The sequence below is a fragment of the Dendropsophus ebraccatus genome, chromosome 8 (genome assembly GCF_027789765.1).
Source record: "Dendropsophus ebraccatus isolate aDenEbr1 chromosome 8, aDenEbr1.pat, whole genome shotgun sequence".
Taxonomy (NCBI): domain Eukaryota; kingdom Metazoa; phylum Chordata; class Amphibia; order Anura; family Hylidae; genus Dendropsophus; species Dendropsophus ebraccatus.
In genome coordinates, this window is record NC_091461.1 from 21860325 (window position 1) to 21921896 (window position 61572).

The 61572-nt window shown below is 43.3% G+C and overlaps 1 protein-coding gene across 3 annotated transcripts; it reads left to right on the plus strand.

Annotated features, from left to right (window-relative positions):
• Nucleotides 1-16990: 16990 nt before the first annotated feature.
• Nucleotides 16991-51002, plus strand: R3HCC1L (R3H domain and coiled-coil containing 1 like). Of its 3 annotated transcripts, none has more exons than XM_069978918.1 (8): nucleotides 16991-17086; nucleotides 18765-18843; nucleotides 33748-35429; nucleotides 36660-36835; nucleotides 37640-37710; nucleotides 38934-39029; nucleotides 43027-43167; nucleotides 50788-51002. In XM_069978918.1, the coding sequence occupies exons 3-8, from the start codon at nucleotides 33780-33782 to the stop codon at nucleotides 50838-50840; spliced, it is 2187 nt and encodes a 728-aa protein (XP_069835019.1). In that variant the 5' UTR covers nucleotides 16991-17086; nucleotides 18765-18843; nucleotides 33748-33779; the 3' UTR covers nucleotides 50841-51002. The 3 variants fall into 3 exon arrangements, with proteins under 3 accessions (XP_069835019.1, XP_069835020.1, XP_069835021.1); XM_069978919.1 differs by having other exon boundaries at nucleotides 16994-17086; nucleotides 33748-34451; XM_069978920.1 differs by having other exon boundaries at nucleotides 16994-17086; nucleotides 33748-34433.
• Nucleotides 51003-61572: the final 10570 nt, after the last annotated feature.

Genomic DNA, 61572 nt, shown 5'->3' on the forward strand with positions numbered 1-61572 from the left:
TGGCCCTACGTCCCCAGTCATGTAGTTTTCTCCTGTGGACATACAACTTTGAATACCAGGTATATTAAAGGATTTTTAAATCTTGGCATCAGGGTAACAACCATATTGACGCCAATTAGCCATTGGTTTATGGATGCCTTGGGCACCACAAGTATCTACCAAGAAAATCTAAGAACAAAGTTTACTTTCTTTACTGCCCCATGGAAGTTTATAGGCCAGTATTAATATTCACCTTGGTGCGATGTCCTCAGACATGGTGTATTAATTCTTTCACGCTTTTATAAACACTTTTTCTGCCATGTCAACTCTGTTCCACTGCACAGTTTGTTCATTTAACACGGCTCATTCACACCAAACATTTATTCTATATCTGCAAAGCATTACAAATTAAGAGGGGAAAACACACAGTCACATAGAATTTGGTCGGTAACTGGCCTGTCTGCCCCAGAATAGAGGCTAAAGGCCAGTGACAAAATGAGGTTATTCCCAAGAGTAAACCTTATCAGCTATCTACAGTAAATGGGATAACTAGCTGTGGGGAACCCCCAAAAATCATAAGAATAGAGGTCTCTTGTTTCCCAGGCACTGTATTCAGAAGAGAGTGAATGGAGCAGTGTCCAAGCATGCATAGTGCATCTCCATTAACTTAGTGGACAAGAGACCTCTCTTTTCGGGATCAGTTAGGGTGCCTGCACTAAGACACCAACCCATCAGCTATCTATCCATCCTCTATATAAGTAATCACGTTTTATCTCTGAATTACCCCTTGAACTCCTGGATAAGGCATGGGCCTTAGCATTCTTAGTACCAGGGCGATATGTGACAATAAAGTTAAGTCAAGTTAAAAACAATGCCCAGCAAGCTTATCGGGGGTTTAGCCTTTTGGCTTTATCGAAGTATAAGGGATTTTTATGATCTGTCAAAGCTGTGACTTGGTGTTTAGCTCCCTCCAGGAAGCGTCTCCACTGCTCAAAAGCCCATTTAATGGCCAAGAGTTCCGGGTTACCAACGTTGTAATTGACCTCGGAGGTGGAGAAATTTCTGGAGAAATATGCTACTGGCCTCAAGTTAGTGTATGGTTCTTTACCTTGTGACAACACTGCTCCAACACCCGTTTCGGAGGCATCCACCTCTACAACAAATGGTAACTCAAGATTGGGATACACCAGGATGGGGACAGAAGAAAAACTCTTTTTTTTTACTTGAGTGAACGCTTGCTTGGCCTCAGGTGACAAAGAGGTTGGGTCCGCTCTCTTTTTAGTCAACTCAGTAAGAGGTTTAACAATCAACGAGAAGTTTCGGATGAATTTTCTATAAAAATTTGTGAAACCTAAAAACCTTTGTACGTCTTTCAAAGTAGTGGGTCTCGCCAACTCAAGCACTGCAGACACTTTTTTAGGGTCCATTCAGGAGTTAAAATTTACCCTAGGAACCCAACCTCTTTGACACTGAACAGGCAGTTAGAGAACTTGGCATACAAAGAATTTTTCCGTAGTCTGGACAACACTTCACGGACATGTTTCTGATGAGACTCCCAGTGCGGGGAGTAAATGAGGATGTCGTCCAGAAAAATGACAACAAACTGACCAAACAAATCATAAAATATATCATTCATGAACCCCAAAGGGCATCACCAGATATGACCCTTCCTCAGACTGTCCTGTATGTACTGGCAGAGATTGATTACCAAATGGACCACTCTTTTCCCAATATTTAATTAAGTCACATACAGGACCCCCACCTAGCACACCCCTAACCTTAGGCATTTGAATTACAAGTACTGCAAGTACTTTCATCACAAACCAAATTCAGTCCCTATACCAGGCCTTGATCTTCCGGTCTCTAAATATGAACCTCAACCAGACCTCCAGACTGCAGACCAAATCATTTAAAGGGGTACTCCAGCTATAATATTTTTCTTTCAAATCAACTGATATCAGAAAGTTATATAGATTTGTAATTTACTTAATATTAAAAAAAAATCAAGTCTTCCCATACTTATTAGCTGCTGTATGTCATGCAGGAAATACATACCCCACAAAAGAAGACCAACACAAATAAAGACCCCAGACCAAAGCCTGTAAAGTAATGCACACCATACACCAAAACCCCAATACAAATACAGACCCCAGACCAAAGCCTGTAAAGTAATACACATCATACACCAAAACACCAATACAAATACAGACCCCAGACCAAAGCCTGTAAAGTAATACACATCATACACCAAAACACCAATACAAATACAGACCCCAGACCAAAGCCTGTAAAGTAATACACATCATACACCAAAACACCAATACAAATACAGACCCCAGACCAAAGCCTGTAAAGTAATACACATCATACACCAAAACACCAATACAAATACAGACCCCAGACCAAAGCCTGTAAAGTAATACACATCATACACCAAAACACCAATACAAATACAGACCCCAGAACAAAGCCTGTAAAGTAATACACATCATACACCAAAACACCAATACAAATACAGACCCCCAGATCGTAAATGTAACACCAGAACACCAACAGAAATACACATCCCAGATGAAACCTTGCGAACTAATATGTACCCAACAAAAGAACGTCAACACCAATACAGACCCCAGGCCAAACCCTGTGAATTAATACAAACCCCAGACCAGAGCACCAATACAAATACAGACCACAGATCAGATCACCCAAATGAATTGAAACCCTACGCCAGACCCCCTAAATAAATACAGATCTCATACTAGACTCCCTAAACACCAAGGCTAGTTCTAAGATGTTGTCGGTGGCGGTGTCAGGGGTAAATACATACTATCACAGACAACAGAACAAGAACTAGCCCTGGTGTTTAGGGAATCTAGGAAGAGCAGTATGCAGAAACAAAGAGAGGTAAGTACATAAAAATGATGGTGCCTGGGACATTTACTACAGTAGACTAGTTTTTTTTACAAGTTTTCAGAGAATATGTCCTTATCTGTTGTATCATTGACAAAACCAGAATATAACATTTCCATTTGCAGTAGGGAAAATTTCAGGGTCCTGATCTCCCGTACACCCATTTATATCATGTGGGGGAGGACTTGGAAATTAATCAAAATGACTGTTACTCCAGAGGTAAGATGCTGTTGTCCTATCGCTTCTCTTACCCATTGGAATACTCCCCATGGGATGGTGAGAAGGCAGAGAAGGTTCGGTCCTTTTAGATCTGTTTGTTTTTGTGATGCATTTTATAGGCCTGTATATTTTACCTTTGGATAACTGGTCACCAGGGACCAGGAACTGCATTTATTCTCTGTTTGCTTTATGCCAGGCATTCTAAAAATTACAATTCCTTCAATAGCGGTGATGTTCCCGGAGCAGATGGTGTTGAACATCTATAAAATATTAAGTGTTAGTCATATCAGAGAGCCAGAACTGACACTGGATATTAAAAGGTTATATTCCTCCCAGATTAGGACTGAATTAATGCCAATAGAGTCTTCTCCCGGGGTCACATACATCTGGGTGATTGATGCCGTTTTCGTTCTCCGTCCAAATATGACTTTTTCTGAAGTCGGAATCTTTTTATTGATGGTGTAAGTTACTCGATGTCACTCAGTGGTTAGCGAATGTTCCCATCATGCATTAGCTGGAAGCAGTTTTATCCCTGATTAGTTGTTGACGGGCAAAGAAAAGACATTGATTGACAAACTACCGTCGTGTCGGCTTAGACGCCGCTAATAGGTTTAAAGAAATCGCAATTTTCATCCTAACGTAAAACGCTTCTGTGGTCATTTCTTCTACAGAAAAATGTGGTGACGGGTTACTCGTGATGGAGCGGACGCAGCAAACTTGTGAAGTGAGTTAACCCTAAGATTAGAAAGCTTTACACTGGATTTAAAGGGGTTATCTCAAGCTTTACCATAGATTTCAATGACTTATCTCAATAATTAAAGGGGTATTGTAGTAATGACTAAAGGTTTAATAGTGAGTCAGGGTGTATAAAAAAAAAGGGAAAGCATACTCACCTGCCCTTATTCCCCCTTGCTGTTGTTCAGATTATGCTTGGTCTCCATTGCTCTCTGCTGCTTCTCCAGCCTGCAGGAAGTGCCCACTCTCTGGATGAGGAGAGTCACCACTGCAGCTTGTGATTGGCTGAGTGGATATTTCCTGTAGAGTAGGCGTGTCGGAAAGAGAAAAAGAGAACAGCAGGGATGGGGTGTCATAGGAACAGCAGCAGTGGGGAATAGGTGCGGGTGAGTATCCTTTTTTTCTTCTCAAAAATACACCCTGACTCTCCTAGCAGTTTTTTGTCAGCACTGAAGTAACCCCTTTAACCTTATCACCCATCCACAGGATAGATAATAAGTATATGCTTGGTAGGGTCTGACTTTTAGAACCTCACTGACTATGAAAATGAAGGTTCTTTGCCTACTGAGTGACAGAGCAGCAGCATGCATTTTTATGGGACTTTCAGGGAGGCAGAAGAGCATGTGTGTTGCTACTTTATTCACTCAGGAGACATGGGATTCCTATTCTCTTGGTTTGGTGGGAACCAGCAGTCAAACCTTCTCTGATTAGATATTAGAATAACCACTTGTGATGTTTTTACTTTTCTAACCATTTTTTTATTGTTTCAGTTCATCTGTTATATTAAAAAAAATTCAAAGCAGGTTTTCAAAAAACTTTTCTACAGACCTTTGTGTCTCCATGGTTACAGACTACAAACACAGCTTGTGTAGTGTGATCAGGCAGTCATGTTACTCTTTTCTATTTGTTCTTACACACAAATCCAATGAAAGCTGTTACTTGGAAGCATTTGATGACTGCTGGGACTATGACATGATATGGATGATCACCCAAACACTGCTTGGACTTAGTTTGTGTAAATTCATAATACACAGCAGCATTCAAAATTCTGCTGGTGACAACAGTTTAACTCCATCATGTCAGTCACATTACAACAGCTACATCCAACTCTCATCCTATGAATATGTACAGAAAATTTACCTTTTATTTTATGTAGATTGTAAATGTAACGTGTCACAAAAATGGACTTTTCCTTTAAAAAAGTGGAGGATTATAAGATGCTTGATGAAAGTGGTGAATGGGTGCAGCTGAGAGCAGCCTAATGCACCGGAGTTTTGTACGGATGTCTCGGAAATAAGAGGCTTGGATTCATTCCTGGTATATTGATCCTACAACAGTTTATGCATCCTGACATTCATAATCGGAGCAGTCTGGTGATGCTTCAGATTAATGGGCCCTGGGGCCGCTCATCTGTCTCTCCACATTAATTACTGGAGAAGTGTTTTTTTCAATGATTTACCTGACATGAGCCGGTGATGAATCCTGCCGTGCCCTCATCCCCCCCATCTCCGAGCAGACGGGTTATGATGAATAAGGAAACGACGGCCATCCTCAGTACCCAGTAATAACATTTCACTAGGGACTGACCCCCAACTCCTCCAGTCCTTCAATAAAACCTATAAAAAGTGATGAAGATGCGTGCCAGACGTCTCCTCCAATACTCACAAGACTCCTTAAATCTCTTGTTCAGTAACAAACATAAAAGAGACAGCCTATTGGATATCTACTTTACAGTGAATTTTAATCTTGTATCATTTCGTTTATAAGTGTAATATTCTATGCTGAGTAATTTCCTAAGCGGCACGCCAGGAAAAAAGTTCTTTATTGCCCACCAGTAATAAGATACTGTTTAACAGCGGCGCTGATCCTTCCCAATTGGCGGGCAAATTTATTTTCCCAGTTATAATGGCATTACAGTGTCTGAACACCAGACATAAAGATGTGCGGTGAATTAGCGGTAAAGAGGTACTGTTTTTTGGTTTTGCTTTGTTTTTTTTAAAGGGGTTTCCAAAAGTTATATAGATTTGTTACTTCTTTTTAAAAATCTCAAGTCTTTCCATACTTATCAGCAGCTGCATGACCTACAGAAATTGTTGTATTCTTTCCAGTCTGACACAGTGCTCTCTGCTGCCACCCCTGTCCATGTCAGGAACTATCCAAAGCAGGAAAAGTTTTCCATGGGGATTTGCTACTGCTCTGGACAGTTCCTGACATGCACAGAGATGGCAGCAGAGAGCACTGTGTCAAAAGAAAACAACACTTCCTGTAGGAGATACAGCAGCTAAAAAGTTTTGGAAGACTTGAGATTTTTAAATAAAAGTAAATTACAAATCTATATAACTTTGTTAAACTAGTTAATTTAAAAGAAAATATTTTAGCTGGAAACCCCTTTAGATAATCAACAGGGATTGTGAAAGCAAGTATTTTTGCTAAATATTCTCATATTTTTTTTCAAGTTTCTATGTTTAAAGCGAATGTACCACTAGGTACATGGCCCTCTGTGATGCGACTCCATCGATTCTAATGGAGCCACGTGATAGAGGGGTAAGGGTTTTGTCACACTGAGGGCTGGGGGAAATAGACCGGCACCATGTGCAGGAACCGCGCATGTTAGCTCCTCCTACCCGGCCATCTACTGCTTCCTCCTCCTCTCGATCTCTTTAGGCCGGCGCCTGTCCCCATCTTCTAGGGCCCCGGATTGGCTGCTGCACAGCAGCCTTGTTCTATACCTCAAAGATAGCGTTGAGGCCCCCATACAGCTGCACAGGCTGCACATATGGTACGTCTGCCCACACACGAAGCTTCAGGGCGCCATGATAAGGAAAGCCGGGCCGGCTAAGCAACAAAACCAAATGAACAGAACAAACGCAATAAGAGTGAATGGAATGAATGATGCATTTATGTAAATCCACATCAGCGCGGAGCTCCCCGGCTTATTTACGTGTAGCAGACTGTGAATAACCAAAGTTCATCTCCTATGTGGAAGGAAAGGTCAAATGCTATGATAATGCCGGCTTTCATCGCATCCAAAGACTCATTTATGCTCCTTAAAGGTGCTTCATAATATTTCAACAAATGCTTCATTTTACCGGAGAAGGCACTTTGCAAAAGTGACATTTCCTTGACAACTTTTACGATGATAAATGATCCCCTATGGGGCGTTGTTGTACGTTGTGCAGCGACGACACGGCAGGCATTTACCATATTTTACCTATGCCACTTTAATGGAAATTTATGGAGGTAAGTGACTCCGATGTCACCTCGGTTTGTGGTGACGCATATAAATACTTGCTTAAAAACAGAACAACACATGTAGGCTCGACGCATAGACATTAAGTGAATGTCAGGGAAAGCGGGGCGACTTAGCAAGTTGTCAAGGTGTTACACTAATAGAATGAATGTTACAATGTAACATATGGAGTCATTAGACATTCTGCAAGTACTGAGGAAGCATCAGTATCTAATATATATCTGTTAGGGGATGTGTCATTGCATATAAGGCGTTCAGAGGAGTATCTCTTTTCATCATAGCCGAAATGAGTTCTTTCCATCTTCCCTACATGCAGCTTTTTTCTTCTCTGAAAGGACTAAAACACCAGAAAATTAAAGTGGTGGGCGGCGAATAAATATATACCACAGTTAGGTTTTTGCAATACGTTTTTTTGTTTTTTTACAAAAAAAGGATGGAACAATGGATACATTTGTGTGCATCCGTTTTTTCCATTGACTCTCATTATAAAAATTAAAAAAAGAGCAAAACGCATCCCTTTTTTTAACGTACGCAAAAATTCGGTGGTCTACGTTTTTGTGTACGTTAAAAAAAGGATGTGTTTTTATCCGTGTTTTTTTTATAATGGAAGTAAATTGAAAAATGGATCAAAACAGATGCACACAAATGTGTTCGTTTTTCCATCCATTTTTTTTTTTTGTATAAACGGACGAAAAATAAAGAAGAAACGGATTGCAAAAATGTAGTGTGAACCTAGCCTTAAAGGAGAAGTTTGGCAAAAAGTATTTTTTAATATGTTATTACTTATGGAAAGTTAGACAAATTCCTAATGTACATTAGTTAAGGGAAATGCACATATACTGCTATTTCCCTTAATTTAGTAGATCAGGGAATCTTCAAATTCTCTCAAAATCCATGACGTCACGAATCAATTGTAATTCTTATGGAGTGTCCAGCAGGGGGCCCACTATATATAGAAGTCAATGGTACTGTATTGTTTCTATGGATGTCTATGTAAAAAGTAATGTAATGTAATGCACAGCATGTTTTATTGATTAAATACATTTATGAAATACATTTGGAAGGCATCGAGCAGGGAGGGAGAGAGGTGCCTGTGCATGTAACTACCTCCCACCTCCCTCCCTACTCTGTGCTGGATACACATACACTGTACTACTACTCAAATCATCTGCTCATAGTATGAGCAGATGATGCGAAAGTAGTACCAGGGCCATCCCAATCACCAAACAGCCCCCGCCACATATACACTGTACTACTCCTCCCATCATCTGCTCATAGTATGAGCAGATGATGGGGGAGTAGTACCAGGGCTATCCCCATCACCTGCACACCCCGCCGCCACCCCAGCCTCTTGCCGACTTGTCCCCTGATGTCACCCCCAGCACTGCCCGCCCCCATAGCGCCAATCCACCCCCAGCCAGGCCACTCCTTTTTAATGATAGTGAATAGAGCAGGCCGGCTGGGGCTGGGCCAGATCGGCGCGATGGCAATGGGCAATGCTCCTAACAGATTACCCCACTGCTCCCGAAGGTCTCACTGGACCATGGAGTAAACGGTTACCTGCACTGGAACAGCACTGAGTAGGAGGGTAAGACACATACCTTTCTCCAGGGCCCATGCACTAAGGGGGCCCACAGGTCCCTAGCCCTTTAATTGTGAGCGTTTAAGATGAATGCTCACAGTTAAAGGGGTTATCCAGCTCTTGTCTCCAGATTAGGTGGGGTTTGAAATTCAGTTCCATTGAAGTAAAAGAAACTTAATGTCAAACCACACCTGACCTGGAGACAAGTGTGGGGCAAACGTGGCCATGTTTTTGTAGTGTTGGATAACCCCTTTAAAAGCTGAGGCACTGTGACTGACGGAGCAAGAAGCCACTGGCTTCCTGCCCTGCCAGTCTCTCTTGTGGGCAGAGGCAGCATTTCACCTTCAGCCAAAAGAGCCTTCCCCCATACACATAGTCTTCTGGCCTGGCGCAGTACCTTGGCTTTCGTTCTCCCAGCTCCCTGGCTCACAAATTATATCAGTCATGCGCTGGGTGGGAGAACAAATAAACGCTGGGGGACTGGTCTGGGACAGGTAAGTATGGGGAAGGGGGTCCGTGCAGGATTCCTACATCTATTTTTACTATGGGACCCCATGAATCCTATCTACACCCCTGGCCTATGGGTAGCTACCGCTGGGGAATCTGCTGGGTAACCTGTAGGTAACCTGCAGGAGGAAACTGTGGGGTAATCAAAAATATAATGCATATTCCTGAATTTGTTTTCTAGACTAGACAGCTCCTTCGATACTCAGATACTCTCTGCCTAATTTTACAATACGGTAAATGATTAGAAACTATTCAAAGACTGAAGAAATCTGGAAGGGGGCAAATTCTTCACAGCAGTATCAGAACTGACTATATTATAAATGAGCCGCAGTCTGGCTGTAAATTACTCAGAGAAATTGTTATGTGATGTATATTAGTTTAATGATTGTGTAGGAGTATATACTGCGCAGAAGTGAGAAGGCCAATACCATTACGTTGTTCTTGATTCGTATTAAATATTAACAACGTGGGTCACGACTTCACGAAGAGAAAGAAGTAAGATTTACTTGCGGAAAGAAAAAGCCGAAAGCGAAAAAGTAAGAAAATGTCAAATAAAAGCCAAAAATATCACATAATGTAATGGTCGATAGTAACAAGTAACATTTCTGTTCAATCAACTTCATATGTAATTTTCCGCTGTGGTATAAATAATATTAGTATTTCCCTCTAAATAAAAGAAGATGAAATAAATGGTGGTTAATGTGTCTTTATTAGATTTATATCATACTAGAAAATGTACCCAGCGCTGCCCGGGTATAAAGTGTCAGTGTGTTAATTAGATTTGTTCTAAGGTGCCCAGGAGGCCAAGCTAAAGGTATTGTTTCATCTGAGTTAATCAGTGGAATTAGTGTATACCTGTAGTGCATAGTTGGAGGGGTTCTGTATACCCACAATGTATAGTTTTTAGGGGTCTCGCATATCTGTAGTGCATAGTTGGGGGGGCTGTATACCTATAGTGTATAGTTGAGGGAGGTCCTGTATACCTGCAGTGTACAGTTGGTGAAGGTCCTGTATACCTATACTGTATAGTTCGGGGGTCCTGTATACCTGTAGTATATAGTTGGTGCTGTATACCTGTAATGTATAGTTGGTGGAGGTCTTGTATACCTGTAGTTTATAGTTTGAGGGTCCTGGATACCTGTAGTGTATAATTGGTGGAGGTCTTGTATACCTGTAGTATATAGTTCGGGGGTCCTGTATACCTGTAGTAAATAGTTTGAGGGTCCTGTATAACTATAGTATAGAGTTGGTGGAGGTCCTGTATACCTGTAGTGTATAGTTTGGGGTCCGATATACCTGTAGTATATAGCTGGTGGAGTTCCTGTATACCTATAGTATATTTGGGGTCCTGTATACTTGTAGTATAGAGTTGGTGAAGGTGCTGTATACCTGTATTATAGAGTTGGTGTAGGTCCTGTATACCTGTAGTGTATAGTTTTGGGGTCCTGTATACCTGTAGTGTATAGTTGGTGGAGGTCCTGTATACCTGAAGTATATAGTTGGTGGAGGTCCTGTATACCTGTAGTGTAAAGTTTGGGGTCCTGTATACCTGTAGTATATAGTTTTGTGGAGGTCCCGTGCACTTGTAGTATATAGTTTTGGGGTCCTGTATACCTGTAGTGTCCTGTATACCTGCAGGGTTGTATTTACCCGTATGGCAGTGTTATTCAGTCACAGAGTGTCGGTATTGGTCATGTCTGGTATGGGGGTGTTATCCAGTCACAGTATGGCGGTATTGGTCAGGTCTGGTGTGGCGGTGTTATCCAGTCACGGTATGGTGGTATTGGTCAGGTCTGGTATAGCAGTGTTATCCAGTCACAGTATGGCAGTATCAGTCAGGTCTGATATGATGGTGTTATCCAGTCACAGTATGGTGGTATTGGTCAGGACTGGTGTGGCGGTGTTACCCAGTCACAGTTTGCCGGTATTGGTCAGGTCTGGTATGGCAGTGTTATCCAGTCACAGTATGGCGGTATTGGTCAGGTCTGGTATGACAGTGTTATCCAGCACAGTATGGCGGTATTGGTCAGGTCTGGTATGGCAGTGTTATCCAGTCACAGTATGGCGGTATTGGTCAGGTCTTATATGACAGTGTTATCCAGTCACAGTATGGCGGTATTGGTCAGGTCTGGTATGACAGTGTTATCCAGTCACAGTATGGCGGTATTGGTCAGGTCTGGTGTGGCAGTGTTATCCAGTCACAGTATGGCGGTATTGGTCAGGTCTGGTGTGGCAGTGTTATCCAGTCACAGTATGGCGGTATTGGTCAGGTCTGGTGTGGCAGTGTTATCCAGTCACAGTATGGCGGTATTGGTCAGGTCTGGTGTGGCGGTGTTATCCAGTCACAGTATGGCGGTATTGGTCAGGTCTGGTATGACAGTGTTATCCAGCACAGTATGGCGGTATTGGTCAGGTCTGGTGTAGCAGTGTTAGGCTAGGTTCACACTGCGTTTTCAGCATCCGTTTAACGGATCCGTTTTTTTAACGTCCAGAAAAATAGGGTCATCAACGTTTTTTTGTCCGTTTTGGTCCGTCAAAAAAAACGGATCCGTTTTTTTTAATAATGTAAGACAATGGAAAAACGGATGCACACAAATGAATCCGTTTTTTGCAATCCGTTTTTCATGCGTTTTTTGCAAAAAAACGGATGCGTTAAACGGATGCTGAAAACGCAGTGTGAACCTAGCCTTACCCAGTCACAGTTTGGTATATCTGTTGTGCCCTGTATATACATGTACTGTATGGATGGAGTAGGGGGTCCTGTATATACATGTACTGTATAGATGGAGTAGGGGGTCCTGTATATACATGTTCTGTATAGATGGAGTAGGGGGCCCTGTATATACATTTACTGTATAGATGGAGTAGGGGGCCCTGTATATACATGTACTGTATAGATGGAGTAGGGGGCCCTGTATATACATGTACTGTATAGATGGAGTAGGGGGTCCTGTATATACATGTTCTGTATAGATGGAGTAGGGGGCCCTGTATATACATGTACTGTATAGATGGAGTAGGGGGTCCTGTATATACATGTACTGTATAGATGGAGTAGGGGGTCCTGTATACATGTACTGTATAGATGGAGTAGGGGATCTACCAGTTATTACTGTGGATGTTGTGAGGCAGCTTCCCTAGCAACCATTGCTCCCTGTGAAAATTAAAGCAGTAATCCTATTGGTTGCTAAGGCTCCAACTGCCGTGTCTGCTGCAGCTAATTATATCACCTGTGTTTGCAGTGAGGAGATTTTCCCATTCATCTCTATGGGTGCCCCTCTTTCCCCTCCCCCTCCCCTCCTGTACATCTGGCGGGGATGGGAACTTCGCAATAACCTTCCCGGGCACCCAATGTATCTGTGTGCCAAATTTGGGGTCAAACGGTTCAGGCGTTTGGAAGTCTATAGAGGACAGACAGACAGACAGAAGGACAGACTGACAGACAGACAGACTTTGATTTTTATGATATAGATGTACACAGCTGTATTATGGCTAATATAGCAATTACATTGGTCTGTGGGGCAATATACAGGACTGGCCTTTAGATGGATGATGGATTTTCAGTGTGGTGACCAAATAATACCACTATACAGTGACCAAATAATACCATCTTACAGTGACCAAATAATACCACTATACAGTGACCAAATAATAACACTGTGACTACATAACACCAGCATAGAGTCACCAAATACCACTGTGCAGTGACCAAATAATACCACTATACAGTGACCAAATAAGATAAGATAATCCTATAATTGTCCCACATGGGGAAATTCAACATACCAACATACTGTGAGTAAATCTCAACATACACCAACAAAATAATATCACTATACAGTGACCACATAATAACATACTGTTACCACATGATACCAACATACAGTCACCAAATACCAACTTACACTGATGAAAAAATACCACTATGCAGAAACAAAAAAACAAAATACAGTGACCAAACAATACCACTATACAGTGACCAAATAATACCACTATACCATGACGAAATAGCAACATACACTGAATAATACCAACATTAGGTGACCAAATATTAACATACTGTGACCAAATAATACCACTACACAGTGAACCTATACGAACATAGAGTGACCAAATAATACCACTATACATTGACCAAATACCAATACACACTGAGGAAATAATACCACTATACAGTGACCAGATAATACTAACATAAAGTGAATATTTTATATCAAAATATAGTGACCAAATAACAGCTCCGCTCATAGGGTAATCATATAACAGTGCTACAGTATATGATGTCTGAATAATACTTTATTTTACTTTAGACATCACAGCAGATATAAGTCTCAGGTTCCTGAGCTTCTGTAGCGCCCCCTTCAGCAGAGGCAGGTAATGCATCCCGTGTGACCTCAAAGGTTGGGAACCCTATAGGTTCCCCTTGGCCGTGTTGTTCCCTAGATTTTGGATACTGCACTATGAAGGTGCCCTGTCTTTGCTGTACGTTTTCAGAGGCGTATAATATAGATTTGAGCACTCTCAGTATCTATCTCATGGCTTCGGCGCAGTGTCATACACAGAGTGACATACTGTAGATGACTCTCCTCTGACACATGGACGTCCAGCTCTGTCACCTGACAGCCATGGTGTTATACCTATGTATTAAATATGATGTGTTTCCATACTAATGTAAAATACTTGGTGTAAAATAGTACCTACACATTTAGTTGGCATTAGCATAAACCATCTAGTTAGTAGGCAAAGAGGGTGGAGAGACTAATTGAGTCTATATTTGTAGTCCTCATACACATGAAGCACCCAAATGTCTATAATACACCTATATCTTTGGTATATATAAGATAGACACAGAAAGACTGAAGCATGAGTACATAGAGACGCCTGGGGATGAGTGAGACATGGATGCTGACTGCTGTGATACAGTGAATTTACATATTTTACAAAGGGTGCTTGCTAGTGTTGAACAAGCATAGTGTTTGATTGAACATAGTGCTCGATCAAGCATTGTGGTGCTCAGGTTACTGCAAGACACATAAGAACTTCGGCAGTGTATTATTAATAGACAGCATACTGCCGGAGTTCTAAGGTGTCTTGCCGTAATATGTTGCATTTTTTCATTCCATTTTTGTACAGTACATTTTGTTTACTCATCCCTTGAAGGTGAACAAGGCACCCTCTGCACTACCGAGCTGGGGGCACCTGGTTAAATGCTCAAGTCTCCCATTGATTTTAACAAGGTTTGCTATGCGCTCCAGCATTAAGAAATGATTAACTCCAGCAACAAGCACTCAAACATTTCAGCGCTCGCTCAACACTCGTGCTTGCCAACCTGATCCAATAGGGAGTCTATGCATTGGGAAATGGTTTTGTGAAGCAGCTTTCCACCCCCCGTGCGGGCCATCTGATTTGAGGCTGGGTTCACACAGCGTGAAACATCGTCTGTTCTGTGACCCGGCTGGGTGACAGAACAGCCGGCCTCAGTGAAGATCATCCCGGCTGGTACTGCATTTGAGATGAATTGGGATACAGGTGCATCCATTGACCATAGCCGACAATGGACTGCGTCGGAAGCTGCACGCTCCATTGTGTGACTTAGGGTCCTATTCCATGGGCTGAACAGGGCCCGATCAACGATGTAAACTAATGCCAGTCTGCTAGATTGCCGCTCGTTTATGGGCCTATTCCACGGCCCGATGATCGTTGAGCGAGGGCTGCAGGGACATCGTTACCGATGTCCTTGCAGCCCTTGCAGCATACATTACCTGTCAGGTCTTCTCCTCCGCTCTGTCTTCCTTCCCAGGTCCCGCGCGCTCTAGCTTCAGAATGGCCTTTCAGCTGACAGGCCACTCAGCCAATCACAGGCCGCGGCGGTCCCGGCCTGTGATTGGCTGAGCGCTCCGTCAGCTGACAGGCCACTTTGCAGCTAGCGCAGACCCGAGGAGGAAGACAGAGCAGAGGAGAAGACCTGACAGGTAATGTATTGTGCTTCTCAAATAGTCGGTCGCCCGCCGCGCACCGCTATTCTACCGTAGCGATGTGCGGTGGGGGAACAATGATTTTAGGCCTGGTCCTAAATGAACGATCAGCCGATGACACGATCATCGGCTGATCGTTCTCTCTATCGTTCTCTCTATTCCACCGAGCGATAATCGGCCGATCGTTCCTTTGGAATAGGGCCCTTAGAATAAATCCCGGCACTCGCTCGTGTAAACTGCTTCAAGGATGTTTATTACCTCAACGCTGCACACGTATCGACCACATTGGTCTTTGTCAACAGCTGTTGATAAAGACCAGTGTGGTCGATACGCGTGCAGCGTTGATGTAATAAACATCCTTGAAGCAGTTTACACGAGTGAGTGCCGGGATTTATTCTACATCTATGTGACTTATTGCCACGAGCACCGCGCCGCAGAATTATACGGAGTGGCGGATGATTGAATCTCTTCCCATTGTGTGACTTGTCAGGCTTGTGCGGCCACTATTCAATGAATAGCGGCCGCACAAAACTGACATGTCAGTTTTTCGTGCTGCCGCTATGTATATACACTTCAGCGGGGGACCCAAAGATGCCAAAGGAAGATCCCTGGGGGAGTGTGTTTACTATGGGTTATTATTTTCTCTGCATCCCTAGTAGTTTATATGAAAATGTGAATGTCCGCAGTACCCCTTTAATCGTCAGTTAAGAGGGCAATGCCCTTTACCGTTAGTATTATACCATCTATATTGGTAGTGTTATATGGTTATGATGTCTCCAATAAAGACAATTGACAAATCATGCGGGTATTACTCCATGGCGAGTCACACAGGACGGGGTAAAAAGCCACATGTGGTTGGGGACCCCTGGTCTATGGGGAATCTCTCAGACTACATTATGGGCAATGCAGGGAAGCAGCAGTCTTAGGCTGCATTCACACGTTCAGTGATTTTCCCGGTCCGTGATTGTGGTCCGGCAGCAACCTCCGTGATCCGTGCAAAACAGTCCGTTTTGCTTCCTTTTTTGTATCCGTGTCCGTTTTTTTCACGGATCTGTCTTACAGCATTTTAAATTACATTGATTACATCACATCCGTGTTTTTCACGGATGAACACGGATGTCACATCCGTGTACATCCGTGAAAAACACGGATCTCATTGATTTCTATGGGGAATCCTTTCCGTGCATCCGTTCCGAGTAATGACATGTCCTATTTTTTAACAGAACGGATCACGGATCCGTGAAATTACGGAACATCTGAATAGCCCCATAGAAAGCAATGGGCCTGTAAAATTGTCCGTGCGCACGGATCCGTGAGCACGGACAACTTCCCGGAACGTATGAATGCAGCCTTAGAGGGGTTCACCCTTTGCCACCATCACCATATAATCGGCGAGGGCCCCTACCGATCACCAGCACCACTCTACTTGCCACCAGTCATGTGGGCACTCTGCCCCCTGCTGGTCATGAGGCAATCTGTCTGGTGCCATTCATGTAAGTGTTCTCACTAGTGCAGAATGCAAATGGCTGCCCCTTCATATAATAGCAATAGACAAAATGTGCTCATGGCAACCAGACCCCCCCATACATATGGCATAAGGGCATGGTGCCCACCCGACCGAATCATGTGGGCACTGTGTGTAATGCTTTTCATGGAGGCACTCTGGCTGGCTGTTTGGAAATTTCTCTCATAAACCAGCTCTCTAGTTATATTAATAGCACGTTAGCTTATTCATGACTGGACTATAAAAGTTTAACAAAAGGAAGACAGAAAAATCAACACAGTATAAAACGTCAAACGGGAGCGCGTGAGTAAGTTTGTCCCAGCGGCCGCTCCGTAGCTGTAGGAGAGCGGCGCGGCGCGTCACGTGACCAGAAGCTGTTAGATACAGTGTAGCAGCTGCGGAGCAGAGGCGGAGATGCTGCTGATGTGAGTACAGAGCCGGGGAGGAACTACAAGTCTCAGCAGCTGTAACCTGGAGACTCTAGATAGAAGTTATAGACTAGTGGTACTGGAGTTATATTAGGCTAGAGCTGGTGAGGAACTACAAGTCTCAGCAGTCCACGCACCAGACTTGGCTCCTGATGTGCTTCCATGGTGGTGGGGACAGCAGAATATATATATATATATATATATATATATATATATATATATATATATATATATATATATATATATTGGTATCTGGTGGGGGACCACAAGTCTCAGCAGCTTCAGCTAGTAACTATAAGGAGCTGTACTGCTGCTATACACTAATAGTCTGCTGTTGTATTAGGCTATAGCTGGTGTGGAACTACAAGTCTCAGCAGTCCACACACCAGACTTAGCTCCTAATTTGCTTCTATGTGTCAGTGTGTATTGGTAGCTGGTGGGGGACTACAAGTCCCATCCTGCCTTGCTATACTGATGTTCTCTGCAGACAGTTGGCCCCTAAACTGCTGTTAGCTGCGGAGAAACAACAAGTCTCAGCACCTGTTCCCCAGAGCTTTCCCCGTGTACCCAATCCTGCTGGGGGGGCCTGAGCTGATTATAGTCTGTGGGGCATCTGTGCTGGAATTCTGCACAATTATAGGACATGTCATATCATTTCCATGCTTATTTCCCAGCATGGACACCCTTCAGGACAAATCCTAAAAGGTGTCCATGCCCAATAGAAACCTATGAAATCTATCCAGATTTCCTGATAATAAATTTGGATACATTTTCTCGACCTGCGAAGGTGGCCTTAATAGCCTGCATTTTGTTTTTCTGTTTAGTTTTGCTGTATATATGAGTGCAGTTGAGTATGGTATTGCAAAAAAATAAAGTATATGTTACATACACAGGCGTGGCGGTGGCCTAAAGAACTCTCTCTGGGACTTCATATAATCCTACAGATATGTTTAGCTACACGTTAGGATGAATTCACATCCAAGTCTGTTTCCCCCACACAAAAAGAGAACAGGATGGTTTGTTGCACGGTGGACTTGAACGAATCTTGATGGATCCCATTGAGTTTAATGGGACCCATGGGGTTCCCGTCTGTTGTCTGCTTAGCAGGATTTGAGCGCATTCCTGCTAAATCAGGGATGGGGAACCTTCGGCCCTTCAGCTGTTGCAAAAATACAATTCCCATCATGCCTGGACAGCCTTCGGCTCCAACGCAGATGTGAATTTACCCTTAAAGGGGAGCTATCACCACTATGCTGATATGGGGCACCAGTTAGAAGCGCTGCCCCTCCCCATAGTGCCTGTTTGTCCGCAGCTGGCCTGCCCCTTTCTAATGATAGTGACTGAAGCTCGCGGGCTGGATCGGCGCTTTGGGGGTGGGCAGTGCTCCTAACGGTCTCACCAAACCATGGAGCAAACAGTTAACTGCACTGGAACGACGCTGAGGAGGAACAGACATACCTTCATTCTCGGCGTCTCCTGTGCAATAGGGACATATCAGCAGGTGAAAGTCGTCTAAGCTGCTGATAGTTGGTGGTGAGCAGTGTCCGAAAGTGCCAGAGATAATAAATGGAGTGTTCCACTTTCTCCCATCAGCTAGTTCTTACCTATCCTGTTTTGATCTTGGTATATCCCCTTTAAGAGTTATATCCTATTATTTTATTTCTTTTCTTTACAGTCTGTCTTGCACACCTAGAGCATGAATAAGGCTGCAAGATCCTAACATTGGAGAAGGCACAAAGCATCTGGATGTTCAGGTCTGTGACCTATATCACCTTTTGGTGGTTGGATTTTTTTTTTCTGCTGTAATAATATAATAGCTGCCTATTATATCGGTGTCATGATGATACTGTGATGACCCTTTAAGTAGTGATTATACGGTATAATTGTTGGGTGGCTGAGCTGTAATCTGAGGTATTGCTTCTATCCTCTTGTACTCATCACCATTATTTTATAGCGTTAAATGTAAAAGGGGTGTTGGAAGCACTGCTTTTGTCTCCAGTTTGGGTGTTGGTTTTGTAACTCAGTTCCGTCAAAATCAATTTTTTTATATGTTGTGACACTAGTTATTGGAAATGCACATATAGTGTTATTTCCCTCAGTTTAGTAGATCAGGCAGGCTTCAATTTCTCTAAAAAAATAAAATAAAATAAAAGTGACATCACGACCCTGTTGATACCCAAAGTGTCCAGCAGGGGGCCCAGTCAATGTGGAAGTCTATGTAGCAAGTATACAGTATGTAGTGGAATCATCCCTGTTCCCCCTCCCCGTGGTGCCTGTGCATCTCCCTCTCTGCCTGGTGCCTGTGCATCTCCCTCTCTGCCTGGTGCCTGTGCATCCTCCTCCCTCCCTGTGCTGCCCGATGCCCGTGCATCTCCTTTGCTGGAGCACTCACCTCACTCCACGGCGTATGGCAGCACGGGAGGGGGAGGGAGATGAGAGCAGGAGCATCGGGCAGCACGGGGAGGGAGAGCAGGAGCATCGGGCAGCACGGGGTGGGAGATGCTCGGACATCGGGCAGCACGGGGAGGGAGATGCTCGGACATCGGGCAGCACGGGGAGGGAGATGCTCGGACATCGGGCAGCACGGGGAGGGAGATGCTCGGACATCGGGCAGCACGGGGAGGGAGATGGAGATAATTCCACTACTTATACTTTCTACATAGACTTCTACATATCCTGCGCCCCTGTTGGACCCTTCAGGTATAGACTGGGCTGTGACGTCACTTTTTTTTTTTTTATAGAAATTGAAGCCTGTCTGATCTACTAAATTGAGAGAACTAGAAGTGTGACTTTCCCATAATTAGTGTACATTGGGAATTTGTCTAACTTTGCTTATGTATATGGGGCTGTCTGAAAGAAGGTGACCATGTTTTTGTTGTACTGGATAACCCCTTAAAATGGTTCAGAAACTGTTGTTGCTGTCATTGAATAGAACCGTTCTTGTTTTGTCGTTTTATGGAAGGCGCTTGGTCCATTGCCATCACTAAAGCCTAGTTCACATACGGATATTGTGCACATTTATAGCTGTTTGCATTCCAGATTAGGCCCTATTCACATGTCCATGTCCATAGGACCAATAGATTTCAGTGGCCCCTTTCCCATATCTGTAGTGATCTGTACAGAATCACAGCGAACTGTGACACCAGTAGGTAGATATTTCATCAGATTAAAGTGAATGTATCATCAGGTACATCACTTTAAGATTTTTGCATTAATTGACAGTCTATTCCCAGTCGCTGGCGTGGCCTGGAGCACTGGAGGTGCTTCAGGCCAGGCCAATGACTGGGAATAGACTGGCGCCATGTGCGGGAACCAGGCTAAGGTTCAAAAAAAGGAGCGCGGCACCGGCATCCCCGTGCTGGTCTATTGATGTAAAAATCCTAGAGCAATGTACCTGGTCGTACATTCCCTTTAAGCTAACAGCTCAGCCTCCCCTCCCTGAGGAAGGACCTCTTCAAAGGTTAGTGTGCTCTCAGTTATGTTTCCCATTAGTGCCAGTAGGACAGGTCCTGTCTGTTGTTATCTATTAGGCTTGCTATAAAGCATATAACAAAGTGCTGTTAAAAACAGCCCAGACAACATGGCAGCCCCCATAACAATCTATAAAAAATGAAATAAAAAAGAATTACAAACAGAAAATAGAAACTGATTAGAGCAAAACATTTATCTTCAGTATCAGGGGGGAATATTACCTTTAGTCTATGTTCACACAACGTATAAACAATGACGTTTTTTTGGGCACCAATAACAGCTGTTGTTTTAATGAAAACTGCATTGAAGTCTATGGACAGTCTATTGACGTGATCATTACTTTGATGGCCATAGCAAACACCGGCCTTTGATCAATACATTGTGTGAAACAACAGCCGTTTTTGTTTGACTTCAGTGCAAACCATTGCATTATGAAAAGAACGGCGGTTATGTAAATTTGTGTGAACATAGCCTAAGGGTGGGTTCAAACGTAACGGAATTGCCACAGGTTTCACAATGCGAATTTGCAGCAAAAACCGCTGTGATTCACGTACTGCCAGTTTGAATAGGATTACATACTCGGAGCAGAATTTTCGTCCCGCTGCGAGTATGTAAATGCCGGCCACCTTAACCCGCGATAGCCGGTGCATACATCATTGGTCCACACTCCGGCCTCCTCCCGTAGCTCCAGGCAACCTGATGTCCCGCTCAGCCAATAAGTGAACACTAAGACCCTGACCAATCAAAAGTCAAAAGTTTTTTTTTTTTTGTTTTTTTTTCTTTTCAGCTTTCTTTGTTATTGCAATAAGGTTTCCACATACGGCGTGAGGTTTTTGCAATTCCGCGTGTCTTCTCCGCCTATAACTTGTAGAATTAATTAATATGTGACGGCTTCTATGGCAGCTAAGGTTGTCTGAGGAATCTGCATTATCTGGGCCGGAGCGGGGGATCGATGTCTGAGCCGACTTGTGTCGTCTCATTATAACTCTGCTAATTACACAGGTAAAATCTATTACACATAGATTAGTTTCTGCAGATAGGGCTTGCTGCTAGGCCCTTGGCATGGGGGGGAATAATTACTAGGATGCTCGGCTGTGTCCTCCATAGAGAAACACCTGCAGTGTCTGGCGGTATAGTTTATATGTTGAATGGTAATGTATATATCAGCTAATACCACATTGTTACAGAGTAACTAAACTTTACGGCTATGTTCATATCTGTGTTGGAAGTTTCTTTGAAAGGAAAGACCCAGTCTGACACAGTGCTCTCTGCTGCCACCTCTGTGTATGTCAGGAACTGTCTAGAGTAGTAACAACACCCTGTAGAAAACCTCTCCTGCTGTGGACAGTTTCTTAAATGGACAGAGGTGGCAGCAGAGAGCACTGTGTCAGAATGGAAAGAATACACCACATCCTGCAGGACATACAGCAGCTGAGAAGTACTGGAAGACTGGAGATTTTCAAATAGAAGTAATTTACAAATCTGTATAACTTCTGACACCAGTTGATTTGAATTTTGTTTCTTAAAGTACCCCTTTAAGATCAAGACAGATCTTGATGGAAACCATTAGGTTAACAGGTTTTTATAACTTCCTTTGGTGACTATTGGGTGATTGATCTATTAGAGCTCGAATTCTGTATTTTTGTTCCTGTAATAAAATTCCGAACACAGATGCGTGCAGAGCCCACTTTGGCTCCTTTTGTTATGTAGTCCGGTGGGGGGGGGGCATTTTTTTCCTGACAATGGGGAGTAGGTGGCTGAGGGAAACAACGTCCACTCACCTCCCCAGTTCCAGCAGCGGGTCCCGTATCGCGGCGCTCCGGTCAACGATTCCCGGCCGCTTTCTGGTGTTTGACGTGGGCCCGAGATGTGACGTCTCAGGTCCGCTCAGCCAGTCAGTGACTGGATCTGTTTCAAGTCCGCTCAGAGCGCTGAGCGGACCTGAGACGTATCGTGGAACCAGCGTGGGGGCTATTTTTTCATATGGCCGGGGAGGAGGTGGCTGAAAGAAAAGACGTCCACTTACCTCACTCACTATTAGCCTAGACTCTGGTTCATGTCCTTTTACATGAATTAAACCAGCTCTACAGTGAAAGGACCCAACAAACAGCAACTCACATCTTTAGTTTCCAGCAACATTAAAGGGGTACTCCGGCGGGGGGGGGCATTTTTTTCCTGGGACCGGGAGGAGGTGGCTGAGGGAAACGACATCCACTCGCCTCCCTGGTTCCCGGCCGCTTCCGGGTGTCTGACGCGGGCCCGAGACGGAGCGACGCGATGCGGGACTCGCCGCTGGAACCGGGGAGGTGAGTGGACGTCTTTTCTTTCAGCCACCTAGATTGTGTATGCATTAGGCTGGCACACCCTCTCTGCCCCTCCTCCCCGCCCTCCTCATCATTAGGAATGCTCCAGGCAGATGTCTACTATTCCTCACCTGTGTCAACACGACACATGGGCTGGATCAATAAGGCACCTGTGTAGTGTTCACTGCAGAGGAATAGGAAAAATCCTGCCAGTGGCATTCCTAATGATGAGGAGCGACGGAGGGGTGGTGCAAGGTTAGGGCACAGATACTCTAGGCCACGGCCATTTGGCACAGAGCTGCAAGTTTAAAAGTTGTTTTTTAGGACAATAACTGCATCACCTGCCAAACGGACCCAGGACAGATCTTGAATTAAAAGCAGCTGTGCGAAGGTACAAGCGGTTTGGGGGGGACAAATTGTGGGTACAGTCCCCTATCCAAGTAAGAGATCGCGGGGGTCTGACCTCAGTCCCTGGATCTTTTATTTAATAGAGCCATAACAATTGCTGCACGAACGATACAGTGCTTGTTTGTACAGCCCGGCTCGTTTTGTTGTGTTATCTAAAGGCACTGTATATCCTGCTTATCGTTGCTGGAAGATTGTTACATCTGAAAGGTGGCTTATTCTATTATGTATGGCCAGAATGACTCTGCTCACTCACTGAGGACTTATTACCTCCATACACCACCAAGACATGCAGCTGGATAATGGCCACTTCTTTTGCATGTATGTAGCGTAAATCTTTCAGGAGTCTCTTCCATTCACCAGTGTCAAAAAGGCTGAAATAAATCCATTCTTCCACAATAAAACACGGCAGAATGTCTGCCAGCCTTCTTATCAGGGAGGACCATATAAAGGTTGGTATACTATGCCCCATGCCAGTGCATCACTCCCTGCTATCTTCTATGGTGTAACGGTGCCCGCTTTATTTAGTACGGCCTTTTATGTTCTCCAGAATGTAGCTTTATTGCCTTTTCTCTGTACGGCACATCAGAGGATAGCGGCTCCCCTGACAGACTGTAACCGTTTCCTCATGCTAAAAGCAAGATGTTTGGTTTTCTGCATCGGCTCCAGTGTACGTGTCGCACCCGATAGAAAGCCAAGGTTAGCCAAGAGTCTGTGCGAAGGACTACGTAGCGGGGGCCATCATGTATGATGGTGTACACACAGACATGGAAGGGAATGAGGCTGTAATACCACACACAACCTGTGGACAGATGTGGCACTTTTGGAATAAAGTGGATAAGCTGCAGATTTTGCAGTTGGAGAAATCTGAGGTGTGTTATAGTAGGAACAAAACAGACAAGCATTCACATACCTCATCCACACTCAGTACAGACTCCACAAAGAAATTAATGTGATCGTGATGTCAATTTATTTTGCAGATACATTAGGACAGTGGATAACCCCTGTTAAAGGGGATATCCAGCACTACAAAAACATGTCCACTTTCTTCCAGAGACAGCACCACTCTTTTGTCCAATTTGGGTGGAGTTTTGCAACTCTGTTCCATTGAAGTGAATTGAGCTTAAAGGGATTATCCAGCTCTATAAAAACATGGCCACTTTTCCCCCTCTCTTCTCCAGTTCAGGTGCGGTTTGCAATGAAGCTCCATTTACTTCAATGGAACTGAGTTTGAAACCCCACCCAATCTGGAGACAAGAGAGCGGGAAAAGTGGCCATGTTTTTGTAGCGCTGATTAACCCTTTTAATTGCAAACCACATGTGAACTTGAGACAAGAGTGGTGCTGTCTCGGGAAGAAAGTGGCCATGTTTTTCTAATTCTGGATAACCCCTTTAAACATCTTCCTTCCCAAGATGACGTCCTCCTGGCTTTTATTGGCTTTGCATATGTATTCACACATTGCTTTCATGCTGCAGAAAGCAATGAGCTTTCAGATAGCAACAATTTCCACATCTTAGTCCACAGGGTTTTATCTCCTGTTAATTTTGAAGCCAGGTGAAGCTTTTTCCTGTGTGGGCTAAGTCTAAAGGAGCGCTTCCTCTATAACCCCTTCAAGACTGAGCCCCTGGATGTTTGGGTCAAATTAATGCAATGTTCCTCCCCGCCTTCTAAGAGCCATAGCGCTTCTATTTTACCACCTACAGGGCTGTTTTGAGTGTCATTTTTTTGCGCCATGATCTATAGTTTTCATTAATATCATATTGGTGTAACAGAAAATTTTTTTATTGCTTTTTGTTAAAAAAAAATTTCTGATATATAATTCTAAATAATCTGCACCCCTGGTGTGTTTTTTTTTTTTTTTCCCGATTACACCATTCTGTGCGGGAACAATAATGTTATATTTTAATAGATCGGACAATTCCACACGCTACAATATATTTGTTACAATGTTTATTTGTTTTTTAAATATTTTTTTTATAACGGGCAAGGAGGTATTTTAAACTTTAATTGGAAGGGGGGTTATAAGGTTGTTTTTTTTTTTTTTTTTTAAATACTTTTAAAACTTTTTTTTTTTTTACACTTTTTTTTACTTTTAAACATGCAATCAATAGATTGCATATACTGATCTATGCTATGACATAGCATAGCATAGATCAGTGTTATCTGTGATCTATGCATAGAGCCTGCATAGAGATAAGTGGATTACCCCCGCCTATCGTCGCAAGCGAGGTGTCTTGATCACTTAGTGACAGGAGCTTGTCCTGTCACGGAGTACCTTAAACACCGCGATCGCTATAGATCGTGGTGTTTAAGGGGTTAATGACAAGCAGCTGCGTTTCTGCAGCTGCCTGTCATTATGCTGGGATCCCTGGACACTGTGTGCTGCAGTGAGAGAGCGGTCCCGTACACATCTACAACCCCTTCAGTCAGGAACGTATATGTACATTCGTACTGCACGGTGTATTTGCAGTAGGAACGTATATATACGGATTGCTGACGTGAAGGGGATAGGAAATCAGGAGGAATGATTTTTTTCAACTTGAGGAGAGCGTCAAAAAGACATGTGGAGTCTTACAGGGCATTTATGCTGCACAGGAAATTCTGGGGAGGATATTTACCTCAGCTCTCACACCACCTTTTTATGGTAGCTTTACAGTCCGTGCTTCACTCCAATTCAGAGGCTTGTCTGGGGAGGTGGTGTGAGAGAGCTCCTTTACATATTCTTCCCAGAATTCCCAGTGGACCATGAATGTCTCGACACGTCTTTATGACACTCTCCGAGTTAAAACATATTGTTTCTCCAAACATAGGGCTTTCTGCAGCTGACCAGCACCTGCTCTTGATGAGCGGGTAGGAAACAGATGGGTCACGTCTTCCTCTTCTGGAGAACTCCTCTGACTTGGCTTAATTAATCCTTAGTCATGTTCCAGGGCTAACGCTGGCTGTTTAAAGATGGGTAGTGTTTTCTTCTAGAGAGATTTCTGGTTTGGCTTACTTTCCCATCTTCTGAGACTGATTTGTAGTGCAAAAGTGCGTAGGCCCGGCTCCAGGTTTTTACAGGCCCTTGGGTGGGATTGTTCTGGTTGTTGTGCGTATGTTTTTTGTTTTTTCCCTGCTGTTTTTGTCACCTTTTGGGGTCTAGCAGCCAGATTATGTGAGGGCAGTGGAAAAAAAAGTTCAGCACACAAAAACACTTAAAGTGTCGCTTTTCATTTTTTTGCAGAAATCAATAGTACAGGCGATTTTAAGAAACTCTGTAATTGGGTTTATTAGGCAAATATGCCATTATCTGCATAAAAAAAAAACTTTCCCCAGGTCCCCCCCTCCTCTCTCATTCACTGCACATTATCAGGAAATCTCGTCTTTTACATCAGTCGGGCCCTGTGTAACCTATGGAGAGGGGAGGAGGGAGATTAGTCAGCAGCAGAGAACAAAGGATTACACAGTGGGAGCTGTGTGAAAGCCGGTATTCAGAGGTCAGTGCTGACTTCAGAGGTAACAGCCTGGTGATGTAGCTGTAAATTAACTCTTTGTTGTCCTATTTTGGTGCCTCATCTCCCTCCACCCCTCCCATTTCCATAGAAAACCATGAAGACAGGGGGGAGAGCTTCAAACTGCTTTTTCATGATAAAAAAAAAAAAGCATTTTTCAGCTAATAAACCGAATTACAAAGTTTCTTAAAATCGCCTGTACTATTGATTTCTGTGTCCTGGGCTATGAAGCGCGCTCCGGAGCAGAGCGCACTTCATAGGGGGTGGGGGCCGGCTGCAATCAGCAGCCGCCACCTCACCGTTAATGACGTGATGCAGCGTGACATTAACTCCTTAAACGCCGCGATCGCGCAATCGTTAAAACGGACCGCCGGAGGTCTCTTACCTGCCTCCGCACGGTTCAATTGGCGATCTGTTCACTGAGACTGCACAGGCAGGCTCAAAGAGCAGAGCGCCGATAGCACTGATCAATGCTATGCCTATGGCATAGCAATGATCAGTGTAGAAAATGAAACTAATGTATGTACAAGTCCCCCAAAGGGACTTAAAATGTATGAAAAAAAGTTAAAATCACTAACGCACTACCTCAAAACCCCTCCACCAATAAAAGTTTAAATCACCCCTTTCCCATTATATAAATAAAACATATAAAAATAAATAAATTAACATATTATATACCGTAGCGTGCATAATATTTTTTCACCTATGGGGCTGTATGGGGTGTCATTTTTTTCCGCCATGATCTCTATCTAGTTTTTATTAATACCATATTTGTGAAGATTGGATGTTTTGATCAATAATAAATATATAAACAACAGAACGGAGTGCACTCACAGGAATAGTGCTCGGAGTGCCAGCAATGGAGACTGGATCCACGTCCCCTCTTCAAATAGTAACAAGGAATCGCAGCACTTCCAAAATAGTGAAAAAACTGGTGGTTTATTTGTGAAGCAAATAACAAAAATCAGCAACGTTTCTGTTTCATCACGAGACCTTTCTCAAGCAAAGCCTTCAGTGACTCATATCCTTTTATATAATCAGTGTAACAAGAAACAGGTGGGTAATCACGGTGAATCAAAATATAAACAAGTGGTGTGAAAAGAAATACATACAAAGGTTCCGAAAAGGAACAATGTGCAGTTACAAATTGTATAAACAATTCATTTCATACAGTGATGTTAAATATATAGCGTTATACATATTAAAATGTGATTGGTCGGCGGGGTCGGCTTCCACTCACCACTGCTCCAAGGTAAAAGAGATACAATGTAACCATCTCCATATTCAATCGCCCACGTTGTAAAACGTTTGTAAACATTGCCATCCTCCATGCGCGGGTTCGTGGGTGTGATCATAGTGCTCTACGTCATTGTAGGAGGAACATAACATCATGTGAAACATTACGCCAGTCAGGTAAGTACTGAGTGAATGGCCGTAGATTCTTCTGAAGCCTATTAAATACTCTCGTGCACAAAAATGAACATCTTCAACAAGTAAAACATAACAAAGTGGACATAACGTCGGGAGTGCTCAGTTCATCTATAGCCCATACAAAGAATCACAGTCCATGGAAAACGAAAGTGTAGACAAATTTAGGTCTGAACACTGTCTGTATTTGGGCACAAAGATGTATAGCTGGGATCGGGTCTGCAGATGTCAGGGGATAGGAACTCCTTCCAGTGTTGTGGGGTTATCCGGTGGAAAGGAGAGTGTTCCCGCACTGCGGATTCACTCATCAGTCATAGAACCAGGGGTCAAAACCGGGACCCACATTGTGGCCCACGGGACCCCCAGAATGTCACCCAAACCCCTCTACATACTTTTCCCCTCATCTAGCCCAAAGCCCTAGCAAATACTGAAGACTCGCATTCCACAATAAGATAAATCTGTGTACACTCAAACCTGTGTGGTCGTAAAAAGTCAGGGCAATGAATGGAGAGAATAATAACAAATCAGAGCAGTGATTGGTGGGCAGCTTTCCTTGCTGTATCTCAAAAAAAATCTAGAAAGACAAAAGAGAGAAAGGATATAAGTAACAACATTATACAGCATCAAACAAAACAAAATAATCCTAAGTGAACTTTTGGACAAACCACTACCAATCAAAACTCATCTGTACATTCTAGTCGTGATTTTAAATTCCGCATTTAAACCTTTGGGTTGCAATGTGTCAAGTTTATGCATCCACATAAGCTCACGTTTTTTGAGAAGTGTGGTTCGATCACCCCCTCGTTTGGTTTACAAACGTTTTACAACGTGGGCGATTGAATATGGAGATGGTTACATCGTATCTCTTTTACCTTGGAGCAGTGGTGAGTGGAAGCCGACCCCGCCGATCAATCACATTTTAATATGTATAACGCTATATATTTAACATCACTGTATGAAATGAATTGTTTATACAACTTGTAACTGCACATTGTTCCTTGTCGGAACCTTAGTATGTATTTCTTTTCACACCACTTGTTTATATTTTGATTCACCGTGATTACCCACCTGTTTCTTGTTACACTGATTATATAAAAGGATATGAGTCACTGAAGGCTTTGCTTGAGAAAGGTCTCGTGATGAGACAGAAACGTTGCTGATTTTTGTTATTTGCTTCACAAATAAACCACCAGTTTTTTCACTATTTTGGAAGTGCTGCGATTCCTTGTTACTATTTGAAGAGGGGACGTAGATCCAGTCTCCATTGCTGGCACTCCGAGCACTATTCCTGTGAGTGCACTCCGTTCTGTTGTGTGTGTGTGTGTATATATATATATATAGATATAGATATAGATATAGAGAGAGAGAGAGAGATTATTGATCAAAACGTCCGATCTTCACAAATATGGTATTAAAGGACAACTCCGGCGGGACCCCCCCCCCCCCCCCAAAAAAAAACAGACACCATACTCACCATCCCGCCGGTGACGATCGCCACTCCATTCGCCCGCCCTCCGCCTCACCGTCACCTGCGTCCGCCGTCCAGCGATGTCTCTTGCTTCCGGGTCCATGAGAGAGAAAAGGCTGCCAGTGCGCTTGCGCACCGGCAGCCTTTTCATTGGCTGGAGCGTATCACATGGCTTCCAGCAAGCTCAGCCAATCAGGGCTGAGCAAGCTGGAAGCCATGTGATGCGCTCCAGCCAATGAAAAGGCTGCTGGTGCGCATGTGCACCAGCAGCCTTTTCTCTCCCATTCACTCTCAATGAAGACGCCGAAGAGGAAGAAGACCCGGACCGCCCCCCAGCTCTGACATCACCCGACACCAGAGAAGAGGACCGTGACGACCGTAATAGGTAATGTATACATTCTTTAACTTCCGGGGTGGGGGGTCGGGGGTCGGAAAGTGGGGGAAGGGGGCCAGACCGGGTATTTAACCACATTACAAAGTTATATAACTTTGTAATGTGTGTTAAATAAGCCAAAAAAAAATTTCGCCGGAGTTGTCCTTTAATAAAAGCTAGAGATCATGAGGGGAAAAATGACACCCCATACAGCCCCATAGGTGAAAAAATAAAACCGTTATAAGCGTCACAATAGGCCCATTTTATTAATAATTAATTGCCTAAAAAATAAAGGATTTCATTAAAATTATATATAAACATTAGAGAATCTGTGTAAACCTGCATGTGGTTGTGTTCAGGCTGACCTATAGAATAATGGTATCATGTCGCTTTTACCATATATTACGTAGACACAGGAACCCCCCAAACGTTACCATATTGCATTCTTTTTTACGATTTCACCTATTTATACTGTATTTTCATAAATAATATATTTGGGATTCCGTCATACATGTTATGGTAAATGAAAGACGCCATTACACAGTACAACTATTCCTGTAACAAACAAGCCATTACATGGCCTTGTAGATAGAAAAACGAAAGTGCAAAGATCAAAATTTGCGTGCTCCACTGGGTAATTTTGGGCCTGGTCCTCAAAGAGTTAAACAATAAAAAAGATCATTTACACACCAGGAAAATGCCAGTAAAAAAAAACATGCATGGGGGGGGAAACATGCGCCACATTGGCTTTTTTTTTTTGTCTTTGCCTGAAAAACACTAGTCAAAAAGTAAAATAATGCTGACAAGATATATACACATGCATATATAAAATCACAGCTGCTCTGGCGCAACTCACCCTCTACTAGAGGTCAGGATCATATAGAACCAGATATAGTCCCCACATGCATTCAAGTCCTCAGTAGGTGTCGATGGCAGATCATACTAAAAAAGGAGGAAAGCTATAGATATCTTGCTGAGATAGTACAATCACTTATAACAGAGCTATAGTCAACGCACTAATCCATCAATCAAAGCTCACTAATGTATCTCGATATGAAACCCTGACCAGCGTAAGAAAACTAATGTCCTACCTGGGTATACAGAGTTGACATCATAGACATGCGGGGCTAGACGTGATGGTCCGCAGTGCGGACATATATAGTCTGTAATGCGGTCTAGTCCAGGCGGCGTAGTGTGATTGCACTGAAGTATCAGAGAACCATCTCCCGATCTGCAGTAATGGTGCGGAGTGAAAACTGTGGGCACGCTCCGGCCGGCAACGTGCACCACTTACTTCCGCCCTAAAGGTGAGCTTGTGACGTCACAAGCAAAAAAGTAGAAAAGAGGCCGTGGGTGACCACAAAAAACTCCAACGTCGTTTCGGAAATGCACAGATTTCCTTCGTCAGGGAGAGGTCCCCACAGCTTGTTTGGCTCCTCTTCTGGCTTAGGTAATAACTCCGCCTCCTCTTACTGCCTTCAGTAACCCTTTCAGGTCATGTTGTAAGTTCATATAATCACATCACTCCAGTCCCTTAATATCTACAGGCTAATAGTAAGTCCTTCATGTACCGCTATCCCCTGTGCAGAATCCATCACCTATGAGAGTTCGGCCCACGGCCTCCGTACTTTTTTGCTTGTGACATCACAAGCTCACCTTTAGGGCGGAAGTAAGTGGTGCACGTTGCCGGCCGGAGCGTGCCCACAGTTTTCACTCGGCACCATTACTGCAGATCGGGAGATGGTTCTCTGATACTTCAGTGCAATCACACTACGCCGCCTGGACTAGACCGCATTACAGACTATATATGTCCGCACTGCGGACCATCACGTCTTGCCCCGCATGTCTATGATGTCAACTCTGTATACCCAGGTAGGACATTAGTTTTCTTACGCTGGTCAGGGTTTCATATCGAGATACATTAGTGAGCTTTGATTGATGGATTAGTGCGTTGACTATAGCTCTGTTATAAGTGATTGTACTATCTCAGCAAGATATCTATAGCTTTCCTCTTTTTTTAGTATGATCTGCCATCGACACCTACTGAGGACTTGAATGCATGTGGGGACTATATCTGGTTCTATATGATCCTGACCTCTAGTAGAGGGTGAGTTGCGCCAGAGCAGCTGTGATTTTATATATGCATGTGTATATATCTTGTCAGAATTATTTTAGTTTCTTTGTTTGGATAGTGGTAGGCTGTGTCCATTGCTCTGTGCAGCACCATCTAGAGGGGTGTGGCGCAGCTTAGGTCAAGTCTTTTCTAGACTAGCCTTATACAGATTTTACCACTAGTCAAAAAGTGTTTGTGAGGGCACCCTTAGAATGACCTCCAATTACATCTTCACATTATTTGGACCGTGGAGGTCCGTCTCGTAATACTTTATAATCGTCCTACATCGTTTCTTTTCTTCTTTTGTTTTGTTATCGGCAATTAAAGCAGTGCGGATCCCCTGCCCCGAGCTGGTATACAGATATATATATTTTCTGTTATAATACAAGTTCATTACCGAGTAGCGGAGATGGACTCTGCGATCACACAATACTCATTTATCTTGCTTAACCTTTGCCTCAAGCCGTGCACTTCCTTTCCCACTCACCCGGCTAATCCCTATGGCAACTTTTATTCTACAATTATATAGCTGGCCTTTAGCAATATGCAAAGGAAAGAAATAATAAAGTGGATTAGGTGGTAATAGTAATTTCATCTGTAGTGAATGACCATTTGTGAACTTAAAAAATGACGCCCCCTGCTGTTTACATAGTATTCATTAGTTCATAGCGGTGATCATATTCCTTGTTTGCGTTCTGTTCTGGTATATACCCTACAGATGTACACAGAACTATATACAGTGGTGCCTTGGGTTACGAGTATAATTCTTTCTGGTACCATGCAAATCACTCTTAAACCAAAGCTAATTTTCCCATAAGAAATCATAGAAATGCAGACAATTGGTTCCACACTTTAAAAATAATGATTTTATATTCTGAATAACATGCAAAACAAATGAAAGAAACATTTAGAAAGAGCTGAATATGTACAGTACAGTATAGCAATCAGCATATGGGGTATAATGTATAGTAACTGCATAAACATAAAAAAACAGCCGCGGTTTGTAGACACAGGATGGAACTGCAGATCCCGATAATGCAGGAGCGTAGTACAACAGGCTAGAATAGAGAAGCAGGGCTGCTGTCAGAGGTCTGTGTGGTCACATGACAACAATGGGGAAAGGGTGTGTGTTGGACCAATCAGCATTGGCCAATCAGGAAGTGAGAATCACAGAGCTGTGCAGGAGAACAGTACAGAAACTTCTTTATACAGCAGTGTGTATAGCTGAGTGTAAGTGCAGGCACATTATAGCAGGAATGGAGAGGATGAGAAACACAATGGCTGACAGACTGCAGGGAGTATGAAGGAATGAGCTGGGCAGATGTGGGCACATACATGCAGCGCTCTAAAAGAAAATCTAAAACAAAGCCTAAATGCATAAATTGCATATGATGCGGGACATTCCAAACCTGGTTTTAGGGGAGGAGGGGGGGGGGGGGGGTGTAAAGCTCATAGGTGTGGGTTACATGTTTGTATAGCTTCCTGGCCATATTTTGGAGTCATTGGTTCCCTTTAAAATGCTTAATGCTGAAAATTTAGTTTATTGCAAAATTAAAAGTCATAGTAAAAATATCTAATATATTAATTTGTTTTCCTTCACAACAGATACATCATCTTCTGAGGGCATTTAGGATAAAATGGATCAATACCGACCCCGACAACGACGGCCCGATAAAGCCTTGTACGTCCCAAAGGCCATGCGACATACAGCAGGTGACGAAAATGTCACCGAACAAACTGGTTCCTCTTCTGATAAGACGCCAAACCAGTACAGACACTGTACCGCCAGGATTAACTGGAACGCCACAGCCCAGGAGGGTGGAGTCCATCAAGATGGCAAATTGTCGAAAACGCCCAATTCCAAAAAGCAGTCTAAGCACGAAGCCCAAGGAACAGACTACAGGGTGACAGAAAAGCCTGGAAATGATTCATTATGTGAAACTTTTAATAGCCTGAGCCTTAATGAGAAGTCGTCGCCGGGTTCGGTTGAAAGCCGTTTGTCTGCTCCGCACATTGATCCCAATGCCGCGGTGACTGAGAATAAACCCTTTGGTGCCCGCGTCGCTTCTGCCAACCATCGTCAGGGAAAACAGCCCAACTCCAGAAGAAAGTCCGAGGAGACTTGGGCGGAACAGGATCGGGCCAGAAGGAAGGAGAAAGGCAAGGGAAAGTTCAAGTTTACAAAATCGGAAGGCGCCGCCGATGCTTTAAGAAGAAGTGAGGGCATGTGCCCCCCAGACTCTGCGAGGTTATCCAACAGCACAGAGCAGTTAGGAGGAGGCGCCACGTCTGTATGTAATCAGGCCAATGTAGGTTTACCATCTCATACCGTAGATAACAGCTGGGAATGCAAAGTAGAGACTATAGACGGCACGACTGTACAACAAAGTGCGGTCTTTTTTCCCGGCACAGATAGTGCTGAAGTAATCTCTGTAAGTGACACCACTAAAGACCCATCTGGACAGCTTACAGCCTTAGAAAGCAATGCAGATAACACGGGTGATGCACTCGTGTATGAAAAGCCAGAAAATATTACAGAAAGAAAATTAGATCCCTCTGCTGTTATAGCAGAATACGTCTTAGAGGAGGATAACAGAGCCATTGTCTGCGCCATTGAGCCCAGTGATGAACGCTGCACTGATTTAACAGCGAGCCCCCGTGAGAGCTCAGACGCTGGATTAGAGAGCAGGCGTGCTTGTGTATCACCAGTGAATGGCAGTGCTGCTCAGGGTAGAATTCAGGGTGTGAGTGAGGAGGATGGGGAACATGAGGGCCAGGTAGGTGATAGCACAACAGATTTGGGGTACGGTATAGAAGAGCAGTGCACCAAAGAGGAGCAGATTATAGTGAGTGTGGGGGTAGAACCTGATGTAGTCATAGCAGAGCTACCACAGGTACCTTTAAATGTGGAGGCGGTGAAGACCTCAGAGCCCGGACCTGCACTGGAAAATGCAGAGCCCGTTGTACTGGCAAGCTTAGAAGCTACAGAGACATTGCCCACTGTGGAGCTTGTGAAATCAGAGGCACCTTCAAAGCAAACAGAGCCTCCTTGTCAGAAGGTTGACCTGGTCGAGCCGAGTGAGTGCCCTACTAAAGGGATGGACTTGAACTGTTCAGATGACATAAAGGAACAAAACTTATTGGCTGGAACGGACTGTGTACTGGAAGGGCGTACGGACCCTGTGAGGGACCCTTGTGGGACGTCTTTATGTGCGACTGATGAAGAGAGTTGGGATTCTCTCTTTAATGATGATGGAGAATGTCTTGATCCTCATCATGTGCAAGAGGTAATTCTGGTTGACATTCACCTCCTTGTAAGGGTTCGATCCTATAGGATGCAGCTTCGGTGCTGTCAAAAATCATGCAGACGTGCTGTGGCGTTTTTGTATGTAATATCATTAACAATCAATTAGAACTCAATTTCTGGAAATTTTTTTTTTTTTATTTTAACTGCACTTACCTATACCCCATGCAGCTTCTACTATTTGAGACTGTAGCCTCATAGACCTGCGGTCTGGAGAAGGACACGTTCTTTCTGACTGCTGACCAGGAGTTAAAGAATGTGTCTAACTTTGTAGCCCATACAGAACTCCAAATCGCCCTGCTTCACATAGCCATAGAGTTTGGGGATATAGTTCTACCTGCTTGAAGCCACCGCTATGGAGAGCTCATGGAGCCCAACTACTGGGACCCCCCTAGATTATAAGAACAGGGATCCGCTGCCCCCCATTTGATTGGAGTGCCAGTCAGGCATGTACACTGCCCTCACGTTAAGTGGCTATAGGACTATGGTCTCATATACTTGAAATATAGCGTCAGTGTAAATACCCAACCACTCCTTCATTCACATAAGGATAACAGGACTCCTATTGTCATCCATGATGGGACCCCAGCAATCAGACCCTTATCACCTATCCCAGGGTTCCCCGACCTATGTCTCTAAAGTTGTCGCAAAACTACAACACCCACCATACTTTTCAAGAAAATGATGAGTAGATTTGGACAGGTAGAGGGACACTGACCTGTCCTGTGGATAGGTGATAACCATTGATTGTGCCATATCCCTTCAAATTCTGTCTTCACTCTGCTCATAAGCTCCCCCTAGTGGTCTCTGTAGGTGGCAGAAACTCTACACCACATGCAAGGAATGTAAACCTGTAAAGGTACTACATGATTCTATAGGAATAGAAAAATGTAATGTACAGTATTCTGTTTAAGGGAATCTGTCAGCTCTATATCGTGGTTAGAGCTCCAGTGTTCAGGCTGGTGCTGAGCTGCAGCATGCTGCCTCCCTCCCTCACCCCTGCAAGCATGTTGTACAGGGCTCAGCTTCCAGCACCGAACCCCGTACGTCAATCATTCAAGGCTGGAAAGCAAGAATACATGAAAAATGGAATTTGCCTTATTATCACCTTTTTACTGGATTTGTGTCATCTGCTTATAGATACAATAGTTACTCCTAAATTGTTTCTTGCCATATAATGGAGATTGGATAACTTCTCGTTCTTTTCTTCTAGCTGTCCTTGAGAGAGGACGGAGATGAAAGCCTGAAGAAGTCCACTTACAACTACTATGACTACGAGCCTAAAGGGCCGGAGATAGATGATCTAGAACTGTCACATGTCATTGAGATCTATGGCTTCCCCACAGACTTTAAGACTGAGGATTTGGTCCGTGCATTTGCTAGTTACCAGTGAGTCCCGCCTGCTCCTGATATGTACAGTATTGTAATGATTTACTAGACAGTAATACCTCTGTTCACAAACACCTCGGCATTTGAACCCTTCTGTATTCAAACCACATATTTGTTCGGCAAAATCAGGGTAGATAACTTGTAAGCTGAACTATTGTTCATCTGACAGTTATTGAGGTCTTCAGGCACCAAGGTTAGAGCAGCAGGGTTTCCTGTCATAATGACGAGTATCCCTGCTCTAAACCAGGGGGCGGCAGCCAGAGAGGGCCTCCCCGCCAAGTATTTTTGGAGACACGGAGCTCCTGCACAGTGATGTCCTTCCTGTCCAGGCAGCCAGCGCCCTTAGCTGCATAGGAGACACCCAGGCTGCCTGGAGAGGGAGAACCTCACCGTGCAGGAGCTCTGGGGCTGCTCTTGTTCTCCTCCTGCACAAGACTGCTGGTAGTATGAGGGGGGATACTGTTTGTGTATTGGGGGTGACCAGAGCTCCGTGCACAGTGACGTCCTTCCTTCCCAGGCGGCCGGCATGTCTCCTATGCAGCTAAGCACGCCAGCCGCTTGGCGAGGGAGGATAACACTGTGCAGGAGATAGGGGTCACCATTATCCCTATGTAGATATAGCTGTGTTACATTTGACATGGTACACTGTGAACGGTTGCAGCATATGTACTGACTGGGCATTAAATGAGAAGACTGTACTGTAGGTGCATAAGGTATACAGCCCCCTCGTAGCGGCCAATAGGTCTCATCTCTTTCCTGCAACTTTCTCTATTTTTTTTAACACTTGCTATTTCTTCACCACAGGAAGAAAGGTTTTGACATCAAGTGGGTAGATGACACGCACGCACTCGGTGTGTTCTCCAGTCCTATCACAGGTATGGTGATCTGCCTTAGAAGACCGTTCATGGGAAACTAGATGACTCATAGAAGATGTAAAGATTAAAACAAAAAAATCAATCTACATTGAGCAGTGAAACGTGGTATATGATCAGTGTATAAATAATCATAGACGTTAGATTTGTTGTGGTTCCAACTGGTTTCAGTGTAATCTATCAACATGAGTCTGCATGAGTCCCCATAGTCTGTCTGATTGATATGGATCAGATTCAGATGATAGTTATAAGCTTGTGGCAGCCTTTATTCAGGGGTGTAGCTAGGATTTACGGGGCCCCATAGCAAAAGACTGTACAGGGCCCCATAAATCCTGTATGCACAAACCCCAATTCCCTACCCCCATAGTCACCTGGTCGGACACAGTCCCCCGGTGTTCCTTAGTTCTAGGAAGAGAATTAAGGAACGCGGGGGGACTGTGTTGGGCCAGGTGAGTATGTGTATGGAGGGGGGGTGGCGTCTCTCGTAGCTGCAGGTGCAATGCTGCCACCAGCCACAAGAGAGACTTGCAGGGCAGGAAGCCAATGGCTGGTTGCTTTGTCAGTCAAAGCACCATGGCATTTAACTGTGTGTTCATTATTAGCATAATGGGCCTATGGGCCCCCTTAGTGCACGGGCCCCGTGTGGCGTGGTCTGCCTTTATAGTAGCTACTTCACTCTCTCTATTTTGCACTCAGTATGTATTTCGAAGGTTTTCTTACGCATGCAACTCACTGTTAGAAAAATGTCCGTGACTTTCCACCAATTGGGGGAAAGAACAATCAGATTTGTTGGATATCAATTGCTCATTCTTCCTGTTCTTGGAGAGATTAGCTGCCGCTAGAGGTGTCTAGCAGTGGCTTCCTCCTCCTTCTTTCATTCAGAAGGCATAAATGCTTAGCTGAGTTATGCTTGTGTATGGAGAGATCATGGAAGATAGGTGTTGATTGAACAAACGTTCGTCCAGCCAGCAGCTCTATCTCTTTTTCTGAATTCCTTTTTTTTTTGAATCTCTGTTCATTACAGGTTGATACAGTAGGACAAGTATGTCCATGAGATCACTCTGTAATATTCAGTGCTGGATAGGGCATGCTGGGCTCCCCCGATTGTGTCTATAGAACCCGTTTGCACCACAAGAAAGCCAAGAATTAAGTTCATGAAATGTTATAATGCCATCTGTTTGTGATAAAGTTGTCAGAGGTTTCTAAATTATATGTTTTTCCTTCAGCTCGTGACGCGTTGACCAGCAAGAACCCACTGGTGAAGGTTAGACCTCTGTCTCAGGCCACCAGAGCATCCAAGGCTAAAGCTCGGGCCTGTGCCGGTAAGACAAAGAAGATCCTTTATATAACGCCACAGCTTCTCTTTTATGCAGCATTTGCTTGTGGGTTATAAACTGCTATGTTCACATTATATATCCCGCCCATATCTGGTGGTTCTTCTGGGAAGGCTTTGTCCCTATACAGTAGGTCATTGGAAATTGTAGAAACCTATGTACTTGCTACCAGGATAACCCCATTCAAATACATGTTCATATAGTGTGTGAATTCAATACGGAAACTGGAGAGAAAGGAACGGCTGCACATCCCATCTATGGCTGATACTAATGCCGCTTGGCCTATATTTAAAAATCAACACCAGAGTGTCTGTATATGATTTGATCAAGCCATAATAGCCCTGTGTACCAACGTGCAGGTCCTCTGGTTCACACGGGTCCCTACGCTAACTCCACACCGTGTTGGTCAGTGACCGCCACCCCCACAAAGCGTGCACGTGCAGGGAAGGGGGGCCATGGAATGGCCCTGCAACCCCCATGTCACAGGACCAGACCCAAAAAGCACCACCGGCGGGGGAGGCTGCCCCCAAACGACACAAGTATGGATATGGAATTACACTTACCACTGCTGCACTCACAGAGTGGGGAAGACATAAGGTCCTGACATGTGAGCACAGGCATATCCTGCTTATTTTGGTTATGTGGCTCTTATAAAGGAGTGTGAGCTGTTCAGGGAGGGAGAACTGCAAAACACAGAAACTGGAGAGAAAGGAACGGCTGCACATCCCTATTATGGCTTGATCAAATCATATACAGACACTCTGGTGTTGATTTTTAATGTAGGCCAAGCGGCATTAGTATCAGCCATAGATGGGATGTGCAGCCGTTCCTTTCTCTCCAGTTTCCGTGTGAATTCTATACATATTGCACCTTCTGGGAACATACCCCAACAAGGTGGCATCTGTTACATGTAATACATGGTTGGAGACCATTTCTATATATACAGTCTACCACCTTAATAGACAGATTCCTCCTTGAATCGGTGCCCTGATAACCATCGGACATCTCCAAATATTAGCTTTCATTAGATTTTTTATTTCAGGCTACAGAAACGAAGATATTACTATATTTACATATATTTACACTCCTTACAAAGTCCATTCATTATTAATAAAGGGCTGGAATCAATAAGGACAGGATTGCAGTTCTTGTATGCATTTATGCCGCATAAAGGAAGAATGACCTTGTCTGGTTCAGCATTACAAGGGGATTAAATGCAAATGTCCAATGGTCGCTGAATGAAAGCCACCCAGAGGGAACATAATAAAGGCTGCGGGACCCGTCCGTCACATGTCCAGCCATGGATAGGTGTTGGAAGCTTTTATTGTACTGGCACACAGAAGTATTTGCATTGCCAGGCGTTGTACTATTGCTCTGGAAGGATATGAGGACATCACTGCTTGGCCGGTTGGCAGATCTTACACCTGTTAGTGATCAGAAAAATGCCCAACCCAGGTGATGGATTCTCCACTAAACCAATAGATGACTGCAGCGATTTCCCACCCCAGTCACTGATTGGCTGAGCGGACAATCCATCAGCCGAGTCATGACGTCTCTGGAGCAGGAGATCCCCCCCCCCCCCATGCCTGGAGGGGTAAGATAGTGCTAAGGAGGCAAGAGGAGAGGTAAGTAGGGCTTGTTTATTATGTTCCCCTCTGCCTACTCTAATTTTTTTATTTACTCTGGAAACCAAATTCCAATCGTAAATTTTGTAATCCACCAAAAAAACATGGGGCAGGCCCGAAGTGACTGCTCGATTATAGCCCTAGTGGGTATCCAGCTGGGGCTGCAGAAGAATGGCTGCAAAGTGCCTGGGGGTATGTAATTTATTGTATAAGGGGAGTGAAAATCCAGTTGGTGGATATTTATGAAATTATAGGCCTGTTCGGCTGGTCACAGGAAGTCACTTTACTCTCCGAGCTTTTAGCAGCACTTTTAAGCAAAGGGAAACATCACGCTGAGGAATGAACAGGAATCCTCCCGGGGCTCAGCATTCGTGAACTTTCTCCATTCTCTCTCTTTCAAACACTAAAGCTGTTTCCGTGGAACAGTGATCTTGACCTGACTGTGTCCCTTGCTTAGGGAATGAAAAAACTTCATTTTCTTAAGCCCCGCTCTCCTCAAGACCTCTATACAAAATGTGTCAGGCACAGTACGTGCATCCTTACCGCCTGTTGAACGTTGGGGCAGGATTTCTTTAGATGATGTAGACTTCTTAAACAGTCCTTGTGCATAGAAATTGAACTATTTGGATTTTTTTTCCTGTATTTTTATTCCTTTTACCTCCCCTTGTTCATTTCCCGCAGGAGTTACTTGACTAAGGTTACGTTAGTAGGTGTTGCCATAAAGAACCCCTATCCATGTGTTATGTGGAAATCATAGACCACCCCAACTTCAATGAGCCAGGACTGTATACAAGTGGCTTCCACTCTGGCGGACTCAATGTACAACTTCTACCTGAGTACTACTAGGAAGTTTTGTTGTCTATCTAGATCAAGTTTCTTAAAGTCAAATCTAGGAGTTGGACCCATAAGAATTATTAAAGGGAAAACCACATGGAACAATACACAAAAATAGTGAAGCATAGTTACATAAAGGGGTTGTCCAGCCACTTAACAGTTTTTTTTTAACAGAATGTTGCGAAATTAAAAAAAAGGTAGTACTGATCTCCCTCACTGCTCCAATTCCAGCACTACTTATGCTGCTATAGCCAACCCAATGATTGGCTGCAGTGGTCACATGGCTATAGTGTATTAGTAAAAATAAATACAGCACTCACCAAAAGTCTTCTGAATCTGTCTTTTTTTCATATGTGAAATAAAGACCGACTCAGAAGACTTCGGGTCAGTGCTGTATTTATTTTTACTATCACACTACAGTTTCTCTCTGCTCCAAAACGTGCACCCCCGCCTAGTAGTCACAGCATTGCGGTATAGGACTTGTCTGCTTCTACTCACGCTACGTGGTTCAGGACTTGCTTAACAGTGTGGTGTGGATTGGCTATCACTTTCATTTGCATTTGGTTCACATGGCTATGTTGAGAGGGATGAGGGGCTGAAGCCAAATACACACAAATGGACAAATCAATTTTGCATGACAGGAACGATGTTTAAGTATTTGTGTTGAATAAACCAATGGTTATCAATGGGGTGTAACGGTCTTTGTTTTCCAGCAACAACACTTCTGTTATTTGGCTATATGCAACAGTGGGTAAATGTAGCTGAGCTGTAGAACATGACACAGTCACAGACAAGTTTTTTTTTTTTCTTTCCCCTGATTACTTTTTTTTTCTGTAAACTAGTCCAGTGTTGCCATGGTAACAGACAACTAATAAACCCCACGTAGTCAGATCCAGCAGATGTTCTCCCTTTTAACTTTCCCTTCTTATTAATAAATTAAAATATATTCGCAAGAAGTAAAGTCCAAATGGAAAAGAGAACTTCTGGAGGATCCAACTACACAATTTGTTTGTAGTCCGTTACCATGGCGCCCCATATTTTTGCATAGGACCTGTATACAGAAAACAGAAAGTTGTGTTTTTATGTCTGTTTGCAAATTTGCACATTTTTTTTTTTTAATGAATTGAAACTACAAAATATCTGTGAAACTGCACTGTCCCTTTAATTCAAAAATCTCATAATGTAATTTTTTAATTTTTTTTTTTACACGGACCAGCTGGTTACTTTGTTCTGATCTTTTATTATCCCTTCGTGGTCAGGGTTTAACCTAATTATCATTCTTTTTATTGTCTGATCCATAATTATCATTCCATAACACTAAAGTTTTTCATTAGCCAGCAAGCTTTCCGTCTGCCATTATCTCAAGTGTTAGTGTAATTGTACCACGTTAGGCGAGTCTTTTATTGGTCAAGAACCGGCATTCGGAATCTGAGTTGGGGGATAAGGATCTGAGCTTAGGAGGGGACAGGAGAGCTATTGTGTGAGACCCTGTACTTTTATTCTTCTTTTGTTCTTGTGTGACTTAGACTTTCTGCAGCCCGCGAAAGACCGTCCAGAAACGTCTGCGGTTCTCGCAAGGAGACTGGTGATTAGTGCCTTGGGAGTGCGAAGTACCCAGAGCCGAGCCGAAAGGGAGGCAGAGCGCAAGAAACTCCAGGAAGCCAGAGGTGAGAGGAAGCAATTAGATGGCGCACAGTCTTCTGTTCCTTAAGATTTTGTTGTTAACAGCTGCAGACGCTGTCATAGTGTATTAAGTGGCACAATCTTCTCTCTGCATATGTGCAAGTACTTATCTCTCCTCCCACTCCGGCTGGGGATGAGCAGAGTCTTACATGTGGGATCGTGACACTTTCGACATTCCACAATCAGGCTCGGAGTGACATTAAAACAATGGGGTTTATTTCAAGAGACCTCTATTAAGAGTGTGAAGCCAATACGTCATCGCACAAAGCCGCATAGCGAAGTTCTCTGCAGTGCATACTTTTGTGTTAGTATTCTCAGAATATTCTAGACATTACGAGCTTAACTTTGTCCCTAATTGAGGTAAAGAGCCATTCTTGTGGGGTTAGGTTGGGTCACCTGCTTATGAAAGATCTCTGGTCCCCAAAAACTTTCTGGGACCTGTCATTACTGTACTTAGTTCCATTAGAAAAGTAAGTCTCTGCAACATAATTATATAATTTAAATTGTACTTGTCATTCTAAAAAAAACTTTTGACACTTGTCAAAAAACTTGAGACACATGTCAAAAGTTTTGATAGGTCCGAGCCTGAGTGTTCAGACCTGTACCAATCGGGAAATAAAGCAGGGAGAAGACTGCAGTTGCAACGCGTTTAAAGGGATACTCCGGCGAAAATCTTTTTCCCAGTAATTGAAACACATTATATAATGTGTTATATTACTTTGTAATATGCGTCAATCACCTATCTGCCCCCCTTCCCTATGTTTTTCCCCCCCAACCCCCCCACCAGGAAGTGAAGAAACTCCTTCTTACCTAATCACTGTTGACCCCAGGCTGTTCTTTGGCAGCCATTTTGTGACAATGACATCATCAAGAGGAAGGCGGGTCGAAGCCCTGTTTGGCCAGCCTCCCTTTGTCAGGTTGCTCAGCTCTGATTGGCTGAGCAAGCTGTAAGCCATCTAACAGTTTTACAGAGTCAGTTAGGCATCACAGGAGACAAAGTGCATCATGGGAAAGCCCAAACCAGGAAATTAATTAAAAATAAAGACACCAACTGGAGCTTCAGTTCAGTTTTTTTTTTTTTTTTTTTTTAAATCAGCGCTGGAGTTGTCCTTTTAAAAATAAAGAGTCGGGCTCCATTATAAGTCTGACTCTGAACACGGACTGATCAAAACTTTTTACAGTTTTTTTTTTGTTTTTGTTTTTTTTACAACAAGTACACAATTAAAACCAAAGAACACCATTCAAAAAACCATTCAAGAAGTTCAGTGTTTCTCCAAAAATAAGACCTACCCCAAAGAAAGACCTAGCTTTGTTTTGTAGGCTTTATACCTACTCCAAAAATAAGCCCTTGTTAAAGTCAGATGAATAGATCCCTGACATTAAGTATCAGCCAATCGGTGCCAGAGTTGTTATGCTCCTCACGTGCAACAGGGAAGGCAGGAGTGGTAAGAAGATGCACAGAAGTGGCATTGAATATGGGGAGGGGGGGGTTATAAAGTATAAGGACTACCTGCAGAGGAGAAATGTATACAGTATTGGGGAACAACTACGGAGGGGGGTGAGGTATACAGTATGGAGGCTGCTTGCAGAGGGGGGAGGTATACAGTATGGAGGCTGCTTTAAGAGGGGGGAGGTATACAGTATGGAGGCCTAACTACAGGGGAACTTACACTGTAGCTAGGCTGATTATAGTGTAGGGGCATACTGTGTTTTTTTTTTTTTTAATAAGACCCACCCCAAAAATAAGTCCTAGCCTTTTTTTCTGCGCAAAAATAAGACCCGCTATTTTATATGGTGTAACTCCTGTCCTCCTGTATACAGCGTCTATTTATCTGTCCTTCATGTTGCCTCTATACCCCTGTCCTTTTGTATTCTTCTGTCCTTCTGTATACTGCCTCTATACCCCTGTCCTGTATACAGCCTCTGTTCTTCTGTCCACCTCTACATGGGATCTGTTCGTCTGTCTGTTTATTGCGTCTCAAAGTTGTATGTAGTCTATAGATGTATAATGTGTGCGCTGTATGCCTTTGGTTATGTAGTCCACAAGCCTTGGTGTAGAGTATCTCCTAGCTCTGAAGGACCCAGCATATTCTTTAAATGGACCACCAATTGACTTCCGGACGTTTTTTAACTTTTATATGGCATCTGTAATTTTTAATTGCCTCTGGGCTAGTGGGTGTACACTGATATGTGTTGTATACACTGCACACACACACAAGAGGGGATCCTATTCCCCATTTTCTTTACAGCACATCCTCAGAAGCAGCAGCAGCATGGAGTACATTGCAGAGCAGTATAAACTGTGCATGAACCACGTGCTTGAGATAGACGCTGCTGTTGCTTCTAGTGTTCTATGTTCGATTTTTGCCTCTTTCTCTTCCACTGGTCCCTCCTTCCCCTTTTCATAGACAACTGTACGCTACGACTGTAACCTGATCTCTCAGTCAGACATCTGATAATCCACCTTTCTCTCTGGAGATTGTTACCAATGTACTGTGAGTGATCAGAAGAAGCGAGGGGGGAGAGAGAGGAGTCTGATAAGTAGAGAAACCCCTTCTGTATAGTGACCTAGTCATGTGAGTTTCTATCACCACCTGTACGGTTGATTTATTGGGGGGGGGGGAATCAAACCCATGTTTATTCTTTAAGCCTTTTTCTTCTGAGAATTTCAGTCCTGATAGTACAGCTAGTTCTGCCGGATAGCAGCGCACCTATAGCATACAGATAATGCCTCTGCTCCTCAGAATATGTGTACGCCATCCGCTGTTTTGATGGCGGCGTTCTTTCAAGTCTTAGTCACTGAACGCTTTGTGCTTTTGGCCTTATTTTGCCTCGCTGCTGTTATGAACTTGTCATTCTGACTGTCACATGTGCTGAAAAGCTGTGAAACCTTGACAGTTTGGGCTTTCTGAGGAATAAAAGAGGGAAATAAACATTGCGCTAAAGTGTGTTTATCTTGGAGGAAATATGTTTTGTCGATTTATTTTCTTTTTTACCTGTGGAAAACACCTCAATTTTCATAAATGCTTTGTAGCGGCTTATTGCCTGACAACACCGAGCTCTTAATTTGTTATTCGTTTCGGCAATTTATTCTCCCAGGTAGCAGCGCACTGTAGAGCTGCATTGGCTTGGTACTGTTGCAAACCTTGTAGTTCAGTACCGTGGCAGATCTTACGATTAGCGCCTGCAGATCTGTATATAAAATGGTAACTTGTCCTTACTATTGCATTACTTACTCCAGTGCTAGCGCATGTGAAACAACAACCTAAAAAAAAAGGCGAGTGGATTCGGTTGCCAGTTTACTGGCTGAGAGGCAGCTTTCTGCAGCAACCTTCCCCCTTAATTTCTCTGTCAGCAGTGGAAAGGACTAGTGTTGAGTGAGCACTAAAATGCTTGAGTCAACTATTTTTCAATGCTCGAAATAAATGGGAGACTCGAGGTGCCCCCTGCTCAGCACAGTGGAGGTTGCTTAGTTAGCCTATTGCATTTTTTCATTCTAATTTTCTTTATACTGTGCCCCTTGAAGGGATGTTTAAACGAAATAAACAAAAATTAGAACAAAAAAAATGTAATAGGGTTCTGCAAAACACATTAGCACTCCAGCAGAATGAAGGTAATTGCAGGCATACCGCCGGAGTTCTAATGTGTCTTGCAGAAACCTATTGCATTTTTTTTTTTTTTTTCAAGGTTTTTTTTTTTTAATATATTTTATTTAATTGTCCCTTTTAAGGGAGGAAATGTACAAAAATTGTAACAAAAAAAATGCAATTGTTAGTTATTAAGACTAAATTCACACAGGACGCATACCTCCCTTGTCACTTTCAATCAGCAACTGGGGCGGGACATTTCTGCCGGAGGAGACGGGTACGTGACATACCCATTTTCTAGCTGAAGATGATAGCCGGCTGATGTGAACCGGCTTGGGGAGGGTGTGCCTAAAAGCAGACTGACTTGGCTGAAGTCTTACTGTGCTTACAGCAAGAAAAGGCATATTTAAATGGGCACTAGCCTTGGATCAATAGCTAATCCTGAAAAGCTTGTTGCGAGTCCCCTTTTTCTCCATAAAACACATTCACAACCAGCAGGATGGCGGCCATTATAGAGCAGTACGGTGCAGTGTAAGCTGTGAATCCAGCACTGGGGAGACATGTTATACTTAGAGAAATTTAAGCTTCCAGAAGCTCCTGTGTATTCCCCAGCCTTTGTCTCACACTGTTCTCCCCTCCTGTTTTCTGCATAGATTTCTATTGATAGCATGTCACTTGATCCCTCAGTGAGCTGTTAGGCCTCCTAATCTCTCCAGAAGGACTTTCAGGTTTTCAGTATGAACAATGAGTTAAAGACCAAAAGGAAGCTAGGAAGTAGGCTTGCATGGACAGAAAACTGCATTTTTCTCTACTAAGATATATTGCAAAGTTTCTTATATTAGCTTATACTAATGATTTATGCAAATATACTGACCATTCAAGCTTAATATAGCCAAGAGCAGACTTTTCTTATGACTGGGATCAGTTCCGTTTCTCCCCGTGGCAGTCAGGGGCTGATTACGAGAAAATGCATTTGCTTTAGTTCGATAAAAATGCCTCCGACTGGATCGTCTTAAGAACAGACAAAAGATGTTCCTTGTGGCAATTATTTAATCACATGTAGTGAAGTGTAACCGAGAAATTACAGAACTGTTAATTATTCACACATACAGTGAGCAAAATTGCATATTAGACTAAATGAAATATCCATGGAGAATATGCACATGAAGTAAGTGGAATAACAGCGTAGCGGTATGAGCCCTTATGTATGGTCAAGGGGTCAATATCCTCCCTGCTGTACTGCTATAGTGATATTACCGCTCTGCGGTAGAAAGAAGTACTAAGCAGGGGCTGGTGGACAAAACTGTTAATGTAGCCTCCTTTCTAGATGGGTATTCTGTGGTTTGGGTAAAAAAATATGGTGCTGGAGTTGGCTAAAAATTAAAAATAAAACAATACTTACCTACCGCTGATCTCCCAAAGTTTCCCCACAGCTATTCTTATAGTCCCCTGATTTAAAAATTTTCTGCGTCTGAGATGAGAAGCTCATTGCATTGAAAACTGTTTGCATTGAGCAAACAGAAATGTTGCTATTTTTTGCACATGGGAGAAAAAAAACTACTGGGTTGATTTGGAAGACTTGTGAATGCTGCCGGTTTTTGAGCGCCCTATCGAGGTGGTGCTGAGCAAGGGACCACTATTTTGCATCTCTCTCTCTTTCTTTCTCTCTCTTTCTCTTTTTCTTTCTCTCTCTCTCTTTCTCTCTTTTTCTTTCTTTCTCTTTCTTTCTTTTTCTTTCTCTTTCTTTCTTTCTTTTTCTTTCTCTTTCTCTTTCTTTCTTTCTTTCTTTTTCTTTCTCTTTCTTTCTTTCTTTCTTTCTTTCTTTCTTTCTCTTTCTCTTTCTCTTTCTTTCTTTTTCTTTCTTTTTCTTTCTCTTTCTTTCTCTTTCTTTCTCTTTCTCTTTCTCTTTCTCTTTCTTTCTCTTTCTCTTTCTCTTTCTTTCTTTTTCTTTCTCTTTCTCTCTTTCTTTCTCTTTCTTTCTTTTTCTTTCTTTCTCTTTCTTTCTCTTTCTTTCTCTTTCTTTCTTTCTCTTTCTTTCTTTTTCTTTCTTTTTCTTTCTCTTTCTTTCTTTTTCTTTCTCTTTCTTTCTCTTTCTTTCTCTTTCTTTCTTTCTTTCTCTTTCTTTCTCTCTCTTTCTTTCTCTTTCTTTTTCTTTCTCTTTCTTTCTTTTTCTTTCTCTTTCTTTCTTTTTCTTTCTTTCTCTTTCTTTCTCTTTCTTTCTCTTTCTTTCTCTCTCTTTCTTTCTCTTTCTCTTTCTTTCTTTTTCTTTCTCTTTCTTTCTTTCTTTCTCTTTCTTTCTTTTTCTTTCTTTCTCTTTCTTTCTCTTTCTTTCTCTTTCTTTCTCTTTCTTTCTTTCTCTTTCTTTCTCTTTCTTTCTTTTTCTTTCTTTTTCTTTCTTTTTCTTTCTTTTTCTTTCTTTTTCTTTCTTTCTCTTTCTTTCTCTTTCTTTCTCTTTCTTTCTCTTTCTTTCTCTTTCTTTCTCTTTCTTTCTCTTTCTTTCTCTTTCTTTCTCTTTCTTTCTCTTTCTTTCTCTTTCTTTCTCTTTCTTTCTCTTTCTTTCTCTTTCTTTCTCTTTCTTTCTCTTTCTTTCTCTTTCTTTCTCTTTCTTTCTCTTTCTTTCTCTTTCTTTCTCTTTCTTTCTCTTTCTTTCTCTTTCTTTCTCTTTCTTTCTCTTTCTTTCTCTTTCTTTCTCTTTCTTTTTCTTTCTTTCTTTCTTTCTTTCTTTCTCTCTTTCTGAAGACAATACTCTTTTAGTGAATATGGATGTGAGATGGGGATCCCTTTCTTAGCATCTCCTCTGGGAGCCAAGGCAGAGTATAGTCAAGTAAAAGCAAGCTGTGGCCCTGGCCTGTCCGTGTTCTACATGGTTGGCCACCCATCTGACTACATTACTCTACAAAAAAAACTTTCCTTAGCAATAATCGTTTATTGCAGGAGGGTGCTGCCTGTGTTCACATGTTGCAGTAACATTGCAGTGTTTTGGACAGTTCTCAGAAATTGCTTGAGAACCGCAGTATTTTTTTCCAATAATTTTAGAAACTATTGGGTCCCGCCTCGGCCACTGACTGACTGAGTCGGCCTGACACGTCACGTCCCAGGTCCCTACTCAGACCAGGCAGGGACAGGGGAGTGGAGCATTGGTAAGTGGCCAACAGGGCTGGAGCTGGGGAGGTAAGAGCATGTTATTTCTTTCATCCTCACCGTCCCAGGCAGTTCTACAAAAAATAGGTAATCAAAAATGAGACGGTGAAAGTCAGATCACCTCCAAGAACTTGGTGGATCTCATTCAGCAATAAAAAGGAGATAGGTGGTGGTCCCAGCACTCAAAAAAAAAAATTCAAAAACTTTTGTTGCATATCTAAATAGATAAAAATGTAGCTCATGTAGAGGCTGCCAGAAAAAACAACGCGTTTAACGTGCATGCACGCTTAATCATAGTCCACTACTTATCTCATTTCTACTACAAAAAATAGGTCTACCCGGAATTGTCCTTTTTAAGGGAACGTGTCATCAGTTTCATGTTGCCTAAACCATGGACAACATGAAACCGAGACAGACTCCCTTATTACAACCATCTATGATTGGCTTTAAAACACTGCAGCTCTGTCTGTCCAGGCATGGTGGGATTTGTAGCTTTACAACAGCGGGAGGGCCAAAGGTCCTCTATCCCAGTTCTGGAACTTACCCCTCTTCATGTGATACAATATATATGTATACCAGTATATTTAGTAGGTTATAGAGGAGTAATTGCTCTTCAAGCGACAACTATGTGACTCTACTGGTTGTAGCTATAGTGAATGGGTGGGGAGCCTCCATTACAGTGCTTGCTGCATACAGAAAAGTGCAGAATAGAAGGTTTATAAGAGAAAGTTATATCTTTTATTTTAAAACAAAAGTTTAGGACCCTTTAAGACAAGGAAAAAAAAGTTAGCAAAACCAAAGCCTAGAAAGAGAGGAGCGGTGACTATGATGGATTTTATATCATATATAATAGTTTTTTTTTTTTTTATTTAACAGAAAGAAGGCATCTCGAAGCAAAACAGCGGGAAGATGCCTGGGAAGGAAGGTGAAGCTGTGTCTGAGCCCAGCAGGGGGAACGACACGTCTCTGGAACATGGAGAAGCAGCGAGGACATTGGCTTGAGATGACACGCACCGGTGACCTGTTTTTTAAGTTCCTCCGCACAGCCGGTGGGGAATAAAGAGTTTGTCTTACAGAAGAGACCCTTTCAATTGTGTCACACACTTAATAGTAGGGGAAAGATGAATCCACATAAATCATCCTGGATATGAAATGTGTTATAGTTTTGGAAAGGCATTTTTGCTCCAGTTTCGTGTGTGTGTGTGTGTGTGTGTGTGTTTTTTTTGTTTTTGTTTTTTTAATAATGTGATGGATGTTATTCCTGTCCTGTAAGTTATCAGAGGTTGGATCATAAGAGCATTTATCCCAATAACAATACTTCCTGTGCAGTTTACTGTTGTCATGGGCATGCTGGGCCTCATTGTATTCCACCAAAGTTTCTATTTCTAACTTTTCTACCTGTATGTAAGAAATGTGGAAATGTGCCTCTGGGTTATACGTCCAGGTGTTTGTGAGAACTGTGAACAGATCGGAAGTTTTAATATAGAGAGAGATGGCCTCTAAACTCAACATCTGATAACTCTGCACTGATAATATAAAAAAAATAATATATATATATATATATATATATATATATATATATATATATATATATATTCCAAATAGTGTTGAACGTCTTGCTGAACTGTCCAGATTCGGCAGCATTCTCTGAACTTGAACACTTGGCATTTGACTCCCAGCGGCTGGAGAAGTTGGATGCTGCCCTACGGAGCACTAAAAAAAAAATGCATGCCGAGTATTCGGGTTTGGAGAACGTTGCCGAACATGAATAGTTTGGCAATTCTGCACAACACTACTCCTAAAGCGTACCTGTTCAAAAAGAACGTGACGCAAAACATCAAAATCTTCTCATGCGGCTGTAGGCTTACTTTTGTTCAATAGTTATGTCTCTCTGTATGGATCGTCTCCTACTCCCTCTGTAGTTACCTTTTGCCCCACTGTATGAAAACATTTTATAACTGCAACTTCTATACAGACCTAGGTGTCTCTATGGTAACAGACTACAAACAACCCCTGTGTAGTCTGGTCTTGTAGTTATACCTTCTCTCCCCTGCTTCTTGCTTATTTGGATTAGAAAAGTTGGAAGGAAGAAAAAGGATGGTAGTATGAGTTTAAGATTAGTCTACACTCCCCGTTACCATGGCGATGTATACCTTTTGTGTGAATTCTGGGAAAATCCATTTAACATTGGCTTAATAAGGAAATATGGGGCAAGCTGCATAGGGGCTAAAATTACAAATACACGCCTTATAAAAACCCTAAGTGGTCCCATATTCACCAAAAGTCTTTGTTAATATCAGTGTAATGATGTACTAGTGACTGCTGCAGCCAGTGTGTACAGCAGTGATGAACAAACAGCTGATCATGAGTCTGTATGCATTGGAGTATTGTAGTGGTGCATATGGTAAGTAAAGGGGAAGTCTAGGTGAAAGACATCCAAACATGGAGAGCATAGAGATGAGCAAACTTGTCCAAAATTCACGGTTGCATGGTGGATGCAGTCCTTGGGCTTTTTCCACCTTCTTTAGGGAGCAGGATTCAAATGCTGATCGTTCAGCAATGTGCAATCCTGACCTTTCGTCAGGTTCGCTCAATCTCTCGGAGAGAACATTTCCAAAAAGGATTCCCCTTTCCCTTGAATTTTTGGTAATTTATGTTACAGAATGTAAGTGTGCCTACAGCCATAGAACTGGATGCTGTGTGAGCCGTTAGGATGACTATCTTTATGTTTTTCTGTAGAAATTTTTTTTTTGTTATAGTTTCACCCAAATGGGGGAGGTGTGGGTAAAGAAATTTGTCTGGAAACGCCAAATCTGACACTCTTGATCTGCAGCAAAGTAACATTGTCATAAAACGAGGTGATAATGGAGATCCGGTGATAAATGACGGACTTTCCACAGGGCTTCATTATCATAACAGCAGAGAATCGGTGAAGCGAGAACGCTTGTTCATTTAGCACAGCAAACAGCCCCCTGTATGTGGCATGTGCCTGACCTAGAGCCATCCACCGCACACACCTCCTGCGTTCCTGTGTATGTGGAATAGTCATTCTTTACCATGCTTTATGCGCACAACAGATCAAGGGAGATGCTCTTTACTGTTCAAAACCCCTAAAAAATGTCAGTAAATTAGGTTTCTCCAGCAAATGTTTTTCTAGACCTTTTTAAGATCCTGTTAATCCTGATGCTGCATTTCTTTTTTGTCATTGGGAAAAAAAGGCCCTTTATAAGATAGTAGGAAACCAGATCCATGAATAAATAATAGTTATAATAATAATGGAAAGTTGTATTGCTGCCTTTTAAGAGGTTTTCCTTTACAATCACTTTTTATTTTTTAATAATACAGTGCATTAAAAATGAGAATTAAAAAAAAAATTACACTGTTCATTTTAATTATTATTTTTTTACTTACTGCTCCAATTCAAATGTGTTTCCATGGTAGCAGACTACAAACAAACCATGTGTAGTCAAGTCTTATGCTGTCTTGCTTTTGGCCAAAACTTCATTCAGCCCATTTTCCTTTAGAAGAGAATGGCACATAAAATAAAAAAGCAGGCTATATAGGATGAAAAAAATTGAGTTAAAAAAAAAAAAAAATATATATATATATATATATATATATATATATATAATCTTTTTTTATTAGAGAATAGTCCACAATCGTCTACCATCCATTAATCTAATTAATTTGGAACCACCAAGCTACTGTTATTGTGTGTGAACAGTGTAGGAATATCCCATGGGTGTCAAGGTGTTTGTTTTTTTTTTTTTTTTTTTTTTTTTTGTCAATTAAGCCTCGAAAAATTGGTTCTATACTTCACGCCTAATGGCCACCATATTGGCGATCACTCAGCTTTTTATAAAGTGAAATAAATGAGGAAAGGCTGAATAGAATTCCAAAGAGGACGAATGAATGAGTTTAGGTGAAATTCTCTTAAATTGGTTTTGCGGCACAAACAGATGGATATGTGAGAGGCCCCGGGGGCTAGTCATTTTTCTTCTTCACTCCCTAATAATTCCTCATAACACCACAGCACTTAAAGGGTTTATGGTTTAATATAATGAAGGGGGGGGTGAAAAAAATCCCCTGAATTAATTTTAACCCATTCTCTATTAATCAAGCTCCTGGTGCTGAATGGTAGAGCTGCAGCGATCTGTGAGGGCCTCATTCACACATCAGGTTTCTAATTGGTATTTCGCAGCAAATTCCCATATCAATCTGCTTAGCCATTGAATGCAAATATTTAAAGGTAGCAGGGGCAAAGTCCTCCAGACCAGGGGTGTCAAACCTGTGGCCCTCCAGCTGTTGCAGAACTGCAATTCCCATCATGCCTGGACAGCTAAAGCTTTGTATTCTTCTGGATGTCCAAAGAAAGAAAAAAACCCTCCATACCTGAAAATCTTTGTTTTTTTACCATAAAGGATAATCTTAAACAACTGATACTGCACAAATTATTATGTTATGAACATTTCTCAAATGTACAAATTTTAGAATTTGTTTTCTGTATTTTTATAAAATTTTATTTGCTGTTGTAATAAAGATATTTTTTATGAATTTTTGTGGTGATTAAAAAAAAAAGTTTCTATAAATAATCCTTGTATTAATTTAAGATTAAAGAGCTGTGATGAAATGTGACGTTGAAATACTTATTAGTGTTTTTCCACTGCTCTGTAATCAAATTTTTGCACTTCTGTTCCCACAGAAATCTTGCCTAAATTCAGCCAAACCTGTTGACTGTCTAAAGTGTAGGGTGGTCTTTAGGGTCCTATTACACAGCAGGGTCCTATTACACAGCCCGCTCATAAGGTGTAAACAAGTGCCGATCTTCTAGATTGGTGCTTGTTTCCTGAGCAATTACAGGGGCTGACTATTGGGCAGCAAAGGCTGCGTTAGCGATGTGTAAAATAATTACTGTATTTTCCGGCGTATAAGGGGACCCCTGACTTTTAAGACGATTTTCAGGGGTTCGTCTTGTACACTGGAATATGTTAACCTCTGTTTGACCACATCAGGGTTTACCAGCTGGAGCCCGGCTGCAGTCAGACTGGGGTTAACTGAAGCGGGAGGCAGGACCCCCCCCCCCCCGCCCGACTCCAGGGCCCCCATTGGGAAAAAAAGCCCAATCAACTTACCTGCCACCCGTTCCTGGCAGCCGCACTTCTCCGGTCATGTTTCCAGAGACACTGCCTACACTGGAGGTCCCCAAAGCTCTCCTGGGCAGCCGAGCATCTCATCGGAGAAGTTCGGAAATGCTTGGCTGCCGGGAGAGCTTCAGGAGAATGGCAGAGGCAACGGAAGTCCCTGAAGCTCTTCCAGCAGCCTAGCGTCTCTGAGCTTCTCCGATAAGACGCATAGCTGCCCGGGTGAGCATTGGGGACCTCCATCGCAGGCAATGTCTTTGCATCATGCTGCCTGCGCTAGGAACATGACGGGAGACGTGCGGCTATCGGGAACGGGTGAGGTGAGTTTAATTTTTTTTTCTGTTAGCGGTCACCGCATACGGTGGGGATGCTGCCGTTTTTGAGCTCCCTACCATATGTGGTGACCACTTCTGACGTATAAGACGACCCTTGACTTCTGGGCAGATTTTTCGGGGTTAAAAAGCCGGAAAATATGCAAAATATTTACTTACCACGTTCCCCGGTGTCGTTGGGCCTTCCTTGGTCTCTGAAGCTGCCGCTCTGTCTTATTCTTATGTTCCTGTCTCTGCACACTGCCAGGCCGCTCAGCGAATCACTGGCAGCGGTCCTGTCTCAGCCAGTGATTGGCTGAGCAGCCTGTCAGTGTGCAGCAACGGGAACAGAAGCCAGAGCTGCAGCTCCAGAGACCAGGGAAGGCCCAACGACACCGGGGAACGTGGTAAGGTAAGTAAATACTTTTATTATTTTATACTACGATCATCGGACGTGCGTCACTATTACATGTAGCAATGTACGCCTGATGATTTTAAGTCTGGACCTAAAGAGTCCAATCAGCCAATGATTGCTTCATTGGCTTATCATTGTCTCTATTAAACGGAGCGATAATCGGCCTGATTCATCCGATTATTGCTCTGTTTAATAGGGCCTTTATTCTTTCTGTTGACAGATGATCTTGGTCAAGGGTACGCTTGGTTTTTTACCTCCCCATTAGAGATGAGCATGCTCTCGTCTGTCCGAACCCTTGCGTGTGGTATTTGATTAGGGGTGAAATAGTTAGATGCAACCCTAGGGAGTCATGCAAAACATGGATATGGCCTATGGCTCTGTCCACGGTTTCTAGACAGCTTTAGGGTCCATTTACACAGAAAGATTATCTGCCAAAGATTTAAAGCCAAAACCAGGAATGGATTTGAAGAGAGGAGAAATCTCAGGCTTTCCTTTATGACTTGATCTCTGTTTTATAGTTTGTTTCTGGCTTTGGCTTCAAATCTTTGGCATATAATCTGTCAGATAATCTTTCTGTGAAAATGGACCCTAAGGCTTACATCTAACTTCTGCAGTCACCGCTAATCAAATGCTGCATGCTCTGGTTCAGACAGACTCAAGCATGCTTGAGTTGCTCTTATCTCTACTCCCAACTCTGTTCCAAAAGATATAAGCCTGATCAGTCAGGCTGTGGTTACATAGAGGAAGTGTGAGTGTTTAACATTCGGCATGGCTGATGTGTGTAGTGAGGTCAGGAGGACATTCATCCAACAGTTATTGAAATTTTATGGCGGGATCAGACACCAGCGTTTTTCTGCAGAACAATTCTGGAGGTCTTTCTTTTGCCGACAAGTAATTTCCGTACATATGATCCACTTTCGCTGGATGTCTTGCCTCAGTGACAGCATTCTTTAAATACTTTCAAAATTCTTGCATAGGAAGACCTCACGAGACTGGCAGCTTGCAGAGTCTTGGTCCAAGCTACAGTAGCACCGATAACTAGGCCTCAGTCCAAGTCATCCAGAACACCGGATTTTCCCATCTTTATGGAGTAACCCAAATTGATCACTTGATATATGCTACATCCAGAGTCGTACGTCTAATATGCATTCATACAGGTAAGCTTAGGTCAGGAGCAGGGAACTCTCATAAAGTGGCCCTTCAGTGCGTTTCACACAGTTTTGATGTCAGGATAAGGGCAAACAGGATTATAAGTAGTGTAGTCGTAGTCAGACACAGCCACGGCTAGGATAATACATATCAAAGAAAGGCAGGTGGCTAAAGCCATAATCCCATCTAGCATAGTCAAGGATGTAGTTGTCTGCTGAAGGACTTGTCATGGGATGTACGGGGGTGAGTCCAAAGGTGCACTGGTAGTCTATTAGGTATTAAAACATGTCTATGTATATGCATCCTGCTGTAAAGTTCATAAACACAGGTGCTGCATCAATAATGGGAGTGGTTGATATATATCAAGGGTGTCAAACTCAGGCTCTCAAACTGTTGGAAAACTACAATTCCCATCATGCCTGGACAGCCAAAGCTAAGCTTTGGCTGTCCAGGCATGATGGGAGTTGTAGTTTTCCAACAGTTGGAGAGCCTGAGTTTGACACCCTTGATATATATCCCTTAATTAAGAGCACCTGCAAACCACCTCAACAAGATTTATTGTGTTTTGTTCTGTTATTTGTTATGTCTTTACAGCATTGATTGTCACAGTGTGATCTGGTCATCGCTTTGCACGTCTACCCTTTGATGTCCCCCGAGTGTGCCGATAAGAGTAGCCGCACCCCCAGGTAACTTGCCGATCCCTGATCTATCGTCTCTTTTATGTTGTTTCCACATATAACCTCTTATCCGTCACAACCTGGTAGGACGCTGTGCGGAATTGCTTTCTTTCATAAGTTAATTCTGTCTCCCAAGGTATATCCAATATAATTAATGCATGTCAGTGAGCTTCATTTTCTGCTTAAAAGAAAGCGCTGCCTAAAGGGACCCGTTCATCAAAAATCAGCTTGTTTTTATATGAGCGATCATGCCACAAGTTAGGGAAACTTATATTTGTATTCTGGACGAGTAAGGTTATAGCCGAGAGAGGTTGCATACATTACGGCGTATACACTGGATATAAAACACTCCACACCCTGCAATACAACTGGGCAGGTTTGTATAGGGTACAACCTGGAAAAGTCAGATTGTTTTCTTATACCGCAGTATTCTACAAAACAAATCACTTTTAAGATACGGTATATGTTACTTTCCCGACCATGAAGGCGGCTGATGCACCCCTCGGTTCATTAGGCCTGAGTCACATGGTGCATTTTATCTTAACCAATCGGTCCACGTAGGTGGAGACTGGGACGGCTACATATCCAAACCCTGTATGTAGTTACGGAGAGGATTACTGATCTGTGAATAGGGCCTTTAGGCCTCATTGACCTGTCTAGTGTTTTTCAATGAGCGTTATTTTGTCTGCGCTGTGAAAAACACTGGACATCTGTTGATTGCATCAGTTTGGATGCGCTGGGTTGGGGATCAGGAGGCCCTGATGTCAGGGGGCGGAGTGGGGGGCTGACAAGTGCGGGCAGGATGGGATTGCGGTGAAGATTGGAGCGGGGAGGATGGGATCGCTGAGAGACTGGAGCGGGGAGGATGGGATCGCTGAGAGACTGGAGCGGGGAGGATGGGATCGCTGAGAGACTGGAGTGGGGAGGATGGGATCGCTGAGAGACTGGAGTGGGGAGGATGGGATCGCTGAGAGACTGGAGCGGGGAGGATGGGATAGCTGAGAGACTGATGCGGGGAGGATGGGATCGTTGAGAGACTGGAGCGGGGAGGATAGGATCCCTGAGAGACTACAGCGGGGAGGATGGGATCGCTGAGAGACTGGAGCGGGGAGGATGGGATCGCTGAGAGACTGGAGCGGGGAGGATGGGATCCCTGAGAGACTGGAGCGGGGAGGATGGGATCCCTGAGAGACTGGAGCGGGGAGGATAGGATCCCTGAGAGACTGGAGCGGGAAGGATGGGATCGCTAAAGGACTGGATCGGGGAGGATGGGATCGCTAAAGGACTGGATCGGGGAGGATGGGATCGCTGAGAGACTGGAGCGGGGAGGATGGGATCACGGTGAAGATTGGAGCGGGGAGGATGGGATCGCTGAGAGACTGGAGCGGGGAGGATGGGATCCCTGAGAGACTGGAGCGGGGAGGACGGGATCGCTGAGAGACTGGAGCGGGGAGGACGGGATCGCTGAGAGACTGGAGCGGGGAGGACGGGATCGCTGAGAGACTGGAGCGGGGAGGACGGGATCGCTGAGAGACTGGAGCGGGGAGGACGGGATCGCTGAGAGACTGGAGCGGGGAGGACGGGATCCCTGAGAGACTGGAGCGGGGAGGACGGGATCCCTGAGAGACTGGAGCGGGGAGGACGGGATCGCTGAGAGACTGGAGCGGGGAGGACGGGATCGCTGAGAGACTGGAGCGGGGAGGACGGGATCGCTGAGAGACTGGAGCGGGGAGGACGGGATCGCTGAGAGACTGGAGCGGGGAGGACGGGATCCCTGAGAGACTGGGGCGGGGAGGACGGGATCGCTGAGAAACTGGAGCTGGGAGGACGGGATCGCTGAGAGACTGGAGCGGGGAGGATGGGATCGCTGAGAGACTGAAGCGGGGAGGATAGGATCCCTGAGAGACTGGAGCGGGGAGGATGGGATCACGGCACGGATAGTATGAATACAGACTTAGGATTTATTGGGCCCTGTAATTGACAATTTTATGGGGACGTGTGAATGAGGCCTTGGGATACAATCCTTAGAGATGGGCATGACTCGAGCATTCTGTGGTCCGTCCAAACCAGAGTGTGCAGCATTTGTGGCTGAAGATGAGGAATAAAACTCTATTTTCAGGGATACCGAGACAACAGCAATGGATCAGCTTATATGGTAAGGAACGCTGCAGAATTCTTTATAACATCATTATTTCACCTCAGAACACTAAATCTTAGTGACTGGTGACTGAATCAAAAGCTCTGAATCAATAGCAGGTGTGATATAAAGCAAATTTGCAATATATATATATATTATTATTATTATTATATATATATTTTTTTTTAATCATGCTTTATAACTATAACTAAAGCTATACTTGTATCCAGGTCCAGTCTCCTGAAGGCAGCCTTGTACTAGTTGAAAATAAGAGAGACTAAACACAAGGAGGGGCATTTATGAATATTGCTTACTTGGGGTACGCCCTCCCTGGCGAACACCAGCGATATCCCCTGCTTTCCTGATGGGCGGGTGGGGAGGACGCACCTCATCAATGGAAAGGTTTTATTGTTCCTGACATGGACAGAGATGTCAGCAGAGAGCACGTCAGACTGAAAAGAATACAGCAGGACATACAGCAGCTGATAGGTACTGGAAGACTTGAGATTTTTAAATAGAAGTAAATTACAAATCTATATAACTTTCTGAAACCAGTTGATTTGAAAGAAACTTTTTTGCCAAAGTGTATCCCTTTAAGAACAACTTTCAATGAAGGAAGTTGGACAATGTAAATCATTTTACAGTGTCTAAATGTAAGGATAAGTGATAGGCTATTCAGTTATTCTGCAACCCCAGAAAGTGTACTCTGACTATATGGTCTATGTAGAACTTGTTGCATAACTGCATTAATCTATTGGATGTAAAACCAATAACGTGTTAGGAAATCCCTGTATGTGCCCTGTTTACGGTCCTTATCATTCTTGACTGAACCGTCCACAAGGTGGCGCTGCCGAAATCGCTCTCTGTTAGGAAACAAACCTTTTTAATTTTAATGTTTAATTCAGCAAAATAACTCTTCCAATTATGAGCGTAATAATTGTACTAAATATAACGTTACGTGGAGCGATGCTTTTAGGAGATGATTGATACTCTTTATAATGAAATAAGTTAAGCGTAAACTTTCTTCTCTCCGCGAGATCACTTTGTAACAGATGAATATGAAATTGACAGGGCAGAAAAATGATTCTCCGTTGTATTTAGTAATTGCTGTGCGCCCACCTGCCTGTACATCACATCATCCAGAACAGCAGAGCTCTGTGTAGATGGATGTAGTGACAAAAAAATCCACCTTTGCCTGTCATGCCCTCCTCCGTCACTCCACCCTCCTCGCCTCCTCTCCTGAGTTCTGCCTGGGGGATAGCTCAACTTCTATCAGGCATGGACGAATTTCTTTGCCTGGTTATAAATGTAGCCATCTTGTTTGCGCTGCTGCAAAGATTGACTTTACTTTAGGCACCTAAACAACATAGATAAGTGAGAGTGTTATGGGCAGGCTCGGACTGACCCACAGGGGAGCAGGGAAATCCCCCGGTGGGCCCTACCCCTTGGTGGGCCCTTGACCAGGAGGTGGGCCTACCTTTTTACCAGCCCCAGGACAATATATAATCCCCCAGCACTGCTGTAAAGGCCTAACATCTAGAATAAAATTCCCTGGGTGAAGGGGAGGATTTACACAGTGTGCTACTATGGAGAGGGAAGAACGGGTTACTGATGCACTGGGTTTGCAAGGTGCTATGTGAGCAGAAATACAAGAAGCAGCAGCAATAAAGGTGTTACACTAGCTGCTCATGAGGAGCTTAAAGGGGTTATCTAGAGTTAGACAAACATGGCCACTTTCTCCTAGAGACAGCACCACTCTTGTGTCCAGTTCAGGTGTGGTTTGCAATTAGCTAAATTCACTTCAATGGAGTTACGAAACCTGCACCCAAAC

What these genes read in the sequence shown, in the direction of transcription:
- R3HCC1L (XM_069978918.1), top strand. Translation starts at nt 33,780, where the DNA reads ATGGATCAATACCGACCCCGACAACGACGGCCCGATAAAGCCTTGTAC. An exon ending in ATCCTCATCATGTGCAAGAG is followed by an intron (nt 35,430 to 36,659) that starts GTAATTCTGGTT and finishes CTTTTCTTCTAG; the next exon opens with CTGTCCTTGAGAGAGGACGG. An exon ending in TAAAGCTCGGGCCTGTGCCG is followed by an intron (nt 39,030 to 43,026) that starts GTAAGACAAAGA and finishes TGTGTGACTTAG; the next exon opens with ACTTTCTGCAGCCCGCGAAA.